General features: G+C 46.1%; 1 protein-coding gene and 1 non-coding gene across 3 annotated transcripts; one reads left to right on the forward strand and one right to left on the reverse strand.

The window, feature by feature from the left end:
* Positions 1–830: 830 nt before the first annotated feature.
* Positions 831–30,551, reverse strand: Ovol2 (ovo-like zinc finger 2). Of its 2 annotated transcripts, none has more exons than NM_001415680.1 (4): positions 30,232–30,551; positions 29,366–29,583; positions 15,843–16,032; positions 831–1,585 (listed from the first exon to the last, which is right to left on the reverse strand). In NM_001415680.1, the coding sequence occupies exons 1-4, from the start codon at positions 30,329–30,331 to the stop codon at positions 1,269–1,271; spliced, it is 825 nt and encodes a 274-aa protein (NP_001402609.1). In that variant the 5' UTR covers positions 30,332–30,551; the 3' UTR covers positions 831–1,268. The 2 variants fall into 2 exon arrangements, with proteins under 2 accessions (NP_001402609.1, NP_001099989.1); NM_001106519.2 differs by lacking the exon at positions 30,232–30,551 and adding an exon at positions 29,764–29,849.
* LOC120102008 (small nucleolar RNA SNORA36 family) lies at positions 23,412–23,542 on the forward strand. The gene has a single exon (XR_005503053.1). It is a non-coding gene; the product is annotated as a small nucleolar RNA SNORA36 family (small nucleolar RNA).
* Positions 30,552–55,199: the final 24,648 nt, after the last annotated feature.

The raw sequence follows: 55,199 nt of genomic DNA on the forward strand, positions 1-55,199 counted from the left end.
GGCTCTTCCTCCTGCCCAGTAGTCATGGGAGTACCACAGAAACCACCTCTCACCCACTCAGCTTGTGGTTTCCCCTTTTCCCTGTTGTGTCCAAAGGTAGACTTGATTGTTAATCTCTCCGACATCTAGGAATGGAGCTCCACAGTGAGGAGGGAGGGGGCTATGCTCAAGGTCATTGCATTCCCAGTCCAGTGCCCTGAAGGAAACCTGTCTGCTGCCTAGCCTCCCAGCAGAGCTGCCTCAACTGGGGTACGTCATGCCTGGGCTAGCTTCTCTTGCTCCAGGGTTTGTCATAGGCTTCACCCAGGGCCAGCTTCCAGGGAGGAAGCAGGGCCCTTCATCCAGCAAGTCCTAGCTCGTGAAGCCAAAAACCACAGGAACCCCAGGGTCATCAAAAGAAGAAAGCAATGAGTTCTCAAGGCTGTGCCCCAAGGCATATCTAACCCGAGTCTCTCAGTGCTGGGTTTCTCTCACCAACCACTGCTCTACCCACCTGACGAGATTTGCCTCTTCAAATCCTGTCTACCAGGACAGAACCATCAACCACCCTCCAAGTAACTGAGTCCAGTGTTTTGTCACACAAGCCCTCAACAGGACAACTAAAACTCAAACACTATTTTGTTTTAGGGCTGAAGAGATGGTTCAGTGGTTGGGGACACTGACTGCTCTTCCAAAGGACCTGGGCTCAAATCCCAGCACCCACATGGCAGCTCACAACTGTCTATAACTCCAAGATCTGACAGTTTCACACTGACATACATGCATGCAAGCAAAACATCAATGCACATAAAATAAAGGGAAATAAATAAAAATTTAAAAAAGAGAGGTTTCACACGAACATTTCATTTATTAAAATAATTTCTGTAAACTCTTTCAGAAAGAATATACATTTTCCTTGTTCGGGAAGTGTTTCAAGGCACCATAAGATGACTGTCTCTTTAAGAACACCCCTCTCTCTATTCATATGTGAAAATTCTATTAGGAAAAAAAACACACATAACACACAGAGACACACACACACACACTCACACTCACGAACCCGTATGTGACCTCAACCACCAAGAAAACAATAACACAGGGTACAGGGCCTGTTTGGCAGAATGACTGACAACTTTGGGGTGCTCCTTACTGTTGCAAAAGAAAAGAGAGGTGGACTGAATACTCGTCACTATAAAAAGATCCAGGGGAGCAGAGGGGCACGCCTCAGACCAAAAGTCCAAGTAAATGTGGCACCGGCGTCTCGTCTCTCCTCTGTCTTTCCTCGAGCTTCACTTTTTTTCCTCCTCTTCGCTCAGGGTGGAATTCTCCTGCAGTGGGGATGTCAGCTTGTTCTGCATAAGGGCCGCCAACTTTTTGGAAGTCTTTTTGAGAAACGTGCTACCTGGATGGGCACTGTTCACATGCAGGTACAGGTCCTCCTGGGTGGGGCCCGTGTAGCCGCAATCCTCACACACATAGAGTTTGTCCCGACGTTGCTTGTAGGCATACTGCTGCTGTACCCCATGGATCTTCTTCAGGTGGGACTCCAAGGAACATCGCTGGGTGAAGGCTTTGTAACACACCTCGCATTTGTAGGGGCGAATGCCTGCAAGGAGGAGGGGCAGACGGTCACTTGTTGGTCATAGCCAAGTCCCAGCCTCTCTTCTAGGAAGCCATAAAAGCCTCCCTTGAAAAGACCTTTGATGATGTGGGGAAAGTGGGGCCGGAACCGTCTACAAGGTACTTGAACAAACCTAACACACGTGGGCGCCAATGAGCCAGAACCACCACTTGGCTCTGGGAGAGAGATGAACAATCTCTCATCTGACTTAACTGTCTCCCTTTTAGCGGCCAGGTCAACACTGTTTTCAATATATGTACTGTCAGTGTCCCAGGAAACAGACTCTGAGACAAAGATCCTAGAATAAGTTTATTGGAGAGGCCGTCTGAGGAAGCAAGGGTTAGGCAACGAAGGACAGAAACGGGGAAGGGAGGCAGGCAAGCGTTCACTCACACTATGCTAAGCACTGCAGAGAAGAGATGAAATGAAAGACCACCGGGTAGCCGGCTGGGACGACAGCTAAGCTGGTAAAAGTGCTTGCTTTACATGCCCAAGGCATGGAAGTGGTGGCTGCTAGGTTCCAAAGCACTCCCCTTGATTAATGTTAAAACTATGACCTTTACAAGTCTTAATACAATAGCATAGTGAAAGGGAAAGAAATCTGAAACATTTTCCATTTGCTCAGAACTATGCATCAAGTCATGCTAAGTAATTCATTTACTGTAGTAACACGTGCCTTTAATCCCAGCACTTGGAGGCAGAAGCAAACAGATCTCTGTGAATTCAAGGCCAGCCTGGGCTATACCACAAAACCATGTCTCTAGTTTCTGGGAATCAATGGCAGGTGGATCCCTGGTACTAACGGGCCAAGTGAGAGACCCTTTCTCAGAAAATGGTGCCGTGGGAGATAGGGGGGCACAATAAGACAACTCAATGGCTGACTGAAGGAGTTAGCCACCAAGGCTGACCCCTCTGAGTTTGGACACCAGAACTCCTACATGGTGGAAGGACATAAAGAATTGGCTCCCATAAATTGTCCTCTGATCTCCAAAATCACACATGACATGCATAGGCAGACATACACACACACACCTTATACTTTATGTGCAGGAAATAAATGTTGAGAGAGAACATAAGAACATACGGGGGGTGGGGTACAGAGTGGCAGAGGACACGACATCATTGGCTTACCTCTGGCTACCACATGCGTGCGATCACACATGCACGCACACACAGAGATGACTTACTGTGTCATTTTGTTTTTTTTTTTTAAAGCTTTATTCACTTATTATATATAAGTACACTGTAGCTGTCTTCAGACACACCAGAAGAGGGTATGGGATCCCATTACAGAGGGTAGTGAGCCACCATGTGGTTGCTGGGAATTGAACTCAGGACCTCTGGAAGAGTAGTCGGGTGCTCTTAACCGCTGAGCCATCTCTCCAGCCCATCATTTTGTTTTTTTTAAATGAACTGTTGTAAGCAGTGGTAATCCGTAATTTCAGTTAGAGTGTGAGAGCCTCCTGGGCTACCCAGTGCAGGGGGAGTCCATCAGAAGGCAGTAGGGGGATATTTAAATTTAAAATCAAAGCCAAGTCTGTTATATCACCCGAGGGAGATGGAGGTAGAAGGATCAGGTGTTCAAGGCCAACTTGAGTCATGTGACTACATAAGACAGGTCTGAACGATAAACAATAAATTTAAAAATAAAACTAAAAAGGTCCCTTTCGGGGCTGGGGATTTAGCTCAGTGGTAGAGCGCTTACCTAGGAAGCGCAAGGCCCTGGGTTCGGTCCCCAGCTCCGAAAAAAAAGAACCAAAAAAAAAAAAAAAAAAAAAAGGTCCCTTTCTCACTTCATACATGTCTCTTCCCCCAGCCCAGTCATCAAAGAGTTTCTTGGGATTGTTTACAATTCATACAAAATTATGAACATGTGTTAATAACATGTACATGTTATCAAATCTGTCTTAACGTGTATTTAATTGCTCAGGACATGGTCTGAAGGAGGACTTCTCAAAGTCTCCTTGAAAGATTCTACTCGGCAGCCAAGATTAAGCAAGTGAGTTTATACGCTGCCGCCTAGTCTCTTTAGACCTAGGTTGGGCTGTGCTTAGTTTGAGGTAAGAAAGGTACTCAGAGCACTGCAGCAAAAATCCTCACCAATCACCCAATCGCCAGAAAGAATGTTGTGAGCCAGCGAGGCGACAAGCCTGTCATGCTAGCATTTGGGAGGTTGACTTAGAAGGATTGCCACAAGGGGCTGGAGAGATGGCTCAGCGGTTAAGAGCACTGACTGCTCTTCCAGAGGTCCTGAGTTCAAGTCCCAGCAACCACGTGGTGGCCCACAACCATCTGTAATGGGATCTGATACCCTCTTCTGGTGTGTCTGACATCAGAGACAGTGTACTCACATACATACAATAAATAAATCTTTTTTTTTTTTTTTTTCCGGAGCTGGGGACTGAACCCAGGGCCTTGCGCTTCCTAGGTAAGCGCTCTACCACTGAGCTAAATCCCCAGCCCAATAAATAAATCTTAAAAAGAAAAGGATTGCCACAAGTCTGAAGTCAGTCTGGGCCGGAGTAAGATGCTGTCTCAAAACCAAAAGAAAGAGGGCAAAGCTGAGAATTTGTGCTTTGTTGTTGAGATAGGGCTTGACCTTGTCATTCTGGGTGGAACTCACATAAGATCCCTGCCTCTGTCTCCTGAGTCCTAGAACTAAAGGCAAGAGCCACCCTTGGCTTCACTGTGACCTTTTCAGGTGCTGGAGAGGTAGCTAAGGAGCGAAGAGAACTGAGTGAGGAGCTAGGTTCTGCTCCACCATCCGTACACACAGGAGATCTGATGCCTTTTCCTAGCCTCCAGACCTGTACTGCGTACTACAGACATACGTCCAGACAAGACGCCCATACACACAAATAGATGGTCTTCCCACACGTGCGTAAGACTTACTTTGACCTATTCACACTATTACCTACTTCTTTTTTTCCCAGAAAGTTTTGGAAACTAACAGGATTTTTCTTTTCCCTTAACCTTTTAATTTGTTCTTCGTGAATTTTATATTGCTCGCTCCAACCCCATTCATCTCCCAGTAGCTTTGTGTCCATCCTCTGCCCTTACAGCGCCCCAAAAAGAGAAAAAACAGAAAATCAAAAAACATCTTGCCACAGAGGCTGTCACAGTGTGTCCCACAGTATACACTTTTGTCCACACATCTCTACTCTCAATGTTCATTGCAACGAGCCATTGTTCCGGTTCGAGGCCTCTGGCTTCTGCTACACCATCAATACCGGATCCTCACGGGACTCTTCTTGGATACCCTGTTGTTGCCCTGTGTCATGGAGATTCTGTAGCTTTGGATTTGTACAGGTCATAGATGAGAGGTGTTGGGATGGACTCAAAGGCCTGGATTTGGGCCTTGGAGGTAACTAAGCTGGTCACCTCTCCAGCTGTCCTGCGCCTGCACCTCCAAGGCAAGCTGTCCTGCACCATCCCTGCTCACCCAATGCCAAAGCTGGCAAGGGGTGGAGGTCAGTCCTTCCTCTCTCATGCCCTTGGGGAAGCTCATTTTTGCCTTTACCTCCAGAATCAACTCTACTCTGCTGTCCCGTGAGGTGCAAGGCCTACCCTGGGCGTTCTGCAGGCATCAAGGGTGAGGAGGGGGAGGGCATTTCTCTCTCACCCACCCCATGACAAATGAGGATCAAGGCCCGCTCACCTGAACTCACCCCCCCCCCACACTTCCTCTTCTCTTTCTACTTTCTACACGAGAGAAGCAAACAATATGTGTGAGTCACTTGCCTTACTTCAAATGAGATGACATAATTTCACTGTTTATGGCTATATGATACTCCACTGCATCTCCAAGAAATGAACACTTCTGGCACTTGACATGGAGCTTCCTAGTGCTAGGGTGACTCAGAGACAGGCAGGACCACACTCAGCCTAGCCTGTGAAGACCTTATCACCTTCCCTGTAGTCTCGAATGCATAGTCTGCACATATCTTCTATGGGCAGAGCACCCAGCAAGGTCTGAGAAGGTCAGGAGATTTCAGGGGCCCTGCATCACCTGGCCAGGAGAGAAAGGGGCTGACAGAGTTTCTTTCCCTAGGAGGATACAGTAGAGGTTGCCGAGTTTGGTTTTGAGGCTGGGTGTTTTGTGATATAGACAGAGAAGGAGACGTACCATAAAAGCTCTAGTTATGACATTTCTAACTTATAAACCTGTTCCCTGCCCAGTGTTCCTGCTTCCTCTTCTGACTATAATCTCACTGCTGGCAGACAGATGTTTTGTCAAAAAAAAAAAACACCTCCTTCCTGGGCTTGACTAAACTCTGGTCTCCAGGAGCTCCTGTTTTCCACACCTTCAAGGGAATGGAGGTGGACTCCTGTAAAGAGGATCTAAGCCCCACCCACAACACTGAGGCCACGCCCATCATCTCCCTCTCTAGCAAAAACCAATCTTGTCCTAGTCAAAAGAAAAGGTTGGGGCCAGATTGGGAAAAGATCTTTACCAATCCTACAACAGATAGAGGGCTTATATCCAAAATATACAAAGAACTCAAGAAGTTAGACTGCAGGGAGACAAATAACCCTATTAAAAAATGGGGTTCAGGGGTTGGGGATTTAGCTCAGCGGTAGAGAGCTTGCCTAGCAAGTGCGAGGCCCTGGGTTCGGTCCCCAGCTCCGGAAAAAAAAATGGGGTTCAGAGCTAAACAAAGAATTCACAGCTGAGGAATGCCGAATGGCTGAGAAACACCTAAAGAAATGTTCAACATCTTTAGTCATAAGGGAAATGCAAATCAAAATAACCCTGAGATTTCACCTCACACCAGTGAGAATGGCTAAGATCAAAAACTCAGGTGACAGCAGATGCTGGCGAGGATGCGGAGAAAGAGGAACACTCCTCCATTGTTGGTGGGATTGCAGACTGGTACAACCATTCTGGAAATCAGCCCGGAGGTTCCTCAGAAAATTGGACATTGAACAGCCTGAGGATCCTGCTATACCTCTCTTGGGCATATACCCAAAAGATGCCCCAACATATAAAAAAGACACGTGCTCCACTATGTTCATCGCAGCCTTATTTATAATAGCCAGAAGCTGGAAAGAACCCAGATGCCCTTCAACAGAGGAATGGATACAGAAAATGTGGTACATCTACACAATGGAATATTACTCAGTTATCAAAAACAATGACTTTATGAAATTCGTAGGCAAATGGTTGGAACTGGAAAATATCATCCTGAGTGAGGTAGCCCAATCACAGAAAAACACACATGGTATGTACTCATTGATAAGTGGCTATTAGCCCAAATGCTTGAATTACCCTAGATGCCTAGAACAAATGAAACTCATGACGGATGATCAAAATGTGAATGCTTCACTCCTTCTTTAAAAGGGGAACAAGAATACCCTGGCAGGGAATAGAGAGGCAAAGATTAAAACAGACACAGAAGGAACACCCATTCAGAGCCTGCCCCACATGTGGCCCATACATATAGAGCCACCCAATTAGACAAGATGGATGAAGCAAAGAAGTGCAGGCCGACAGGAGCCGGATGTAGATCGCTCCTGAGAGACAAAGCCAGAATACAGCAAATACATAGGCAGATGCCAGCAGCAAACCACTGAACTGAGAATAGGAGCCCCGTTGAAGGAATCAGAGAAAGGACTGGAAGAGCTTGAAGGGGCTCAAGACCCCATATGAACAACAATGCCAAGCAACCAGAGCTTCCAGGGACTAAGCCACTACCCAAAGACTATACATGGACCAACCCTGGGCTCCAACCTCATAGGTAGCAATGAATATCCTAGTAAGATCACCAGTGGAAGGGGAAACCCTGGGTCCTGCTAAGACTGAACCCCCAGTGAACATGATTGTTGGGGGGAGGGCGGCAATGGGGGGAGGATGGGGAGGGGAACACCCATAGAGAAGGGGAGGGGGAGGGGCTAGGGGGATGTTGGCCTGGAAACCGGGAAAGGGAATAACATTCGAAATGTAAATAAGAAATACTCAAGTTAATAAAAAAAGAAAGAAAGAAAGAAAGAAAGAAAGAAAGAAAGAAAGAAAGAAAGAAAGAGAAAGAAAAGGTTGGGGCTGGAGAGAGCACTGGCTGCTGCTCCAGAGGTCAGGAGTTCAATTCCCACATGGTGGCTCACAACCATCTGAAATGGGATCCGATGCCCTGTTGTGGTGTGTCTGAAGTCAGTGACAGTGTACTCACATAAATACAATAAAATAAATCTTGAAAAAAGAAAAAAAAGAGAAGAAAAGGTTGGTTGGGAACCAAAAGCACCATCTGCTACCAGACATAATTAACCTACCTGTGTTCCAAAGTCCAAGGCCACTGGAAAGCCAGGCGCTGAACATCTGCCACTCATTAACGGAGTCCGTGGTCAATCTGTTAACCCTCGCCACAGCTCAGTCACCTCACCCACAAAATGCAGATGGTTCTCACACCCAGCATGGCTGCTCTGAGGACTAACTGAGTTATCACAAGCACAAGACTCGGCAAACGCTGAGCACTCAACACGACGAAAGCTCACCATGCAGCATGCCATGCAGGCGTCAGCTGCCTGCTGCATCCCTAAGTACTTATTTGTCTTTCAACCACACCTTTAGTTATGGATTCTGTATTTCCCACCAAAAATGATTTTGAAAAGATGTGGTCCCGGGCTGGAGAGATGGCTCAGCGGTTAAGAGCTCTGCTCTTCCAGAGGTCCTGAGTTCAATTCCCAGCAACCACATGGTGGCTCACAACCATCTGTAATGGGATCTGGTGTGTCTGAAGACAGCTACAGTGTACTCGTATACATTAAATAAATAAATAAATAAATAAATCTTAAAAAAAAAAAAAAGATGTGGGGGTTGGGGATTTAGCTCAGCGGTAGAGCACTTGCCTAGCAAGCCCCTGGGTTCGGTCCCCAACTCCGAAAAAAAAAGAACCCTAGGTGGCTGGCAGAGTCATCCCTCACTGCCTGCTCTTTTGAAATCTCTACCCTAGGCCTTTATTACCTAGTTCATACACACACACACACACACACACACACACACACACACACACACACACACATACATACAAACATACATACTACATACATACACACGTGTGCATTCATACATACACATATACACACATTCATATATACATATGTCTATATATGTACACACACACACACACACACACACGCACACGCACACGCACACGATCTTTTGGGGAGCTGTCACCAAAGGCTTGAGTTTTTCATTCTTTCTGTTTGTTTATCCCTAACACTAAGTTTCATATCCCACATCTCCAGGTAAATCCCCCTGGAATTTTCTGTTTGCTCTCCTTCCTCTAGGTCAAATGTTCCTTTCCTGACTTTGCTCCAATTTCGAACTCCAACAAGAAGCTCCAACACTGGCCTCCTGGCGGGAGCCTCTGGGTGGGTAAGTAGGTGATGCCCGTGAAACCCGGAATGTTCCCGCCCTTTGGCCTAGTAAGTTCACTTGCTCCAGGTTCCGTTAGAGATAGACTCACATGTGGGCAAAGGATAAACGAGAAAATTCATGGTGGCATTGCCAGAATTAAACAAGACAGAAAAGCAATCAGAAAATGGAAGCAAGTGCTTCTGGGAATTAGGAAAGGCCTGTGATAGAAATGGTCATGGTTTCATATTAAATGGACTATGATGAAAAGGAGTAAGGCTCATCCACCATGCCGACACCAAAGGGTCCCCAAGGTCTTCCCACGAGCAGCCACGGGCCTTAGAAGCTTCCAGGACAAACAAAACAAAACAAAACAAAACAAAACAACAACAACACAAATGGCATATCGTGAACTGGGGCTGTACAAGAAACTTGGTGGGTTTTTTTTTTAAATCTCATTTTTCACTGTCCCCACATACAAATACATTATCTTTATTTAGGTAAAAGCAAATGTATATTTTAAGTTAAAATCTAAATGACCAGGCTGAGGCAGTGTCACAGGAGAGCTGGGGCTGCTGAGGACTTCTTCAGCTAGCAGCCCTGCCTTAAACTTCTGATCTGCATTTTTCCCAATCCAGTCAATCTTTCTCCTCAGGCCCCAAACAAAGCCACCATTGTCCTCTCTGCTTTAGTCAGGCTGGGGTTTGTTTGCCTTCTGGTCTCATTCAGCATGGCCCCTGATAGAAGATAAGGCAAGAAAGCCCCTAGTCCTGTGGGAAGCCCCTCCCCAGCCCTCACCTCAAATTGGAATTCCTCAGGTTCTCTCTATGGAACGCAAGCCACAGGAAAGGCGAGAGCCTTCTTCAACCAGAGGTATAAGGTTGTTTTTTTTTAATGTTTTCCTATAGTCTAGGCTGGCCTCAAACTAACTGTGTCGCTGAGTCTAACCTTGAATATCCTGCCTCCACTTCCCAGGCGATGTAACTACAGGAGTGGGCCTCCGCCCTGGTTGTATATGGTCCTAGAGATTTAATTCATCGCTTTGCACTCTTCACCCCTGTGAGTGCCTCAGCCACACCCGATTTTTCCCATGGGTTCTTGGGACCAAACCACAGGCACTTACTGTTTGAGCCAGTCTTTTCATTTTTATTTTTTTTTAAGATTTATTTCTTTTTAGTCAGGCATGGTGGCCATCTCAGCACTTGGGAGTTTGAGGCTAGCCTGGCCTAGCTATGAAGTTCTAGATCAGTCAGAGTTTCATGGTGAGACCCAGCCTCAAAAGAAATAATATTGGGGTTGGGGATTTAGCTCAACGGTAGAGCGCTTGCCTAGCGAGCACAAGCCCTGGGTTCGGTCCCCAGCTCCGAAAAAAAAAAAAAAAAAGAAATAATATTGATGATAATAATAATAATAACTTCATAAAACATTTATTTCTATCTTATGTGTATGAGCCTACATGTATATCACGTGAGCACAATGCCTGCAGAAGTCAGAAGGTGGCATCAAATTCCCTACAGATGATGGCACGCTACCACGTGGGCACTGGTAATCGAACCCAGGTCCTCTGCAAGAAAAACCAAGTGCTCAGGCTGATCTTGAACTTCAGTAATCCTCCTGCCTCAACCTCTGCATGATGGGATTAGGCGCATGAGCCACCACACCGTCAGAGCTGCAGGTCATCTTTCCAGGCCTAATCAGTCATTATGGTGACTGACACTTGCTTTCGTTTTTTATGTCACTAAAACCTTCCACAGCATAAGCATTCATTTTACCAAATAGGAAAACAAAATACTTTCAATGAATGTTGCATCTCAACGAGGTTGGTACCTTTGGGGCATCGAAATGTGTGACTGTGCACACCCACCAACTCCTAGGTGCTGCCAGGGGTCTTCAAACCATACTGAGTAGTGTGGACACGTGGGATGGAGTCCAGCATGTGTGAGGGTGGGTTAGCATTTTTTTTAATGTCTATACCACACTCCCCTGCCTTCTCCAAGCGTTCCAAAGTGTTCCAGCTGCCACACCTCTTACACCTAGCTTCACAGGCTTCAGTCTACTCAGTACTTTTTACTGAAACACACAGCTCCCTCTCAAAATCAAATCATTTCTGTCAACAGGCAGCCATTCTTAGGCAGGAACCCTAGCTGGCCTAAGTAAAAAAAAAAAGCCCAAATCCAAAAGAATGTTCTGTAAGCACAGATGTGTGGTGCTTCCCTCGGTCTGTGAACTTAGCATACATGTTTTGGTTTTCTGATGCTCAGTGTTCCCCTCTCTCTTTCCACGTGGGTGAGTCCGGCCTCTGTGATCCTGTCCCTGACACTGGACTAGAGAAACATCTCTGTGACGTATATGGAAGGTGGACCCACTTCTTAGGCTAATGCACAGCCCCAGTGCACATGAAGGCTGACAGCTAAGAGCTCCTAGTCATCCCCTTCTCCTAGGATTGGACACCAGCAATTAACTTTCCCAGTGACGGGTGTGAAAACTATCCTCAGCCACGTCAGATTGAAACGGGTCTAGAAAGGTCCCCGACAAACGGTGGACAGGACAGCATCAAAGGAAAACCCTCAGACCCCAGTTGCCTTCACTGCTTGACAAGTTTGTCCCAGGAGCTCGCCTCCATAAATCATCCTAACAAGGAACTGCTTCCGGCGCGCAGGGCCCGAGACCGTTTAGAACAAAACCGCTTGCTACTCATTTACAGATTGCTTTCATGGCGTTGTTGATTCTGGCTTGTTTGGTTTCGTGTGTTTGTGGTGGGCGGGGGTGTTTGTTGCTTGTCTAGAATTCCCTGCTTAACGCAGGCTGTCCTGGAACTCATGATGCTCCAGGCTTCTCCTCCCGAGAGATTACAGGCGTGTACCACCATGACCAGCGACCAACAAATACAGTTTAAAAATGCTACGGGCTTTTCCTCCACACCAGTGTGTTTATTCAGATATTTAATGAACCACCATCTGGATCACGCCCTTGCCCCCTAGCCTGGCTGAACCCTTGCCTGGAGACAGACAGACACACAGACACAGTCACACAGACACAGACACACACACAGGCACACACACACACGGAGACACAGACACACAGACAAACACACACATAAACGGAGACAGACAGACACAGTCACACAGACACAGACACATGGAGACAGACAGACAGACAGACACACATGGAGACAGACAGACAGACACACACACACACACACACATACACACACACACACACACCACAGAGAGCTAGAAACAGCAGAAACAGGCACAGGGACAAAGAATCCTGTGGTTACTTTTTTCTTGGTGAAGTCATACCCAAAAAAGGATTCCTAATCTTTTCTTTCATCTGTTTAGATATTAATGTAAGACACATTCAGGCTCTGGTTTCCCTGAATCTTTTTCAAGAATTTTTCTTTGAATTTTGGGTCTCTAATTAGATGTCCTCCGCAGTTGCCGGGATGCGAAGAGATGTTGTTGGTGCTAAGGGTGAGAGGCAAAATTAGCCTGATTGTCCGTCCATTCGTCTTTGCAGAATTTACCAACACTGCTAACCCTTCTCTAATGGCGGTCCCTAGGATTCTTTTGCTAGGTATTTAAAATGCTAAGTACGGCTTGGTCTTTTTGGACTCTGTGCAAACATATCCTTCACCCAGCTGTCTCCCGTCTTTGTGTTGAGTGTCTATATCTTTGCTTCTGACCTAAATATAACACTTAGAATAGTCAGTAGAGAAACCCCAATGCTCACAGCTAGACCAAATGCAAAGAGTAAGTTTCCACTAAAGTCTAAGATGGTCTTTTGGAACCAGCGAGGTTGGGTAGCACGAACTAACACATCCAAGACCTCTCAAATGTTTTCTGTAGTACAATCATGTCTATGGTTAAGACCAGGAGACAATCATAGCCCCTAGCCCCATGGCTTGCTCAGGTCACTGACTCCACATGTTTGTCACTAGATAAGATAAATGTAGCCCCTAGCTTCTCTTTATGATCCAGTAATCTTTGGAGGCATACCTCCACTAGCACAGGAGTCTGGGCATGGAGTCGGGTTCAAGCCATCCCCACAGTGCAGATTGTTCATTACTTTGAAGGCAAAAGTTATCATCAAAACTCTAAAAATGTCCAGCCAACAATTTCAACTATTATAGTGCTGTCCAACAGCAATTAAGGGGCAAACTACTTTAAATTTCTAAATTTACTAATGTAAATTTCTAAAAGGAGTCAGGTACAGTGGCACGTACTTACAATTCCAGTACTCAGGAGGCTAAAGCAGAAGGTAGAGTTCAAGGCCAGGCTAGACTACAGGGGACCCTCTCTCAAAACAGAAGTAAACAGAAACAGATGAGATTCTTTGACAGGGTCTCACTGTATTTCCCTGGATGGCTTAGGACTCCATATAGACCAGGTTGTCTAGAACTCACAGAGATCCTCCTGCCTCTGCACCCCGAGAGATTAAAGAGATTATCTTCAACGCTAACATTTTAAACTTCTTTTAAACATTAGCAATTCAAAGTGGAATCTACATTAAAATTTGAGGTTTTTTTTATTAAGTCTTCAAAATCTAGTCTTAACTCAGCACATCTAACTACATCTAACTGCTGCTAATCCCAAGGTAGGAGCTTAGCAGCCACATCCAGCCAGTGGCTGTGGTCCAGTCAGACTCCGGAGGTGCCTCTCAATCACTAGAACGGCTGATTCAAGGCTGGCCAGGGTTACTCTGTGAGTTCAAGGCCAGTCTGAACAACATAGTGAGGCCATTCTCAGAATATAAAATTAAAACAGGCCTGAGATATAGGTTAATGTTAGAACACTTGTTCAGTGTGTCCAAGGCCCTGGATTCAATTTCCTGTATTAATTACTTCCTTGGTTAATTAATCTTTAGAGACAAAAAACAAAACAAAAGAAAAAAAAAACAAAAAACAAAAAGACGGGCTGGAGAGATGGCTCAGTGGTTAAGAGCACTGACTGCTCTTCCAGAGGTCCTGAGTTCAAATCCCAGCAACCACATGGTGGCTCACAGTCATCTGTAATGAGATCTGATGCCCTCTTCTGGTGTGTCTGAGGACAGCAACAGTGTACTCAAATATAATAAATAAATCTTTAAAAAAATGTTTAAAAACAAAAACAAAAAGACAAAAACTTTATAGTCAGATTCAAAGGAAATACAAATCTCATTTATATCACCAAGTTAAAAGACACTCATTTTCATTAGAAGTCATGATAGTGACTTCCCTTGGAGGAAAGCAGGTTAAGGGAGAGACCTCTAAGGCTAGAGGTATTCTGATTTTAATGTGGTTTTAGTTGCAGGACTCTAGGACTAGTCATTGGGGCGTGGGATAATATAACTTCAATGCAAAGCTCAGTTTAGTGGAAAAAAAAAGTTTTTGTTTATTTTTTTAAGGAAAGGTATGGCCAGGTGTGGTGGCACACGCCTTTTAACCTCAGCCCTTGAGAGGCAGAGGCGGGCAGATCCCTGAGCTCAAGGCCTGTTTGCTGAGATCCAGGATAACCAGGGCTACAGGGAGAAATCCTATCTCAGCCCTCGTCCCACCCCTTACCTCCCCAAAACCCCACAAAAAGGTGTCTTTTGTAGACCAGTCCACTTTTTAATATGAGGACGCCTTTGCCAGGCCGGGGAGGCGGCTCATGCCACCACACTTAGGAAAAATAAACCATGATAAAAACTAGGAAAGAAAATGGAATACGCAGGACCTAGGAAGGTCGGGGTGGGGGGTGGGGGGACTGACAGGGCTGAAGGCTTCATCTGGAAAGAGCTGTGGGCATTTCCCCTTTTTCTAACACCCGGGGGGAACTCTACATTCTCAAAGAATTTGAGGGATGGGGCCAATGCACACAGCGAGAGGCTGCTGGGAGGGTGGGTGGTGGTCAGGGCAGGACTTAATAGTTTAGGATAAGTCATGTTGAAATGGAGTGGGATGAGATCACTGGAGACTTAATGGAGTGACCCCACACTGTGAGAGGCCTCATGTGAACTGGAAGGAGATGTTTGTATTTTACCAGGAGTTGCAGAATTCTGAGCAGAGAAGTGGCATCCTTACAATTTTCCTCCAGGGTTTACTGGACCAAAGGTGTGGACTGGGCCTCAAATAGAGAAGCCTAGAGGCCAGATGTACCTAAGATAAAACTAATGAAGCCTGTGACCAATCAGCAGGTTTGAGATTGAGGCAAAAGGTCATCTCCCACCACAGCCTCTCTGGAACACACAAGAAGAAGTCTCAGATCCACACTGCCTAAGTCAGAAAATGGGCTCAGGGTCAACGTTAGTGGTGGACCTTAGATTCTACCCCTAGCATTTAACAAAAAAAGAGAAAGAAGAAAAGTTGGGAAGCCAGGGAAAAGGCCTACAGGAAGATCCACGAACAGCTCAGCTGTTCTGCTGTCTTAAGAGAATCATGAGTCCCGAGTCGGGCTTCCTGCACAGTGGTGCACACCCGCAATCCCTGCCCTTGGGAGGCAGAGAAAAAAAAGGATAGAGGGTTCAAGGCCAGCCTGGGCCTTTTCTTAAGAAAGCAAATGCAAAAGCAAACCAATGACAATAAGAGTCAGGAAAGAGGCACAACATATTTGAAGTCGGCCTTAAGCATCCCACCCTGCAGCCCGAGTAAGGGTGGCCGTATTAACGCAGAGATTCTGTGTTAGCCTCACTTGAACCTGTACACCATGCCCATCTTTACAGGAGCAAACTCAGACAGTGAGAGTTGGCCTGCGTGCTCCAGGTGACAAGGCTAGCAGGTAGCACAGCCAGGGATAGCCCAAAATGCCTCATCCTGTGTCCTTTAAAGAAATATCATCCTGCTCCACACTCCTAACTTGTCTGGGGGGCTGGGGTGGGGGATCGGGGACGACACAGGAACAGGAAGTGAGCAAAGCACACTTGCAGCCTCACCTGTGTGTGTGCGTACATGCCTCTTCAGGTCGAAGGTGTCGTTGAAGCCCTTGCCGCAGAAGGTGCACAGGTGCCTCTTTACCTGGTTGTGGCACTTAAGGTGACGGTTGAGCATGCGCTGCAGACGGAAACTCTTGCCACACAGGTCACAGTTGTGAATCACGGAGTCGTTGCACGTGCCAGTGGTAAACTGGGAGTAGAGAGAGAGGAAGCGTGAGATCTCCGGGGCTCACTTGGGAATCCGGACATCTTTTCTTGCTGGGCTGAGCCTGGCTATGCTTCTGCCCCCTCTAAGGTGCATGTGGGCTCGGCTTTGCGCAGCATTGTTCCTGTCTCCCTCCAGCAGACCTCTGATTCCTATCTCTGAACAGTCTTGCAGCAGCCTTTTAACAGGACATGGGCATGGGACTGATGAAAAAGACAGTCCCTTAAGGGAGAGGAGAGGTTCCCAGCAGCCACCTGGACTACGAGGAGGAAGCAAATGCTAAGGGTGGAGGAACAGAAGAAAGGGTCTGGGTCCTTGTCAATGGTTCCCAAAGACAGACACAGTCAACCCTTTCTTCTTTGCCTCCTGAATACGGTTCCAGCCACCAAGAAATAGAAATGGCGCTGCAGAGATGCTTCAGTGAGTAAAAGCGCTTGCTGCCAACCTGGATGACAAAGACTGATGAACTTAATTCCGGACACCAACACACTCACACACTCGGCAGTAGAAAGTCAACTCCCAGTAGAGAACCAACTCCCACAAGCTGTCACACACCACAGTATACCCACACACAACCGATAAACATAATTCAAACTTGAAGGGGTAGGGGAGGATGAAAGTGGTTTTTCTTCCCCTGAACCTGACTAACTTAGGCCTCATGACTAACGGAGAGCAGATACGATGTGGTAATTCTGGGATGTAGGTCACCTGGTCACTTCACTCCCTCCCCCGCTAACCTAGCCACAAGGAGAGCCAGAGCTCTGTGCAGGGACACCAAGCTATGCATAAAGCCTCTCTTGACCTTCCAGTTAACCCAGGGTCACCGCCACCTACCCAAGTAGCCTCAGATCACACCATTCAGTTGAAAACTGCCTAGCTGGACCACGCCCGAGGTCCAGACATCCCAATCATGCACAAATAAAAGCCTCGGTTCCAGAGCCTTATAATCAGTGAGGTCACAACTGAACCCCAGCCTCCAGGCTGTCCCCCATCCCCAATTCAGGGCTCTTTCAGCCGAATTTGCTGTCTCTGTGGACAAGCACTGAACTGTTATCCATAGGATGAGAAATACCAGATCTGATGTGCTCTAAGGCCACCACATCAGACCCTGTGTATCAGTGGTTCTCAACTTTCCTAAAGCTGTGACTCTTTAATACAGTTAGTCCCTTGTGCTGTGGTTAACCATAAAAGTATTTTTGTTGCTACTTCTTTTTTTTTTTTTTTTTTGGTTCTTTTTTTCGGAGCTGGGGACCGAACCCAGGGCCTTGCGCTTCCTAGGCAAGCGCTCTACCACTGAGCTAAATCCCCAACCCCTTGTTGCTACTTCTTAACTGTGATTGAGCTACTGTTACAAATCGTAATGGAAATAATCTGATGTGCAGATCAACTTAGGTGACTCCCAGGGAAGGGTCATTCAACCCCCAAAATGGTGGAGACCCACAGACTGAGAACTGCTGCTGTAGATGGTCCAATGGCTCTGCCAGAACTGTCTGTAGGCAGCCCAAAGATTGGAGATGCAGCTCAGAAGCAGGGCTCTCATGTAGACATGCAGGCCCTGTGCTCTATCCCCAGCACCTTCATACATACATACATACATACATACATACATACATACATAATACATACATACATACGTGGAGTTAGTGGTAGTGGAGGGGACGGCAGTCAGAGGAAAAGGACATGAGGCAGTAGGCCTTACGGTCTGTACAGTCGTCCTTTGGCACACACAGGATTGGCAGCAGGATCCTTTGCAAACACTATCTGCTGTGGGTGCTCAGGCCCCCGATACAGATCCCTCCTATGGCTTTGGGCACAGTTAGACATATTATCCCATCCACATCTACATGACTTAAACAGATGTCTATAATACCTTATACCAATGTAAACTCTATGTGACTAGTTGTAGGCTGTACTATTTAGGGAATAAGGACAAGGGACAAGAAAAAGATCTGTGCATGTTTAGCACAGACACAATGTTCTTTTTGGATGGATTAGATCCACTGGGTGTGGAAGCCACGGGTATAGAGGCTGCCGGTACATCACTCCACTTCATTCCAAGAGCGGATTATATTTTATGCTTCTGAAGAGTCCATGCGGACTCCTCCATTCAAGGCCTTTGGACACTCAGCACATCCACTCACACTGCTGCTGCCTCCCGTTCCTCCATGCCCAAAGGCAGTACACAGTCAGTGTGCTGGGCAGCTGGGAGCAAACAGAAGGGTGACAGGACATTATTTCCCAGGCTGCTTCTTGCAATTCATTCTGACTGGCTCCTAGCTTGGTTTGTCTGAATTAGCACTGGACTGACCACTTGGTCCTATGGCCAAAGCCAGCCATAGTTGCTGGGATGTGGACCACCAAGGGAGAGGGTTGCAGGGGACCAAGCCTCTCAGCCAAGCAGAGTGTGCTGGGAAATGACATTCTGTCTTGTTCAATGTGAGCTGCCAGGGCCTGAGAGAGCAGTCACTGGGGTGTAGAGAAGGGCGGGTCTACCTTGGGGACCCAATAGGTGGGACCAAAAGGCAAGATTATTCCAAAAGCTCTGGAAGACAAAGAAATACTAAACGAGGCCAGTGAGCACTCTAACTGTCTGAAGGGAACGTTACAGAGGGCACATGAGAGAGTGTAAGGAACCAACAACCAAGACAGAGACAACTGAAGTCTTGAAGCCAGCCCAGCCAAGGCTACATAGTAACACCCTGTCTGAAAAAAATAAAAGAGAGGGCTGGAGAGATGGCTCAGCAGTTAAGAACATTGGTTGTTCTTCTAGAGGAAGTGCCTGGCATTGACATGGAACTCTAGTCCTAGGAGATCCAACGCCTCCTTCTGACCTCCTTAAGCACCAGGCACACACGTGGTGCATGCACAAACACAGCAAAACATTCACACACATAAGATAAATATTTAAAATTTTTCTTTTAAGGAGACAGAGACAATTGGCAAAGAATCATAGCCAATAACTAGTTTCTGTCAGACTGTATCACTTCTCAGAAGGGAAGGGTATTTAGTTTGTAGGTGTATTTCTTTCATGGTGCTTTAAAATCTGGTCTATAATAGCAATTGACTGGATACGTCCGAATGCCTATTAATATGGGTTTGAAAAAAAAAACAAAATGACCGGAGGACCATGCAATCCTGCAGGGGCCAAGGGAAAAAGTCAGGACCTTTAGCTGCAACCTCCACAGAGGGACAGCAAGAACTATCCAGATATTCCATAGAAATAGAAAATAGAATATACATTATTTTACCTACTAAATTAGGGTTACTTGCACAGAAGAAACAGAGTAACTAAGCCAGTAACAATGAGCTGGAGATGGCTCAGCAGTTAAGAGGTCACACTGCTTTTGCTGAGCACCTGAGCTCAGGTCCCATGACAGGTGGCTCACTCACAACCACCTCTAACTCCACTCCAGGGTATCTGACACTGTCTTCTGGCCTAAGGGCACCTGCACTCACGTGCACACTACCCTCATATACACAGAACTGAAAATAAAGGCCTGAGAGATGACTCAGTCATTAAAAACACTGGTTGCTTTTCCAGAGAACCCACCTTCAATTCCCAGCACTCATGTAATGGCTTACAACTGTGTGTAACTCCAATTTCAGGGGATCCAAGGCCGTCCTCTGGCCTACATAGGTACCAGGCACTCACATGGTACACAGATACCCATGCAGGCAAAACATCCATACACGTAAGATAAATACATCTTTAAAACAAATAAACTTCTGGGTTGGGGATTTAGCTCAGTGGTAGAGCACTTGCCTAGCAAGCACAAGGCCCTGGTTCAGTCCCCAGCTCTAAAAACAAACAAACAAACAAACAAACAAACAAACTTCTAAAAATCAGCAACAAACAGATTCTTTCCAGAACATCAGTATTGTCATATTGCTTGCATTTTTTCTTTGTTAACTTTTGAACTGGAACACATACTCTTGCTGGGCATGGTATTTAGTGCACACCTTTAGTGCCAGCACTCTGGAGGTGGAGACAGGTGGAGCTCGGTGAGTTCGAAGCCAGCCTGATCTACAGACTGAGTTCCCAGATGGGTAAGACTACAGAAAAAACCTGTCTCAAAAAACCAAGAACAGCTGCACCCACCAGCCCTGGTCTTCCATGTTTCTTGGTCCCCTCTCCCAGGATGGGCTGTATGCCATGGAAAACATGGCTGATTCCTGGACCTTTTCTCCCTCCCTAGGTAGTCTGTCTGCTGCCTGGGCCGTGTTTACTGTGCTCACACAGGCACACCTAACGTTCTCTCTCCGCAGTGTTCGAAACAGAGGTAACCAGTCTCATTCCTTTACCTGGTTCTACAGGAACCTACCACAATTACGTCATGAACCGAAACTTAGACCAAAATTACATCCTAACCATGTTAATTATAAAACAATTGTGGGGCTGGGGAGTCAGCTCAGCAAGTGAGGTCCTTGCCTTACAAGTATGAAGACTTGAGTTAGATCCTCAGAACTCCTAAAAATGGCAGATGTTATGGTTGAGTCCCAAAGCTGGGGGGAGAAAGGAGTCCTAGGGTAGGCAGTCTAGCCTGACCAGTGACCTCCAGAGCAGGGAGAGCCTGTATCAAAGAAGGCAGACAGTGTTTCTGAAGATGACACATGGGGTTGTTTTCCTCTGACCTCTATAGTTTGTGCACGCACGCGCATGCATACACGCACACACGCATACACACACATACGTGAACATGCTTGCACCACCCACACATAGACACAATAAACAAACAAATAATCATGGTACACAGAGAGGTAAGAAGTCCCAAGAGACTGACTGTGATACGAAATGCCATTTAATATCCTGGAGCACGCATGCCTTTAACCCCACATTTGGAAGGCAGAAGCAGGTGGGTCTCTGAGTTCTAGGCCAGCCTGGCCTATAGAATGAGTTCCAGGATAGCCAGGGCTACACAGAGAAACCCTGTCTCAAAAACAAACAAACAAACAACCCAGCAAAACCAAAAGTCCCGAATCACCATTTCTCCACGTGGAAACACAGTAACCAGCACCAGTCTCCTCCGTAGTGCGAGAAGCTGGAGGAGAGCCAGGCTTCCCAGCTTCCTAAATTCAACAAGGGCTTCACTGCCCACAATCTGAGAATGCAAAGAAGTAATTTAGTTCTCTAAGACTTAATTTCATCACCATGAACTATGAATAACGGTATTTGCCTCTTGGGAGTAAATTAAAGAGAAGAAAGCCACTTATTTTTTTATTAAAAAGACAGCCATTACAGTTAGAGCAGTTCCAAAGTTCTAGAACGTTAAGACAAAAGGAACTAAGGGCAGGTGAGAGGGCTCAGAGGACAAGTCTGATGGTCTCCTCCCTGGAATCCGTATGGTGCATGATCGAAGGAGAAAACCAACTCATGCAAGGCATTTCTGGACAACCCCCCCCCCCACACTTTAATCAGAACAAAAAAATGTATACATTAAAAGATAATTGGTCAAAATTCCTTGTTCCTTACTTTGCTTTTGAATTTTCCTCTCTCTGATGGGAGAGAGGGAATTCACCTTTAGTGTGAGCCATAGTCCTTCACCTAAAATTCTGCAATCCAAAAAGCTGTGGCTGCCAACCTCCTCTCAGGTCTTCCCAGCCAGGAGAATCTGACCCCAGTGATAGAGCCTGTCCTATTTGTTTTGGTTTGGTTTTTCTAGGTAGTGTTTCTCTGTGTAGCCTTGGCTTTCCTGGAGCTCTCTGTAGACCAGGCTGACCCTAACTCACAGAGATCCGACTGCCTCTGCCTCCCAAGGGCTAGCATTAAAGGTGTGTGCCACAACCAGCAGTATCATTTGTTTTTTAAAAAGATATCTAATTAGTTAAAAATTTTTCTTTTAGATTTAATGTTTAGTCTATAAATGTTCTGCCCACATATGCGTATGTGCACCATATACTTGTGCCTAGTACTCTTGAAGAGCACAGAAAAGGGCATCACATCTGCTGGAACTGCAGTCGTGGAATAGGTAGAAGTCACTTTATGAATGCTAGGAACTGAACCTGGGTCCTTAGTAAGAGCAACAAGTGCTCTCAACCACTAGGCCATCTCTCCAGCCCCGACTTGTGTTTGATACAGGAGTTGTTAATGCATTTAATCACGGGGTACTGTTTCAGATCTTCCAGGAGGGAGACTTAGACTATGATACCCTCTGGAAATGCTTCCTAGTCTCACCTTAAGCTAAAAATCAATACTTTGCTAAGACTTATTAGTGAAGCAGAGAGACTACCACAGAGGCTAGGAAATGACATCAGCCTGGAAATCAACTCAGAGCAAGATAAAGAGTGGAAGAGTGATTCGCCAAGCTTAGGACTTGGCCGGTCTCTCCTCAGTCCTGTTCCCTGTAGGATCTCAGCTTTCATGTAATAAAATAAGCCAAATTCCAACTAAGTTCTAAAAAGCAAGCCTTAGTGGCCCCAAATCAAAATAAAACCAACCAACCAACCCCACAACAAACCAATCATTGTCAGGACTGTTGACAGAACTAGCAGCATTCAGGGGGGGCCAGGGCATGAACTGTATCTGACACCAGCTAACCAGGTGTCTAAGATCACTGCCTGTCAAACTTGTGAAGGCAAAGTCCCCCAGAAGCAAGCAGCCCTTGTTCTTGGGATGCTTCCACTAGAAACCAGGCCACTAAATCAATGCTTCTGTATCTGCAGGACATCCCAAGTCCACAGGTACTTTCTGGTGGCCATTTGGATAAGATTTCTACTGTCATGTGAGTCACTTACATCCAACTGCTCAAAACATGCCAAGTACATTCAGCCAACTCCTTTGGGACTCCTGGGCCCAGGTAGCATTGCCTAAGGCTCTTCAGCGTTTCACATGACAGACTGGATCACCTCCTCAAAGGAAGAGATGATGAAGGGATGCTTCATTAGCCAGAGGTGGAGCTAGAGAAATGGCTCAGCAGTTAAGAGCACTTCCTGTTCTTGTAAGAACCCAAGGTTCAGTTCCTAGCACCTACAACTGCCTCTAACTCCAGTTCTAGGTGACGTAATGGCCTTTTCTGGCCTTCATGGCCACCTGCACACACACAGTGCACATCAACTCACACAGGCACACACACATGCACTTAAATAAAAATAAGTAAATAAATAAGCCACAAGAAACCAAGACTCACTGGGTGTTGGTGGCTCCCACCTTTAATCACAGCACTCAGAATGCAGTGGCAGGTGGAGCGCAGTGAGTTCAAGGCTAGCCTGGTCTACAGACCAAGTTCCAGGACAGTCAGGGGTACACAGACAAACACTGTCTCTAAAACCAAAAGAAAAAGGAAATAACTAGCAATTAACATGACAATACCCATTAAGCCCAGTACCAAGCACTACGAATACTTAACAATTGAGAGAGAGAGAAAGAACTCCAAAGGGTTGAGCTTGGTTCAGAGCAACTTCCCTGTTCTGTTAATTAAACTTTGGGACATTGAAATTGGCTGAGGGAAATTACTGAATAGAGAATATCACTCTATTCATATACTTCTAGCCTACACAAATAAGATTTTAAAAAATTATAAACATTTCAATGGTGTAGTCCTTTGATTGTTGAGTGTTAGTCTGGAATGGCTGTTCTGTAGTTTATTTCCCCATTTACTTGGGGAAGCTGGTCTGGTTCCAGATTTGGACTCCTGTGAATAAAGCTGCTGTAAGTGTCTGTGTTCAAGAGTGAATGTGGGTGTAAAGATTCTCATGTCTTTGAATAAAGGACCAAATATGCAGAGAGAGAGAGAGAGAGAGGGGGGGGGGAGAGAGAGAGAGGGAGAGAGAGAGAGAGAGAGAGAGAGAGAGAGAGAGAGAAAGGGAGAGTGCATTGATGCCCACAAGATGGCTCACCTGGTAAAAGCAACTACTGGCAAACCTGAGAACATGCGTTCAAATCAGGACCCATATAACTGAAGGGCAGAACTGTCTCTGACAATGTGTACCATGGCACGCGCGCACACACAAAGAAAAAATAGATTCAAAACAATTTTAAAGAAATAGTTAATTAGGATCACTGAAGGACTTACTAATCGATAATCTTTATCCATAACCAAGACTTTCCGTTGGGTTTTCTTTGGTTTTGTTTTTGCTTTTGTTTTTGTTTTCAAAGACAGGGTTTACTAGGTAGCCCTGGCTGTCTTAGAACTCGATTTGTAGACCAGGCTGGCCTTGAATTCACAAACGTTTATCTGCCTGCCTCTGCCTCCCAAGTACTGGGATTAAAGGTGTGAACCACTACACCCAGTTATATTTTTTGTTTTTTAAATAGAGGTATGCGGTTATATAGCCTAGGCTTGCTTGGAACTATTGTCCTCAGCCTCCTGGGTTCTGGGATTATGGGTTTGCACAATCACATCAAGCAGAAAAATCAAGCATTCTTCTCCTTCCCTAATAAATATCCCCACAAAACCCAAACCGAATGCTTGGGGAAATCTGTCTCTACAGAAATATGCCTGCTAGGGTCTTAGGGTGCGGTTTAACAGGAAAGTACTCAATCAGCATGCACAAGGCCTCAAGGCCGTTGTAGGGGGAGGCATATGAGGAAGAGGAAGAACGAAAGTCTAATCCAATCAACGAGAGCTAACAGATGAACAGAACTGGCATATCGCTTATAATACCAAAACATTCATGCCCCAAGCATCAACAGCTCCAACCATTACAGAAATGTAACAAGCAGGCAATGCCTCTTTAAGGAGCACAGCCCCTCCCCATTGTCTCTCACACACTGAGGCATTCAAGCCAAACCCCAGTAACTGACCACGCAGGCAGAGCAGTGCCCCTCCTAAGGGAGGGAAACCGCTGCGACATATTGGCCAATTCAGCAGCACTAAGGATTTTTGCTTTTAATCCTATGTGACTTATCCTACATGTGATAGGGACCACCCTGCTAGACACCCTGCTAAGGTGAGGCCTTAGCCTTAAAATCCATTTGAAGCTAACAGAAACTGAGGAATGCCCAAGGTGACTGACTGGCTAAGCAAAATCCACACTGTTGGGACCTCTACCAAGCAAATGACCCATTACTCCAACAATTTACTTGCAAGTACATAAGAAAGGAGAAGCGGGGGGGGGGGGGGGGGGGGACCGTAAATCGAAAGCAACCAAAGGCCATGCCAAACGTCAATCACGGTGTGTGGACATTACATGGACTCTGATTAAACAGACTGGAGGAGAGTAGGCATTTACAAGCCATTTAACAATGTGAACACATAATTCAAGTGGGTGTGCTCGGGGCACATTGGGAGCCACTTATAATTGAAATACATTCAGCCACTCCTTAATGATGGATCCATTCCGAGAAAAGCCCTGTTAGGCAATTTTACCATTGCATGGACAACACAGAGTGTATTTACACAAACCAAGCTGGCTAAGACATCACCCAGCGTTACAATCTTACAGGATCACAGCTCTTCATATGGCCTGCAGTTATGGGAAAAATGACCGTAGTATATCTGTAAATTGCTCAGGTGGGGAGGCGGGAAAGGGAAGTCAGTAAGGGCCATTCTTATGGGGACGAGGTGCCAGATACCTACTATTTTGTCTTTGAAACTCTTTATAATTAAAATTGAGAAGAAAAAGGGGGCACACATTTGGCATATACTGTTATCACCCAAGTGAGGGCCATATGAAAGGTGGAAAACTGGGGTTGGGGATTTAGCTCAGTGGTAGAGCGCTTGCCTAGCAAGGGCAAGGCCCTGGGTTCAGTCCCCAGCTCCGAAAAAAAAAAGAAAGAAAAAAAAAAAAAGGTGGAAAACTTTTTTTTTTTTAAATTGAGACATGGTCTCACTATGTAGCCCTGGCGGACCTAGAACTGGATACGGAGACCAGGCTGCCTTTGAACTCACAAAAATCAGACTGTCTCTGCCTCTAGTACTGGAATTAAAGGTGTGCACCACCATGCCTGGCTGTACTTCTGAGGAACTCATGTGGGGGCGGGGTGGGGAGCCAAAGGAGAAGAGAACTCATTAGGACGGAGAAAGAATAGAGATTCACCCACTAGTCCCCACTTGCACATGGGTCCTGCCAGCCATATTTGTTCTGGGGAAGACTAAAAGACAGAGGACACCTGCAGGCCCAGGGTCTGTCTCTCACAGTCAGAGGCCTGTAAATAATGTCCTTGATTGAACCCAGATGTAAGTATCTCCTTGCCACAAGGTATTTTCTTTTAAATTAGAGAATCCTCAGTGTTAAAGAGATCCCGTCATAACCTGCCCCAAAGCCCGCAATGGAAGGTCAGAAGAGGTAGAGATGAACTACATCTTCCCAACCTGGTTCCAAGCTTTCTTCCCAGACCTACTCCCCACATCAACACAGCCAGGCAGTCAAACTCTAGGTCCCGTGTTGTCCCCCCCCCACCCCCCCCACCCCCCGCTTCAGGTCAGCACACTAACAAAACCTGGGGCTGTTGTCAGCTGACTTCCTCCTGTCGGTCAGTCAGCGTGTGCATACACAAGAGTGCCAACAGTTCCTTGCTCATTTTCTCATTTAACCCACACTGTATTTCAGAGTGAGGCCTCGAGGAGCAAGATGGCCCCAGTCAACTCTTTCCTCCCCTGAAACCTTCCAAAGCGGATCCTCTGCCCAGATATAAACACTTCCTGGCTTGGCCCTGTCTCAGGCGTCATTTCCAGCTCTATCCCTGATCCTAACGGGTGCATTTCCAATCCTTTCCTCACTAGGACACTGATTCCTTTCCTTACTCCAGCATAAGGCTCAGCTTACATCACCCTAAGACCAATCCCCTCACCCCCATCTCCACAGCCTGCTGGTCCATATCAAGAGCCCTTTCCCTCTCCACAATCCTATCTTTGCTGTGCTTCTAGTCTGGTCCTCGCTCTCCACCAGATCAGAGACTAGGCAGGGTTAGTGAGCGCACACACTGCTACAGCCTTTATTCTCCTACTGTATTAGGGAGATATCGTGCATAGCTTCCCTTTGCAGAGAAGGAATCTGAGGCCAGAACAATAAAGAACTGCCCAAGGTTGCAGAGTTCCTAAGAACTTACAAAGGCCAGTTCTTAGATTCGTTAACCACTACTGCCGGAATGTTCCGGAAGGAACACACTCACTAGAGCAGAAGCAGCTGTCTTTATGTCATAGCTACCTTGCACATAATAAGGATATTTGTATCTGCTGAGCAGGGCTCGATCCTGTCTTTTCTTTGTTCCCACAAACCCCACTGCCCAATTTGTGTCTTCAGGTTTTAAAACTAAGTCATTAAAACAGCACACACAGCTGAGCTACAACTCGGCTGTAGAATGCTTGTCCAACAGGGAAGGTGGGGTGAACAGTTAGCTACTCCATGCCCTGGACCTTATCCTTGCTGGAATGGCTTTCTTCCTCTTCCAGCAAAACCACCAAATGTTGGGGGGTTTTTGTTTGTTTGTTTGTTTTTTTGCTTTTGAAACAAGGCTATTCTGTGTAGCCCTCTCTGGCTTGGAACATCACTATGTAGAGCTGGCTGGCCTGTAACTCTCAGAGATCCAACTGCCTCTGCCTCCTGAGTACTGGGACTAAGGGGGAGGGGAGGCACTCCATCAGGTTAAGGTACTAATTCCTAGAGGAAACCCTTTGAGTTCTGTATGTCTTATGAAGTAGTTACACAGAGTGCTGAGAGGTGGGCAATTTGATCAGCCATTTAAAAACTACCAGTGCCAGGGCCGCTATTTCCTGACGCATTGGCAATCCTAATACCGAGGAGATGCCTCCAATGTTAGCCTAGAGAGGAAGGGTAGAAACCTGAATGTCTTCAGGGACTAAAAACTCCCTGGGAAATGGGAAAGCGTGGGGAGCAGGCTGCTTGTTGATGGTCTGCAAATATGTCCAGGCCCCTCTCCCACCAGAGGCAATTTATCTTGGAAATGAGGAGTCTATTGACTCCCTTAATCCGGAGTTCCAATTCCTGTATCCGCCTAAGGCAGAAAAGAGATCTCCCACAACGTGGCTTTCTCTCCTTACCAAGTTGGGGATAGAAGAGGGGCAAACTAACTACTGTCCCTCCAAAAACAACCTTACAATTGTCTTTCTAGCCTGGTGATAAATATGCAAGTGGGGCACTTTGTAGAATTTCCCAAAGGGAAAGAGCTATCGGCTTCAGGAAAACTTTTCCCTCCCACTTAACCCCACCTAGCCCAGAAGCTTCCCAGCTATTCACTTTAAACTCCAGCACGCTCTGTGAATCATCACCACACCCCCACACCCCCACCCTCAGCTCACAGCATTGAGTCTTTCCGGTACTATAGCCTCAAATCCTAATTCAGAACCAAATGCGCCCTGGCCCACCCCGGCCCACCCGGGAGCCCAGCCCTGGGAGGTCGGGGGGGGGGGGAGGAACCGCTTTCTTTATCCTCCCCCCGCCCCAACTAACTACCGTCTGAGTTCACCCTTCCTTCCCGGCATGGGTCTGGGGGCATGGGTAGCCGACACCCTGGGGCGCCCTAGAATTATGGCCTACTTTAAACAAGATGACGCTATAACGGGCCAGGCTAGGACCTCAGGACCTAGGGCTTGCAGAAAACCTGTCGCCTCCCTTCCCCCTCCAGCTGACTGTGAGTCAGCGGGGCAGGATTCCTTAATCCTGGGGGTAGCGGATACCTTTGAACAGGTGGTCATGAAAGTTCCACCCAACAAAGTGCTGATCGCCATCCCGATAAATGTTGCTTACAAGTCTATGGCTTTTGAGGGGCCACAGACATTCCAATCAACTAGAGTAGGAACGCAAAAAAAAAAAAAAAATTCTGCAGGTGAACCCTTTTATCTTTTACCCACTAATTTAACTCTTGAAGATTTGGGAGAAAAGGCAAATCTAAACTGCCCCGCACAACAAACTTCTCATCTAACAGGTTCCACTAGGACGCTGGGAATAGCGGTGACTGCGAGGTCCACTGTGTCCTAAGACACAGTAGTGAAACACAACTCAGGCGCTCAATGTGCCAAGGACTATGTTACAGAGGCATTCTGTCTAAGATCCTGGGTCCGGCTTCTTTACCCCAGATCTCAGGCTGTCTAGTTAATAGTCTGGCCCTGCCTGGACACAGGCTGGGCAGTTGAACCGGGATAGCTGGGCTCGATCTTCAATCGTTCCCGAAACCACTAGCGGCGTCAGACAGGGCCATCACCCTGAGTCTGGATCCGCTTAAGATGCAGGCACTGTGGCGCAGGGGACAGGTCGCTAGGAGCCTGGCTGCCGCCCAGGGGCAGGTGCAGGAGTGGCGGGCCAGTGTGCGGCGCCTGGGCTCCGGTGCGCGGGCGGGCGCGGCAGGGAGGGGCGCCGGGGCTCCGGAGCCGGACGCCAGGGCGTGGTGCAGGTGGCGGCGGGGGCAGAGTCGACACCCTACCTTGATTTTTGACCTGGCAACCGGGCGCTGCATCGCTGCCAGATGTCCATCCGTGCCTTCGGCGTCGTGAAGCTCTGGAGTTTCAGGCTCCGGCGCGCGCGGGGACGAGCTGCTTTCGGCCCCTCCGGGCTCCCCGGCGCTGCAGCTGCAGCCGCTGCTACTGCCACCGTCGCTGCGGCAGTCTTCGGGGGGGTCGCGGAGCAGACAGCCCAGGCTCACTGTGGAGGGAGGGGGCCGCACCCCGACACTCAACCACACGCGGCGTCACGCCCGGGCGCCCACGGCAGTTTGACCTGCGGGCGGTGCCGCCGCCCCGCCCCGGACCTGGGCACCTCGCCAAGTGGGCGACGTCCCGAGGGTAGACAAGTCAGCCCCAGCCACCCGCCCCTCGAACTAACTTAGGGTGTCGTGAGACCGGTTCTCAGGCCCACCTCGGCGCCCACGAAGCACCGGGGTCCAGGCGCCGTGGAGAAACCCGCGCGCCAAGTTTCCTCTCGCGCCCGTGGAGGCGGGTGTGCCCACGTCTTGCCTCGCTCCGGAGGGGTTAGCGGACCTTCACAAGCGGTTTAGAGGACGTAGGGGACAAGGAAACTCCCAGTGCCTTCTACCCCCTTCCAGGGCCACTTTTGGCCCGCGCTGCAACCAACGGTCCTGCCGCCAGGCAATTAGCCCTGTCTAGGGAGAGAGCACCGGGGGTCCCAGGTTTCCCAGCCTAGATTCTCGTTCCCCACTCGCAAGACCGCTGTGACCCCGGCCGAGAGGGGGTAGGGGTGGTAGCCGCAGACTTGGTCCCGAGCAGGAGGCCCGCAGCCACCCTGCCCCCACCCCGGAGCCCCGCGCCCAGGCCCGGCCCCCGCGCTCCTCACCTGGGATGTAAGTGTCTGCCCTTTTGTCATCCGGGAGCTCATCCCAGCTGCGGACAGAGGCTCCCGGGCTCCTCCTCTTCACCAGAAAGACTTTGGGCATGGTGGGATCTTCTCTCCCGACTGCGGCCCCCTCCTCCCGGCTGCTCCCCGCTAGTGGCGGCGGTGGCGCCTGGGTCCCCCCGCTCCTGGAGTCCGGAGCCCACCTTCCCGCCTCGCCTGCCTTCTTCCTGCACCCCGCGCCGCGCTGCCTGGTCCTCTCCCTTCACTCCCGGCTACTCGCAGCCTCCGGGCTCGGCGACACCTATGCCTTAAATCGCGCGTGAGACCACGCCGGGGAAAAAGTTTCATAAGGTGGAATAGAAAAGGCACCAGGAAACTTGGGAGTGAGCATGCGCCCTGCAACATAACGGTGTCAACAAGCTCGCTACCTGTCCGACCGGTTCCGGCGGCCGGGGCTGCCTGATCCAGCCCTTCCTTAGGCATGAATGTTTGCAAAAGAATTTAACGTCTGATTCTTCCCCCCTCCTCTTTTTAAAAAAAGGAAGAACTTTTTTTCAAATCAACCGTCTACCTCATACCCCCATCACATGCACTTTATAGGATAAAGTCTTTAAAACGAGCCACAGGTTTTCTGCCCCATGGACCCCTACTATGGGTTCTCCCGCGAGTTGGCCCCCACCTCCGAAGTAAATTTTTCTTCATCAGCAAGCCAGATATTGACTCTGGACCTTGTGGGGCTGTTCCTAGGCTTTCTGGAATCTCGGTGGTCGGATGGGGGAGGGTCCTCAGTATCCTTGTCAGGTAAAAGGAGGGGGGTTGGGAGCGTAAGTCTCCTATTATCTGGAACACCCCTCAATAATAAAGCCTAAAAGCTCCGCATCGTCATTTTACTGATCTGTGCCACTCAATCTAAGAAAATAAGGCTTGTTCTACCAAAGCAGCTCTCACCCCGAAACCTTACAGTCCAGGAGACCCTTCACCCAAGATCAACGCACAATCAAGACAAAAGCTAATTGCATATCATGTGAGTGCAGATTTAAAGCGAACTTCTTGTCTTCAGCCTTTCCCGTTATTGCCTCCCCTAGCCACTGGACCCTCAAATTCGGAGGCAGAAAAGGACTTATCCAGGGAAGCCAGGGATTGAAAATTGATACAACCTCTCTCCTCCTCCGCCAGCGAAGAAGGCAGAAGAGCTTTGAGTTTTTTTGTTTTTATTTTTTTCCTATTTACCTTCATTCCTGGAGGGAAGTGTGTGTGTGGGTGAGAGATCTGCTAAAAAGATACTAAGTTTCAAGGGACGGCCTGCTCACTTTGGGGACGCTGATGTCCCTGTGCCACAGCTTTGTTGCTCAACAACCCGCACAGCTATCGTGGTAGGCTTCACGGGTTAAGCAGAGTGCTAGCTGCTGGAGGTTGCCAGGGCGCGTCTGGTCAGGGGTGCTCAGGCGTCTGCGGTTCAGAGAAGTGCCAGCCTCACCTGCCCACAACAGGACTAGATGCGTTCCGGGTCACAGCGGCCCGGGGAATCCACAGAAGCTGTCCCTGCTTTCTTCCGCCTTGGAATGGCCTTTAGGGATACAGCAGCCTAGTAACGGATTTCTGGGCTTGGCTGGCTGGCGTATTTTCAGGGCACACAGAGAGGGGGCGCAGCTCTGGCGAGGCTATGGAGGGGACTAGGCGAGCTCACCATGACTACCGATCCGCCCTCAAGGATTGACCTCATCGGGGAATCAACTCTGAATTCTAGGTTTCCCCGGAGAAAACTCGTCTAAGAAAGAAAAGGACTTTGATCTTGGTGAACTGGAGACGGAAGAGATGTCTATAGCGGCACAAGAAAATGGGGCTTCTTGGCTATGGAGTTGATGGCGCAGCTTCTGGGCAACTCTGCAGATGTATTTTTATCTGCCAACAAACGGGAGACTTGCTAGAAAGAAGGAGCGTGGTGAATGAAAGAGTAAAAATAAAACCACGAAGCCACAGAATTATCCTCCATCTTTTAAGAATCTTCAAAACTTCATTCAAAATTCCTTATTTTATTCAAGAACAAGTCGATTCTTTTGATAAAACCTGCCTCTCCGCTTTCCTCCCTCCCTCCCTCCCCTTTTTCGGATTTCAAATCACTGAACACTTGGGTCATTATTGTTATTTTAAAAGATCGCATTAGGGGCTGGGGATTTAGCTCAGTGGTAGAGCGCTTACCTAGGAAGCGCAAGGCCCTGGGTTCGGTCCCCAGCTCCGGAAAAAAAAAAGAACCAAAAAAAAAAAAAAAAAAAAAAAAAGATCGCATTAACTTGTGGGGCTCTGCAAACTTCAGACACTGAGAATGAATAATAATATAATAATAATATAATAATAACCATAATTCTATGATTGGAGGAGGTAGGTACACATCTATGATAGTTTCTAGATGTTTATTATTTACTGAAAATATTTTTCATACAATATGTTCCAATGATGGTTCCTCCCCCAACTCCTGGAGCCAGACCCTACAAGTATTTTTAGGGACAGAGAATCCTAATCTGTTTTTATTCTCTTACTTTTAAAATTCAGTCTCGATATGTTTATCAATATCATCTGCATACAAAGGGCAAGACTTTGCCTTCCTTATAGCCTCAAAAGGAGTATGGGGGAAAAAATCCTAATTCAAAACAAAAACCCTCAGGCTTGAAGTTGCAAGAGGTGAGAAACAGGACATGGCCCACCCCTCATGAATAGCTGTGGTCGAGAGTCTTACATGGGATCCTTAGAACCGGCATCCAGCTCAGTTGGATGCTTCCAGGGATGGGATGCTCACTATCTGTAACAGTCATGTACTCTCTAGTTAGACACATCTTCTGCTGTGTTTCCATCTCAGCGCTCATTCCATCCCCAGTTCCCCTCCCGCCTCCTCTTCCCAGAGCTCGAAATCAGGGCAGCCGGTTTACACATTCTTAGTTAAGGCTTCTTCTCTCTAGAAACTACTGTCAGGTTGGAAATGGACAGGCACAGACCTGCTTATACACAGAAAACACATAGCCATAGAAAATAGAAGGATGCTGGAGAAATAGTCCAATTTCTAACAGACAAGTCAGAAGTATGTTCTCCCCTCTCCCCTCCTGTGTGTTGCTCTCTCTCTCTCTCTCTCTCTCTCTCTCTCTCTCTCTCTCTCTCTCTCTCTCTCCTGTGTGTCTCTGTCTCTGTTTCTCCTGTGTCTCTGTGTCCATCTCTGTCTGTCTGTCTGTCTGTCTGTCTGTCTGTCTGTCTCTCTTTCTCGTGTGTGTGTGTGTGTGTGTGTGTGTGTGTGTGTGTGTGTACACGTACTGGAACCAAATTCGGCTTGGGGATTTAGCTCAGCGGGAGAGCGCTTGCCTAGCATGCGCAAGGCCCTGGGTTCGGTCCCCAGTTCCGAAAAAAAAAAAAAAAAAAAAAAAAAAAGGAACCAAATTCACCTGCATATGCAGCACAGGAGAACAGAGGCTAACGCCAGTCTCACCCCTGCAATATTTTGTCAGTTTCTCTACAGATGATATTTAAAAAAAAAAAAAGAAGTTAGGTGTGGATGCATACCCTTTAAGGTCTTTAATCCCAGAAGTCAGGAGGCAGAGGCAGGCAGATCTCTGTGATTTCAAGGCCAGGCTGGTCTACATAAGAGGTTCCAGAACAGCCAAGGCTGCATGGTGAAACTGTCTAAAGGGAAGGTATAAGGATTATAATGGAAAAAAAAACCAAAACGACTATCACTTATTACAGTCAGTGTGGCTATCTGTGTGAGCAGCCAAGGGAATCTGTGAGCATGTTATTTTTTTTTTTTTTTTGGTTCTTTTTTTCGGAGCTGGGGACCGAACCCAGGGCCTTGCGCTTCCTAAGCAATCGCTCTACCACTGAGCTAAATCCCCAACCCCCTGTGAGCATGTTATTAAATGAATGAGAATTTAGCAAGGTAGTCCATTGTATAGAAGACGTAAGTATGAGTCATAATACTTTTAACATGTATTTAATTTTTTGTGCATTGGTGTTTTGCCTGCATGCATGTTTCTGTGAGGGTGTCAGATCCTCTGCACCTGGAGTTACAACTGTGAGCTGCTATGTGGGTACTGGGAATCGAACCCAGGTCCTCTGCAAGAGCCTCTTAACCACTGAGCCCTCTCTTTAGCCCTATGCTAGAGCACTGCTAAATGCTGGCAGCAGTCAGAATAATAAGTCCATGGAGCGGAGAAGCTTACAGCAGCATCAGGAACAGAAAGCTCCTGGAAGTAAGGCCTTTTAAATGAGCAAGTTTGCTTTGGAGAAACTGAGACATTAAAGGAGATATTAGTAAGTGGATAGAACATGTGACCAACTGGGAGACTCCAAGCCAGGAAGAAAGCCTAAGTCCATCTGTAGATTTCCTAAACTTTTATTTATTTGGAGTACCAGGATGTATTTTCGGTGCTCATCCATCCCCTGCAAATGTCCTGACACTGAGCTACACTCCAGCCTTCATATATACATTTAGTAGAATCCTTTAGAGTACTTGGAACAAAAAGGCCTTTTCCTGGTTTGTGACAAACTTGTTCTGAGAGAGCCAGAGCCGGTGTCGTGATGCACATCTGCAGTCCCAGCACTCAGGAAGCAGAGGAGGGAGGTCGGCTCCAAGTCTGAGGGCAGCCTGGGCTATTAGTGAATTTCAGATCAGCCAGGATTGTCTAGAGACTCTGGAGATGTGTGTGTGTGTGTGTGTGTGTGTGTGTGTGTGTGTGTGCGCACGCGAGTGTGTGCGTGTGTGAGTGTAGAAGAGTCATGTTCCTGAAAGGTTAGGTCTATGGACCCAGTAGATCAGACGTCAGTAGAAATGAGAAAGGAGTGAATGAATCCTCCCAGGGTCTCACCCAGGATTCATCAATGTGTGCAAAGCTTGCAGTAGGAACCACAGCGTGCTGAGTCAGGACTCCCAAGGAACCCTCGATGCTGTCTGTAAGCACAGTGGAAGTTCCCCGGAGAGAAGGCCTCAGTGTCTCCTCTGAGATACACCGGGGTCTGGGAAAGGCAGGAAAGTGTTCTTACCTCCTGTAGGGCAGGCCTTCCCTGCAATCTTTCTCAGTGGTAAACCGCTTCTTCCTGCTCTAAGCCCATGTGGTTCTAGACAGGCTAGCCCCACCCCTCCCAGGGACGGTGGACATCTCACCCACTTATTAGAGCTTTAAGTTAACTTGCCCAAAGTGACTGTGTCAGCGACAGACATGCCACCCAAAAAGAACCAGCTCTGAAGATGAGCAAGGGATGAGAGCCCTTTCCTCTACGATGTGGAGAGTGACCAAGTCTGGGTAGGCAGCCTTCTGAGAAGGACGACAAGAAAGAAATGTGAAGCTGGAAGCAGGGCTTTTCCCCCCTGAGCTGTGAAAGCACAGTGGATTTCAGAAGACAGTGGCTGAGGTTCTAGGCCTCTTAACTGTTCCTACAGTTACCGCTGTGAGTGGCTCTACGGTGCACGCATAGAACTAACATCCTGCCAGTGACATCAGAAGGAACGGTTAGGGGACAATACTAGTCTAAAGGAAGGTAGCCTTTAAGAGGGAGGGCCTGTTTTGCTCTTCCTTGCTCTCTCCCACTGTTACAGACTAACATGTAAATCCTGCCTCCCACAAAAAGGGTATCTCTGTCTCCCTTTACAGAAGCCAGGGAAGAAGCCACGTGTGTGACCTTACCTGGAACAAAGGTCTTTACAGATGTAATTAAGGATTTGAGATTAGATTATCCTCAATTATCTGGGAGGATACTAAATACCATTATAAATGTCCTTATGAGAGAGGAAAAATAGGCAGATTACACAGATTAAAAGGATGCCTTGTGACCATGGAGGTGGCGCTTGTAGGAGTAATGACATCAGCAGTCAAAAAACGCTGGTGGCCACAGGAATTGCAAGAGGCAAAAATATAGTGCTCTATGGACACTCTGGTTCCAGCCCAGGGATACACATTAGATTTTTGGCCTCCAGAACTATGTAAGAGTGCACTTGTGGGTTTATTTATTTCCACTGCGTATGTTTTCATGTGCTTGTGTGATGTGGGGAAGGGGGAGGCAAAGGTGTACACCAATGCCCATGCAGAGGACAAGGGAGAGCTTCAGGTGTCCTCCTTCTCTTTGCTCTGTTCCTCTCTCTCTGAACCTGGAGCTTGCGTGACAGACAGCAAACCTCAGAGATCCTCTGTCTCCAGGCTTTCAATGCGGGGTTACAGGCATTCATAGGACCATTCCAGGCTTTTTTACATGGGTGGATGTTCCAGCAGCCACAGGGAACCAATGCTCCCATAACCCCCTGCTCAATGCTCCCATAACCCCCTGCTCAATGCTCTCATAGCCCCCTGCTCTTCCCTACCCTTCCTTTACAGCTTATCTAATGTCCCCATACTTTCCCCAAGCCCTATTTACTAACACTGCAAAAGTAGTGTTAACTTGCTAATTAATGCCCCTTTCATGCCTCTTTGATAAGAAAAGTTTGTTCCCTCTGTGTTCTTAGTTTCATTTGTTCTTCTTTGAGGTCTGATGCTGAGTGCCGTGACAGCACTTGGGAGGTAGAAGCAGGTGAATGGATCTCCATGAATTTGAGGCCAGCTTAGTCTACATAGAGAGTTCCAGGACAGTCAGAGCTATATAACGAAATCCTTCCCCCGCCCCCCCAAAAAAAGTGAGAGGGGGGTTGAAGATATCAATCTCAATCTTCAGACACACCAGAAGAGGACATTGGATTCCGTTACAGAGGGCTGTGAGCCACCATGTGGGTGCTGGGATTTGCACGCAGGACCTCTGGAAGAGCAGTCAGTGCTCTTAATCACTGAGCCATCTCTCCAGGCCATAAATAATTGGGTTTTTTTTTGTCTTTTCTTTTTTTTCGGAGCTGGGGACCGAACCCAGGGCCATGCGCTTGCTAGGCAAGCGCTCTACCACTGAGCTAAATCCCCAACCCCATAAATAATTCTTTAAACAAATTTTTAAATGTTTTATTTGGAGAGTGTGTGTGCAGTTGTATGCAGCTTCCTCCTAGAGGCCAGAAGAGGGCGTCAGAGTCCCATCAATCACTCTAAGTGATACTGTTTCATCCCAGGAGTCAAACATAAAACTCTGCTCAGGTACAGTGTAATGTATGGCTGTGCTCGGCCACCTTGTAACAGTGAGGAAGTTAGATGCCAGAGCCGGCAAAGCAGGGAGCCTGAACCTGGGAGGGCTCAAGCCGCTGAACAGAGACTGCAACTATCGTGAAGGACACGGAGGAAAGTGCTTCCTGGTGTTTAAAGCCAGGATTCTTTCTGCAGCAATGGGTACCCAGCACACTTTTTTTTTTTTTTTTCTTTTTCCGGAGCTGGGGACCGAACCCAGGGCCTTGCGCTTCCTAGGTAAGTGCTCTACCACTGAGCTAAATCCCCAGCCCCGGTACCCAGCACACTTAATCCTTTCATCTATTGACATTTTGTGCATTGGTGTTTCGCCTGAATGTATGTCTGTGGGAGGGTTTCAGACAGTTGTGATCTGCCATGTGGGTGCTGGGAATTGAACCCAGGTCTTCTGGGAGAGTGGCCGGTGTTGCTAACCGTTGAGCAGTGCCTCCAGCCTTCAACTTGTTAATCTTGAGGAAGACTGATTTGGACAATATTGGAGAGGGAATGTAGTGGTTTGAATATGTTTAGCCCAGGAGTGGCTCTATGGGCATGGTCTTTAAGACCCTTGCTGCCTGGAAGCTAATCTTTTCCTGTTTGCCTTTGGATGAAGATGTAGAATTCTCAGCTCCCGCTACACCATGCCTGCCTGGACGCTGTCATTCTCCTCCCTTGATGATAATGGACTGAATCCCTGAATCTGTAAGCCAGCCCCAACTAAATGTTGTTTTTATAAGAGTTGCCATGGTCATGGTGTCTTCACAGCAATAAAACCCTAAAACAGAGAGCTTTCCTTTTTCTAGCAGATTTCTAATATTTATCAGTTATCTTATAATTTATACAAATATTAAGAAAGTTCATTATGTAAGTTTTTTCCTTAAAGACACAGGATTTCACGTTTCCTCAGCTGTATAATGCCTAAAAGGGAGTTTATCTGGGCTTGGAAATTCATCCTCTAATCTTAGTACTTGGGAGGCTGATGCAAGAAAGTCCCAAGTTCAAGGCTAGCCTACGCTACAAATAGTGAGACCTTGTCTCAAAAATCCTACAGCTGGGCTAGAGAGATGGCTCAGCATCTAAGAGCACTGACTACTCTTTCAGGAACCCTGGGTTCAATTCCCAGCCCCCACATGGCAGCTCACAAACAACTATAACTTCAATTCTAGGGGATCTGATGTCCTCTTCTGGCCTCTGAAGACATCAGGCACACACATGATGTCCAGACATACATGCAAGCAGCAATACCCATACATGCAAAAAAATAATAAGATTAAATTTTAAAAAGCTAAATTCTATGTCTAGGGAGATAACAAGGTAGTCAGGTGCTAAAATTATAAGTTTAGGCCTTAAACTCCCAGGGTTACCAAATTTTCTTCATGCTCAATATTTATTTATTTATTTATTTATTTATTTATTTATTTATTTATTTACCTTAGACAAGATCACTCTGTAACTTAGGCTAGCATCAAACTCTCTGAAATATGACTCTTTGCTTCCTGAGTGTGCCGAGATTAAAGGTATATGCCACCACACCAGCCAGATTTTTAAAAGTATCATCATCATCATCATCACTGTGTGATGTATATGTATGTTTTTGTTTGTGTGTTTGTGTTTGGTTGTGGTGTGTGTGTGTGTGTGTGTGTGTGTGTGTGTGTGTGTGTGTACAAATGTGCATGAGTGGGCAGTACCAGTGTGCATGTGGAAGTTTTACAGAGGATGGCTTTTGGAAAGCTGCTCTCTCCTTCCACTGTGGGAAGTAGGGATTGAACTCAGGCCATCAGGTTTACACAGCAAGCATTTTACCAGCGGAACCATGTGGCTTGTGCCGAGACCCCAGCAACACTGCTGAGTTGCTGTTGTACTCAGATCAGTTCGGAGCCTCATTTCTTTTGCTTCATTATGCTGGAAGATGTCTGTCATGTGAGAGCCTGAAGCATCTGTGTGGCCCTTCTCTGTCTGTACACAGTGCAAGCCACCTGCCGTCCTGGATTCTTCATGTTCCTGTTGGCATGCTGCAGGCACTTAGAACATCATTTCCCAACTCTTGGAGGGGCTCTGCTGCTTCCTAGGGACTAACCATAAAGGTCAACCTAGTGATAGGCACGGGTGTTTGGTGGTTCTGCCCTCATTAGGATCTCAGAGTTCTTTCTTTCTACTCAGTAGAATAACGAGACTTGGGATTTTCCACTCACACTTTAAACTTCCCAACCCAAGGACTGGAGAGGTGGCTCAGCAGTTACAAGTGAGTGTTCAGCAGAAGACTTGAGTTTGGTTCCTAGCACCCACATGGTATCTCAAAACTACCTGGGACTACAAATCGGACACCGTCTTCTGACTTCCACAGGCTCCTGAACACTCTCCAAGCACACACACATGAATGCAGGTTCATACACAAACATGTTAAATAAACAAAGAGTGGGAAAGAAACCCCAACCAGAAGGTGACATACATTCTCACCTGCTATTTTAAAGAATTAATTACTGGACACGAAAGCACTGGGTGTAGGGCCCTTGGATGCGAAGTCACCTTCAGGAGACAACACCATGCTATAGGATGGATAAGTGGCACAAAGTTTCCAGGGTCACCAGTCATCTCGGACCCCTATAGGGATAAGAAGAAGTCAGGAAACACAGCTGGGAAGCCAAGCTTGGCAAAAGTCCTTAAACATGAAAAAGGATTCTAGGAGCTGGAGAGATGGCTCAGCGGTTGAAAGCAAACTTGATTGCTCTTCCAGAGGTCCTGAGTTCAATCCCCAGCAACCACATGGTGGCCCAAAACCATCTGTAATGAGATCTGATGCCCTCTTCTGGTGTGTCTGAAGAAAACAAGTAAATAAATCTTTAAAAAAAGAAAGAAAGAAGATTCTAGACTGGATGTGGTGTCTCCTGTCCATAATCTCTTGTTAAGTGACTTTCTTTGGGGAAACATGAGCACACATCTATTTACCCTAGATAAGGCGCCAACGGCAAACTAAAGAAATGATTGCAAACAAATCTAGAATAGTGAATCAGGGAGCTAAGTGGGGTTACTTACAGGAGCAGGGTGACTCCAAGGCAGCTTTGTCATCGAGAAAACCAGACCAGTCTAGAATGTTGTTGTGATGCTGACTCTATTGTGGAGTCTTGCAGCATCTTCCCAACTGTGGTGGTTTGACAGAAAATGCCCCCACCCCACACGAGCCCCGTAGGCTCAATATTTAAATGTTTGGTCCTCAGTGGAGGAACTATTTGAGAAGAGTTAGAAGAGTTAGGTGTGGTCTTGTTGAAAGAGGTGTGCTCCTAGAGGTAGGCTCTGATATTTCAAAAGCCCACAACGGGCCCAGTGTCTCTCTCCATCTGCTGATCAGTGTGTAAAGCTCTCAGCTACTGCTCCAGCAACTATGTCTGTCTGATTCCTGCCGGGATGATCATAGACGAACCCTCTAAAACTGTAAGCCAGCTCCCAAGGAAATTCGTTCTTTTAAAAGAGTTACCTTGGTCATGGTGTCTCTTCACAGCAATAGAACACTAAGACAACTCCCACAGAGGAGGCTGGATGAAGCCTTCTGGGGCCTTCAAATCAGAGATGGGCATCAACCAGCAAAGAACATCACACTCAAGATTGTCAGCTCTGCCTCTTGTTCCTCCAACTATCTACACTGCCCCACAGCCCAGCTCATTCATAACAACTTTGGCATCATGGAGGGACACCCATCCATCACTGCCACCCAGAAGACCATAAGTAACCCTCTGAGAGAGGTGGTAAGATGGCCATGAGGCTGCCCAGATGATCATACCTGTGTGTTCTAGAGCTGTCAAGCCATCCCGGAACTGAAAAGGACGTTCACCAGCATGGCCTCCCTGTTCCTACTCTTACTGTGTCTGGAGAAAGCTGCCAATCAAGTATAATGACATCAACGAGGTAGTGACTGCCAGGTGTGGTGGCATATGCCTTTAATCACAGCACTGGAGGGCAAAGACAGGCAGATCCTTGGGAGTTCTAGGTTAGCCAGAGCTGTATAGTGAGACCCTAACCCCCCCCCCCAAAAAAAGTGACATGCATCTGAGGCTCCCTGAAAAACATCTTTGGCTATACCAAGGACCATGTTGTCTCCTGCAAGTTTAACAGACATAGCCGATCTTCAGTTGATGCTGGGGCCAGGTTTGCCCTCAAAGGCCACTTTGTCAAGGTCATCCCCTGGAATGACAATGAATTCGGCTAAAACAGCTGAATGGAAGACCTTGTAGTCCACATGGCCTCCACGGAGTATGAAGTCCTGAACAGCCATCCCGGGAACACCAGAGGAAGTGAGGGTCCTTTGACTGCTGGGGAGTTCTTGACCCGACTCAGTTCCCCCCATAGTTTCCGTCCCAGAGGCCAGAAGAAGGGGAGGAGCCTCTTTCGCACATCTGTCAGTAAAGCCCACTACACCACAATCTTACATTCACATTAAGCTCCAGAGGCAATAGAAAACTACCCAGGAAGCTTAGAGCTGGAGGGTGAGAGGGCAGATCTTTATTAGAACAATTCTGCCAGGGTTGGAGTGGTGCTAAGGTTTGACCGTGGAGTTCCCCTTAACTTTCCTGGTGAAACTTCAGCTGAGAGGTGGGGCCTTTCAGAAAGTGATTAGTTTAGGATTGTTCCACTGTTACAAGTGAACCTCAGAGATCGCCTTTCCTATCTCTGTCTTCTGACATGTGAGATAAGTCAGCACCCACCAGTGAGAACAGCCTGACCTTGGACCTTTAGAACAGTTGACTTCTGTGCTTTATAAGCCACACACACTCAGTAAAACAAATAGACTAAAACAATACTGTGTTTTGTATATCCAGTACTGCCTCTTACAGATGCTTTTTCCCACAAACCCTGGCTGGTTGGCTTCAACTCAGATGCCACCATTCCTCCCAGTCTACATCTTTCCTTTACATAGATATAATTATATTATGTATATAATTATATATATTTATATTACACAAGAGGAATTATATATGTATATATATCACAACATATATATAAATATGATATATATTACATATGGACAAAAGAGATATTATGTATATATTACATACTACATCATTTATATGATACATATTATATATCAATATATTGCACTTATGACATATTATATCAATATATGTATATATCATATATATAAGTTATATATCCTGTATTTATATATATAATATATGTGACATATATGTTTGCCACCACATCTGGCATATGTGACATGACATGTGCATCACATGTATATAATATATGTGATATACAATATAAAATGATATATGACATTAATTATGTATTGATATATATGATATATCACATATATTTTTATATGGCATATACAATATAACACACATATTTATATATCACATATGTGATATATAATTTCCCTTTTGTAATATAAATTTATTATACATTTTATATATAATTGTTATATACATACATATTAACATAAAGGGAAAGTGTAGCCACGAGAGGATATGTGTGTGTGTGTGTGTGTGTGTGTGTGTGTGTGTGTGTGTGTGTATAATTTCCCTTTTGTAATATAAATATGCCTCCATTTACTTTGTAGCCATGGATGACCTGAAACTCACTTTGTACACAACCTTGGCCTTGAACTTGTGGCAAACCTCTTGCCTCTGCCTCCTGAGAGCTGGCATTACAGGTGTGCACTGTTATACCGCCATACCTGACTTTCCTTAGACACTCCTCAGTTGCAGGCCACACATTATGTTGTGATATCTTCATTATACCCCAATTTTTGTTTCTTTGGGTCAAATGTATATATGTTTTGCTGTGTTTCTAAATATTTATACATTTTTTCCAGCTTAAAAACCTCACTTTATTTCCCCTTTTCCTACACACTGATTGGCAAGAAATTCTGCTTTTGATTGTAAGGAAACAACTTATTTTACCTGCATCTTTAAACAAATGTTTAGGTTGAGCATTGACTTGTTTGTGGCTCTTTAGAGACATCTCAGTGCATTGAGGGTCCTGCTGATTCAGTTGAGAAGTAAGCGGCAGGTCTTACTCTTGTTTTCCCAGTGTCCTTTTGTCCTTCTGGTTGGTTTTAAAGATCTTATCCTAAAGTTTTCTTCCATTGCATAGCCACAGGTAAGGTGCCCACTGGTGTGTGAACAATGCTAATGAAATTCATTGCCACCCCCCATCGTCCCCAGCTATAGGGGAGCTAGTTGGGAAGAGGATGGGGAGAAGAGAATGGGGAGAGAAATATCCTTCCCTCTTCCTTTCTAAATAAATAGATCACATCCCTAAAGCTAGCCACCAAGGTCTAGTCCCCTTATTTGGGCCACTTTGTTAGACCTCACTCATTCCTGAGATAGATCTCCAAGGTCCAACTATCAAAACAGCAAGGTCGCGCATCACAGTTTTGACTACCTTAACTAAAATAGCCAGTCAGAACTCACCGACACATCCTAGCTCATCCTAAGCAGACCCCTCCCCCCCTTTTCCTCTTAAAATCAACAGCTGTGAATTACTTGCTGCTGTTTCTGCCTGGTTTAGAGTCAGCTACCTGGTCTTTTTTATCTTACTTAATAAAGGATCTCTTTGTGTTTGGAAATTGATGTTTGGGTATGGTTTGTGCCTAATCTGGGGTCCAGAGGAGAGCACCCACAATACAAGGGTCCCTTCAGTGAGAAAGGCGCTGGGCTCGGCATGTGCTATGGAAACCTCAAAGTCTACCCCCATTGATACGCTGCCTCCGAGCGCTGGGATTAAAGGTGTGCCACATCACGGCCAGCAGACCTGGGACTTCTGGTCTCTGCCTTCCTCCCAGTATTGGAATTATAGGTATACGACATCACATCCAGTTTTATTCGGTACTGAGGACTGAACTCAGGGCTTCCAGGATGCTTTGTCAAGCCCTCTGCCAACTGAGTGATGTCTCCAGTCCCTCATTCTAAATGAATGACAAACATTGTGTATGAAGGAATGAGGCAGTAGGTGTATTTCTCCAGTGCCTCTCTAGTGACCCGTTTCAAAGACATTGGCCTTCCAATGCTTTTTAAAAGATTTTAAATTTATTTTATGTGTACATGTGAGTAAATGTCAGTGGGTGTGGTTGCCATCGGAGACCAGAAGAGGGAGCTGGAGTTACAGGTGGTTGTGGGCTGCTCAAAGTGGGTGCTAGAGGCTGACCCTGAAACCTTTGCAGGAGCAACAGGCGCCTTTCCAGCTTGACTCCAGTAACTTCCAACTGTAAGTATTGTGTGTTCCTCAAAGCCCTGCCCCTCCGGTAGGTAGGACTTTCGTTCCCTTTTTAATATGTTGATATTCTGGGGTTTTGTCCGTTCGTTCGTTCGTTCGTTTCCATTTTGAGATTGGATCTATGTAGAGGCCTCCGGTGAGGCTAGCCTCAGACTTGTGGCAATCCTCCCACTCCAGCCTCCCAATTGTTGGGATCACGAGTGTGAACCACCGTGGCAGGAGACAGGGTGGCTTTATGCAACTCTGGTTGATTAACAGCTCTGGAGGTCAGAAGTCTAGCAGTTCTCACCATGGTGTCCCGGCGGTTTTTATGTGGATGCTCTAAGACAGAATCAATAACCTTTCCTGTGTAGAATCTTCGGCTTCGGTTGGCTCCTCTTCAAAAGCACAATAGTCTGTTCTATCTTTCTCACACTTACCACTTTGCCCTCTCCTTCTGCCTCTTCTTCCACTTCAAGGGTTCGCCAGGACCCCCTTTCTATTTTACACACGCTCCCCTAAAAGTCCATGCAAAGAATGGGCTCTGTGAGATTCTGCAACAACCAGTTAAGTCAGAGCGGACAACCACCAGGGCTGATCCGGGAACTGGAGTCAGCCACCGACTCCAAACCACTAAGCACATGTCTTGATCCTTGGTATGGTCTGTAGGTCATTTTTATGTTTGAAATTCACTTAAAGGTGAACATGTTTATATTCAAGTTCATATTTGAGAATTTGCCTTTAAGCTGGTTAAGCGAAAGTGTATTTTTTATTTTAAATTATTTATTATTTATTTAATGTGTGTGAGTACACTGTAGCTGTCTTCAGACACACCAGAAGAAGGCGGTAAACGGATCCCATTACAGATGACTGTGAGCCACCGTGTGGTTGCTGGGAATTGAACTCAAGACTTCTGGGAGAGCAGTGAGTGGGCTTAACCACCCAGCCATCTCTCCAGCCGCAAAAGTGTATTTTTATAAAAAGATTTATTTACTCTTGCATGGTGCTTGGCCTGAATGTATGTCTGTGTGAGTGTGCCAGGTCCCCTGGGACTAGAGTTACAGACAGTTGTGAGTTGCCATGTGAGTACTGGGAATTGAACCCAGGTCCTCTAGGAAAAGCAGCCAGCCAGTGCTCTTAATTCCTGACCCACCTCTCCAGCCCCCTTGAAAGCAGACTTAAGGGCCTATAATTTTAGGGCTTCCTGACCTTGCTCCTAGATTTGAGAGTGAGATCCTTCATTCTCAAATGTCTTTAGTCCATGGTTGCTGGGAAGCAGGAGAAACACCTGGGAAGGGTATTTGGGGGACTTGGGGGAAGTTGGGCCTCAACATCCACTTCAAGGGCACATCTCTAATGATCAACCTTTCCAGTTGTCCAGCCCCCTAAAGGCATCTTGCACCTAAAAGTACACAGGCTGGAGGCACATAGCCCTTTGGAGAACATTGTAGATCCACGCTATGGCATACAGTAAGCATTTAATATACCTACCAGATCTTTACCTTTATAGCCTTCCACCCTCAAAGCCATAGCCCTGGTGTGAGGAAAATTTTACCAAAGACTTGTCCAGCACTCCTCGAATGGCTTAGGTCATTAAAAGCAAACAAGTAAAACCCCAGAAGCATTAGCTCACAGAGACACCACAACTAACCATAATGCACTGGCCTGGGGGGCGGGGAGGATCACAGAACAGAGGAAAATGGATGAAAATGGAACAAACTATGGACTTTAGCCATCAACAGCGTATCCGTACTGGCCCACTAGTTGTGATGGATGTACCTCATTACTAGAATATATTATGAGTAGAGGAATTGGGGCTAGAGATGGCTCCTCGGCTGTTACAGAAGACTGGGTTCAGTATGCAGTTCCTCACAGGGTGGTTCACAACTGTCAGTAACTGCAGTTCTAAGGGATCTGATGGCCTCTTCTGGTGTTCTCAGGCTGCTGAACACATGTGGTACTCTTACAATCGGGCACACACATATACCCATAAAGTTAAAAGATTAAATAAAAAGAATGGGGATATTAAGCATAGGATTTAAGCAAACTCTGTACTACCCCCACATTTTTCCATAAGTCTAAAATTGTATTATTTCTTACAGATTTATTTATTTATTTATTTATTTATTTATTTATTTATTTATGTATTTATGTGCTCTGTCTATATTAGGCCTGCATACCAGAAGAGGGCATTAGATCCCATAACAGATATTATGAGTCACCATGTGGTTGCTGGGAATTGAGCTCAGGACCTCTAGGAAAAGCAGTCAGTGCTCTTAATAACTGAGCCATCTCTCTGCCCCTGACTTTTTTGACTTTCCACATTCATCTTCCACAATTGTTTCAGCTGCTACACAAAAGTAGAAAACGAATAGGTTTTTAGTGGTTGCCCTCATTAACTAGACCACAAGGAGTAGGACCTTGAGAAAGAAGGATGGAGAAATGGATCTTACAAAGGCATCTTGGGTCAGGTTCTTAGTAATGAAGCAGAAAATGCTGTGTGGGGCAATACTCAAAGGAAAGCCTGAAAATGAGGGTAGGAGACAGAAAGACCTTTGGGGAAGTACTACCGGAAAGTCCAGGTTCAGCCTGGAGAACTCTATCTTGTATCAGCTTTTCTCTTGATCATCTCGTGTACATGAATCTCTCTCTCTCTCTCTCTCTCTCTCTCTCTCTCTCTCTCTCTCTCTCTCTCTCTCTGTGTGTGTGTGTGTGTGTGTGTGTGTGTGTGTGTGCGCTTGCTCGTGTGTGCTTCCTAGGGCCAGTGTCAAAACTGTGTTTCCTTGCCTAGAGGTAATCTGTGTCTGTGGTTCTCAACCTTTTAATGCTGCAACCTTTTAATACAGTTCTTCCTGTTGAACCCCAGTCATAAACTTACTTTGTTACTACTTCATAATTGCAAATATGCTACTATTATGAATCATAATGCAAACGTCTGATATACATGAAGTTACCAAAGGGGGTCAAGACCCACAGGTTGAGGACCAAAATCGCTGCTCCGTGTTATGGTGCAAATGTGCGGCCATACCTGTAACGAGGGAGACTGTAAAAGAGATCCCTGGGAACGTGGGCAGGACAGTGGCAGTGGCAGTGGCAGCATCTGCTACAGAAGATGACTAATTCTTTCCGTGATTTATGACAATGATAAAATCTGATTTGCATATGAGTCTATAAGAATAGCTGAAGTGTTACACACGCGCACGTGGGTCAGAAAACTTCCTAAATGTGGGTGGGGGCAGCTACCGGAGCAATCACATTTCTAGCTCATATACTCTGGAAAAACACTTGACTGAACTTGCTAAAGTTAAATATATGGAGACCCACGATAAAGCACTTCTACTCTGTGAATTGCCTAGTAAAAATGACTGTTCAAAAGATACCATAGCTGGGCCTGGGTCTGTAGGCCTAGAATCCCAGAATGTGGGAGACTGCTACTGGAGGATCAGGAGTTCAATGAGAACCTGGACAAATCGGTCAGACCCTATTTCAAAATTAAAAGTATATTTTAAAATGTGTTTATTTATGTTTACAGCAGTTTGCCTGCGTGTATGCCTGCATGCCAGAAGAGGGCACCAGATCTCATTACAGATGGTTGTGAGCCACCATGTGGGTGCTGAGAATTGAACTCAGGACCGCTGGGCTGGAAAAGCAGCCAGTGCTCTTAACCACTGAGCCATCTCTCCAGCCCTGTATGTGGATGTTTTATCTGCGTGTACATCTATCTGTACACCAGAAGAGGCCATCTGATCCCATGATACCACAGTTATAGATGGTTGTCTAGAGGTCCTGAGTTCAAATCCCAGCAACCACATGGTGACTCCCAGCCATCTGTAATGGGGTCCGATGTTCCCTTCTGATGTGTTTGAAGACAGCTACAATGTACTTATAAACATAAAATAAAGAAACAAGTCTTTAAAGAAATAAATTAATTAATAAAGAATTAAAGAATTAAAAACTAGTAAAAGGGCTGGAGAGTTGGCTCAGTGCTTAAGAGCATGTACTGCTTTTCCAGAGGACAAGGGTTCTGTTCCCGTGTCTGGTGGCTCCATCTCCAGGGGTATCTGATGCCTTTGGCCTCTGTAAGCACCTGCACTCATGTGCGCATACATTCAGACACATAATTAAAAGAAGATCAAGGGACTAGAAAGATGGCTCTCTAGAAAGTACACTTGCAGGGGAACATGGTGGCTCACAACTCTTCTTCATGCAAGTTCTAGGGAGATCCAATAAATCCAATGACCTTTTCTGACCTCCATGGGCAGTAGCCATGCACATGGTACACCCATGCAAGCAACACACACACACACACACACACCACAAACACAGACACAAAATAAAGAAATCTAAATAAAAATAATTTTTTAGCAGATATAAATAACCATGTTCACGGTGGGGCTGGAGAGATGGTTGGGCAGCTAACAGCATTTGCTGCCCTTGCTGAGGACGTGGGTTTGGTTTTAGGGCCCACCTGGCAGCTCACAAACTGGATTTGGTTCCTAGTCCCCTCACGGTGGCTCACAAGCATCTGTAATTCCAGTTCTAGGGGCTCCAACTTCTTCTTCCAGCCTTCTTGGACACCTTACACACAGGGCACACATATGTATGCAGGTAAAACAGATACACATAAAATAAAAATAGATAAATTTTAAAAGAATGCTCACAGCAGCTTCTTTTGTAATAGTCTAAGTAGAGAGCTTTCCAGATAATCATCAACGAGAGAACTGGTACTAACCAGGTACATTTGTACCATGAAACGCCTCATTGAACAGGGGAAGTATTTCTAAACTAGCATAGATGAGTCTTATAGACATAATATCAAGTCAAAGGCTATGAAACGTTTGAACATAGGCAGGATCAGCCTGCGATAACACAGGCAGGATGTAACAGAAAGGAGAAATCAACAAATGAGGCACTGTAAAAAAAAAACCAATAATATGGGATTGGAGAGATGGCTTAGTGGTTAAGAGTACTGACTGCCCTTCCATAGGTTCTGAGCAACTACGTGGTGGTTCATAAACATGTATAATGGAATCCAATGCCCTCTTCTGGCATGTAAATGCAAATAAAACACTAATATATATGAAATACACAAATCTTTACTACTATTATTAATAATAGCAATAATAATACAATGAAATAAATTACACATGGCCATATATATTTTTTTTAATTTCTGCATGGACAACCAAAATAAAAGTATAATGGTTCCATTTTCATTGTCAAATTGACTGGATTTAGAGTCACCCAGGAGACACACTTCTGGGCATGTCTATGAGGGTATTAACAGAAAGGTTTAATCAAGGAAGGAAGATCTGCTCTGAATGGGAGTAGCACCATCCATGGGCCGAGGTTCTGGAATGAATACAAAGGAAAGAATGGGCAAACCAGCTGAGTACCAGCACTCACCTCTCTCTGCTTCCTGTGACACAGGTGACCAGGCCCCCTATGTTCTCTTGCCGCTATACCTTCCCTCAAACCATTTGTCTTAGTCAGGGTTTCTATTCCTGCATAAAACATCATGACCAGGCTGGAGAGATGGCTCAGTGGTTAAGAGCACTGACTGCTCTTCCAGAGGACCTGAGTTCAAATCCCAGCACCCACATGGTGGCTCACAACCATCTGTAACGAGATCTGATACACCCTTCTGGTGTGTCTAAGACAGCTATAGTGTACTCATATATACTAAATAAATAAATAAATCTTTAAAAAAAAAAACAAAAAAAAAAAAACATCATGACCAAGAAGCAGTTGGGGAGGAAAGGGTTTATTCAGCTCACACTTCCACATTGCTGTTCATCACCAAAGGAAGTCAGGACTGGAACTCAGGCAGGTCAGGAAGCAGGAGCTGATGCAGAGGCCACGGAGGGATGTTACTTACTGGCTTGCTCAGCTTGCCCTCTTATAGAACCCAAGACCACCAGCCCAGGGATGGCACCACCTACAATGGGCTGGGCCCTCCCCCTTGATCACTAATTGAGAAAATGCCTTACAGCTGGGTCTCATGGAAGCATTTCCTCATCTGAGGCTCCTTTCTCAGTGCTGACTCCAGCTTGTGTCAAGGTGACACAAAACCAGCCAGTACACCATGAGTCAAACTTGTCACTGTTTTCAACTTTATAAAATTATTTTATTTAGTTTTATGCATATGAATGCTTTACCTAAACGGACGTCTGTGTATCACATGCATGCCTGATGCCACAGGGTCTTAGGAGAGGAATGAAGATTAGCCTGTACGTGTGTCTACAGAGCCATTTTCTTTTTTTAGACTTACTTTATTTGTTTGGGTGTTTTACCTGCATGTGGGTATATGTGTTCTATGCATGCTTGGTGCCTGGGGAAGCCAGCAGAGTCAGATGCCTAGGAAGTGGAGTTACTGACAGTTGGGAACCACCACGTGGGAGCTGGGAATTGAACTTAGGTTCTCTGCAGCCAGAGTTCCTAAGCTCTGAACCATCTTTCCAGCCCCAACCATCCTGAAATTTCGTTTGTTAGATAGTTTTCATAGCAATGAGAAAAATGATATCAGTAAATGAGGGGTGATTAAGGGTTATTCTGTATGGCTGGAGAGATGACTCGGCGGTTAAAAGCACTGGATGCACTTCCTAGAGGTGCTGAGTTCAATTCCCAGCAAACACATGGTGGCTCACAATATCTCTTAAGGGATCTGATGCCCTCTTCCGATGTGTCTGAAGACAGTGACAGTGTACTCACATACATTAAAACAAAACAAAACAAAAAAATCAGAATGGTTCCTGAAGTAGGGCGGATGAAAACGACTCGATCCACAATTCCCACCAATACAGTCTGCAACAGAGACTCAACGTTTACCCCACTCAGTCTTACCCAAAGGCTGAGAAGCCACGAAACTTATATTTACACATGTACAAAATATGTATTGACTTAGTCTGAGAGTCCATGGCCTATGACAATTGAACATTTCTCTATCCCTATTTCTCTTACTATTTTATTCTAACCAATTTCTATCACCTTTATAACTTGATTTACTTCTCAGATCCCTGAAGGATCTTACTACTGGGCAGCTGGCCTTCTTTAAGTCTTTTGTTTGTTTGACGCAGGGTTTCATTATGTAGCATAGGCTGTACGGGAACTTTCTATGTAGACCAGCCTGGCCTTCACCTCTCAGAAGTCTGAGAGTTGCCTCTGCCTTGAACCCAAGGGCAGAAGGTGTGTGCTGCCGTGACTGGCCCACCTTAAGGCATTTTTAAAAGATGGTCTTTGGGCTGGAGAGATGGCTCAGTGGTTAAGAGCACTGACTGCTCTTCCAGAGGTCCTGAGTTCAATTCCCAGCAACCACATGGTGGCTCACAACCATCTGTAATGAGATCTGATGCCCTCTTCTGGTGTGTCTGAAGACAGCTACAGTGTATCTATATATAATAAATAAATAAAGTTAAAAGATGGTCTTTTCAACGCCTAGTTCAACAAGTCACTAGAAAGATGGCCTGTGAGTTTTGTTCCACTTTTTTTTTCAGATGTGTCTTTGTGTGAAGTTTATAAGTGACATTGAAAGAAACCAAGAGTCTTTGTCTTTTAAAATGAGAGTTTAGAATTTCTTTGTTGTTTGTAAGTTTGTTTGTTTTTTAAGATGGGGTTTCACTATGTAGATCTGTCTGTCTTGGAACTCACTGTGTAGACCAAGCTGGCCTCAAGCTGGCAGAGAGATTCTGCCTCTGCCTTTCAGGCACTGGAATTAAAGGTGTATGTCCAGCTGAAAATTTAGAAATGTTTATCTTTATTTTTGAAAAGTAAGCAATCTGGGGGAATAGAGAGAAGTTTCAGCAGTTAAGAGCGCTGGCTGCTCTTCCAGAAATTCTGAGTTCAATTCCCAGCAACCACATGGTGGCTCCCAACCATATATAATGCAAACTGATGCCCTCTCCTAGTGTGCCTGAAGACAGATACAGTGTATTCATATACATAAAAATAAATCTTTAAAAAAGGTTAAAGAAAAAAAAGAACTAAATAAGAAAACAAAAAGCAAAAAAGTCCAACCAACCAAGGTAGAAACTATTCAAGGGCCATCATGAAGAACTGGGCAGATGGGAGAAGAGCTGTCCCTTGTGGAGTGGGCAATGTTTGTTTTAAAGGGTACCCAAGGATTTGTTTTTTTTTTTAAATATTTCATTTATTTAGTATATATGAGTACATTGTCGCTGTCTTCAGATGGTTGTGAGCCACCATGTGGTTGCTGGGAATTGAACTCAGGACCTCTGGAAGAGCAGTCGGTGCTCTTAACCACTGAGCCATCTCTCTAGCCCCCAAGGATTTGTTTTAATCAGGTGACATACTGAGACATAGAAATGATTGTGACAAGGATAAAATTTATTGTGCTTAGAAACAGGTCACAGCACAAGCAGGGGCCCATGGGAAGGGAGGAGTGGGAGTGGGGTGGGGGTAGGTAGGGGGATCTGGCTAGAAGATAAAGAGATGAATGTCAACATGAGTCTTACTGTGGATTCTGTGAGATAGAGCAGGTGAGGCAGGGTCTGAGACTCTGGGATTGGCCAGGGTGGAAAATTGCAGTGTGTTCTGGGGCATAAGGGACCATGCCTAGCTTCCTGGAGTGAACTGGGCAGGAAGAGTAGTCTGGGTGTGAGATGCAGAGGAGATAGTTTGGGCTTTGGATTGACTGGTTTGAGCAAGAAAGACTTGCTATTCCTTTTTTGTCTTTAGAAACTGGCTAGCTTTGGGAGGGACAGTCGCTGTGGTCATTAAGGCTTCTGGGACGTCAGAGGATAGGAATTACAGGGAATTCTAAGTGTAAGAAATGGTCCGTGTGGTGGCACACACCTTTACAACATAAAGGAGTCCTTGTGAAGGTGTCGTTCAAGCCCCAAAGGAGTCGAGATCCACAGGTTGAGAAGCACTCCTCTAGAATGATGCTTTTGATGAGATAGACGTGAACCATGGATTTTTTTTTTCTTCACAAGGACTCCTAAGACCATTGGAAAACACAGATATTTACATTATGATTCATAACAGTAGTAAAATTACAGCTATGAAGGACCAGTGAAAATAATTTTGTGACTGGGGGTCAGCACAACATGACAAACTATTAAAGGGTTGCAGCGTTAGGGAGGGGGAGGAGCTCTGCTCTGAGTGAAAGAGCTTTGGGTGCTGGTCACCCTCACTGTGCATTTTCTTCATCCGTATATAAACTCTGAGGTGGTTGTTTACATTTCTTGCCACAAAAGTAAACCATGGAATGTTGTAAGGATTCAGAAAAGGATCAACTCACTTGGATTCTAAGCTCACTGGGCAGAAGAAATGATGAGTTAAGCATGTGGATTGAACACACGTGTTCATTCTGTCATTCCTCCTGAGTTCACCTCACCAATTATCAGTTTTGGGACACAGAGAAGTGACAACAGATATAATGTCAGGACAGTTTTGAAGCTGGAGAGTAGATTGAAAAGCAGGAATGGGTCAGTCATTAATCAGAGACAGATGAATACAGACGCCACAAGAGCTTAAGTGTGGAAGTCAACGTCCTTGGAGTCAAGCAGGAAGACCCTCAATCTCCCTCAGCAGCAGGCTGCCTCCAGCTCAATTTCATTTTTTTTAAAGATTTATTTATTGTATATAAGTACACTGCAGCTGTCTTCAGACACACCAGAAGAGGGCATCGGATCCCATTACAGATGGTTGTGAGCCACCATGTGGTTGCTGGGATTTGAACTAGGACCTCTAGAAGAGAAGTCAGTGCTCTTAACCACTGAGCCATCTTTCCAGCCCCTCAATTTCAATTTTAAGGTTCACTTCTGCCCAGTATCCCTGAGTGGAGACCCTGTGGTTCAGATTCCCATGTCTAGGACTGGGCAGTGTCCGTGAATAGAGAGCCTCATGCAGGGTAGGGTGCCCTTGGCTGCCAACCGTTCTTTCCTTGTGTGGCTGTGCGTGCACTCTCGGTGGTTCCCTGGCTGTGATATTTCCAGACGCCTGACTTTGGTGCAATCATACTGGGCCCAAGTCATTTCAGTTAACCCACCCCAGGAGTAAGAAGCCCCCCTCTACCCCTGGATAGTAAAGAAGAAGAAGAAACTGAGGCTAAGTCAAATAAAAGATAATCACCACATCACAGAGCAGTGATCAGCTGTGTCAAGCCCAAAGCTTCCTTCCTGCCTCTTTCTCCCTCGGATCTTTGCTTGCTCTCCAGAGCTGACTTCTGATATGATCTGCCTGGAGTGTTGCAATGGCTGTTTTACTTGAAGAAAGGCATTAAAGATGTGAAAACAGATCTAAAAGGCAAGTCTTTCTGAAGTTCGTTCTAAAGTAGTATGTATGGGTTGTTTATAGCGTTGGACTTTGTACAGAAAATGTCTCTAAAGTTTACCATGTCCATTGGCCATATTGACCTTTCCATATTGGCTCTTGCCCGCTAATCCCCTTCCTTCCCCAATCTCCTTTCTTTAGTGCCATATATTTTGTTCAGTATCATAATCTCAGGATCTATCAGTTTTCTAGCAAGCATCATAATTTCATCTTTCTTTATGGCTGGATACAACTCCATTGTGGTGACAGGGGTGGGGATCATTTGGTAGCGTGCTTGGACGTCATGCACGAAGCCTTGACTTTGATCCCTGTGAACTGGGGCATAAATTGGGCCTGATGTTGCACACCTAAAGCTGTAATTAAGGTGACTGCATAGCA

This window comes from Rattus norvegicus, chromosome 3 (genome assembly GCF_036323735.1).
Source record: "Rattus norvegicus strain BN/NHsdMcwi chromosome 3, GRCr8, whole genome shotgun sequence".
NCBI classification, from domain to species: domain Eukaryota; kingdom Metazoa; phylum Chordata; class Mammalia; order Rodentia; family Muridae; genus Rattus; species Rattus norvegicus.

Coding starts and splice junctions, on each gene's coding strand:
- Ovol2 (NM_001415680.1), bottom strand. CDS start 30,331: ATGCCCAAAGTCTTTCTGGTGAAGAGGAGGAGCCCGGGAGCCTCTGTC. Junction 16,033..29,365: donor TTGCCAGGTCAAAAATCAAG/GTAGGGTGTCGA, acceptor CTCTACTCCCAG/TTTACCACTGGCACGTGCAA. Junction 1,586..15,842: donor GCATGTACGCACACACACAG/GTGAGGCTGCAA, acceptor TCCTCCTTGCAG/GCATTCGCCCCTACAAATGC.